This window comes from Spermophilus citellus, assembly GCF_964194105.1.
Source record: "Spermophilus citellus genome assembly, chromosome: 2".
In the NCBI taxonomy this organism is placed as follows: domain Eukaryota; kingdom Metazoa; phylum Chordata; class Mammalia; order Rodentia; family Sciuridae; genus Spermophilus; species Spermophilus citellus.
In genome coordinates, this window is record NC_138183.1 from 197,926,872 (window position 1) to 197,998,960 (window position 72,089).

At 38.5% G+C, this 72,089-nt stretch overlaps 2 protein-coding genes and 3 pseudogenes across 5 annotated transcripts in view; 3 read left to right on the forward strand and 2 right to left on the reverse strand.

Moving 5' to 3' along the window:
- LOC308642078 (olfactory receptor 52H1-like) overlaps positions 1–239 on the forward strand; it is a 948-nt pseudogene extending 709 nt beyond the window's left edge. Inside the window, exon 1 of the transcript in view lies at positions 1–239. This exon is cut by the window's left edge and continues 709 nt beyond it. The product of the transcript in view is annotated as an olfactory receptor 52H1-like (transcript).
- Positions 240–16,868: 16,629 nt separating this feature from the next.
- LOC308642017 (tripartite motif-containing protein 5-like) lies at positions 16,869–43,590 on the reverse strand. The gene is made up of 8 exons (XM_081280612.1): positions 43,467–43,590; positions 29,508–29,986; positions 28,854–28,949; positions 24,728–24,958; positions 20,006–20,028; positions 18,392–18,492; positions 18,110–18,136; positions 16,869–17,691 (listed from the first exon to the last, which is right to left on the reverse strand). Exons 2-8 carry the CDS (start codon positions 29,925–29,927, stop codon positions 17,072–17,074), a joined length of 1,518 nt encoding a protein of 505 aa, XP_081136738.1. The 5' UTR covers positions 29,928–29,986; positions 43,467–43,590; the 3' UTR covers positions 16,869–17,071.
- Positions 25,823–28,562, reverse strand: LOC308634608 (ATP-dependent RNA helicase DHX15-like; annotated as a pseudogene). Its single transcript has 3 exons — positions 28,528–28,562; positions 27,276–28,293; positions 25,823–26,949 (listed from the first exon to the last, which is right to left on the reverse strand). The product of its transcript is annotated as an ATP-dependent RNA helicase DHX15-like (transcript).
- A 10,581-nt stretch (positions 43,591–54,171) lies between the features above and the next one.
- Positions 54,172–55,246, forward strand: LOC308642112 (olfactory receptor 52H1-like; the record flags this gene model as incomplete). The annotated part of the gene is made up of 1 exon (XM_081280710.1): positions 54,172–55,246. Exon 1 carries the CDS (start codon positions 54,305–54,307, stop codon positions 55,244–55,246), a length of 942 nt encoding a protein of 313 aa, XP_081136836.1. The 5' UTR covers positions 54,172–54,304.
- Positions 55,247–66,387: 11,141 nt separating this feature from the next.
- Positions 66,388–67,335, forward strand: LOC308642080 (olfactory receptor 52H1-like; annotated as a pseudogene). The gene has a single exon. The product of its transcript is annotated as an olfactory receptor 52H1-like (transcript).
- The last annotated feature ends 4,754 nt before the right edge of the window (positions 67,336–72,089 follow it).

Sequence of the window (72,089 nt, forward strand, 5' to 3'; positions counted from 1 at the left end):
AAAAAGCCCTCAGTACGTGTGCTTCCCACATTGGTGTCATTCTTACATTCTACGCCCCAGCCACATACTCTGTCCTTGCCCACCGTTTTGGTCACAATATTCCTCACTCCTTCCACATACTCTTTACCAACCTCTATGTGACTTTCCCTCCTGCCATCAATCCAATGATCTATGGGGTGAAGACCAAGCAGATTCAGGACAGAATCAGCCTCCTCCTGTTCCCTAAAGGGAATCAATGACATGAGATTGAGGGTGTGGGAAAAACAAAAAGTAATACTAGTGATGTGAGGGGTTTTTCCATTTTTTAAAAAAGCTGATATTTCCATAATGTTGACTTCAATTTATATAAAATCCTAGAAATCCACTATGGGTAAGAGAAAGCAGTAAGAAGAGATTTGTATGTGAAGAGAAGCTAAAAATTCAAGAAGATGTTTTCATGCACAAATATATTAGAGGGAGATCTTTGTCTCAAATTCAGATAAAATATGCAAGACGTATAGGATAGCATATTGATTATATATAAAATAGAAGATTTTTATAAACAAGTTAAAAGCAATGAAAAGCCTCATAATTTGGGTTATCTTTGTAGAGCACATTGAAGCTGAAAGTTGGTAAACACAACATGGGATCGTTACACTTTCTAAAGCATCCTCTGGGAAAATTAATCTGCTAAAGCAATTGTTTCCAAACACATAGTGGATATCTGAATCACCTGAACATCTAGGTGAAAATGCCAACTCCAGGCTCTATTCTCCGGCCATGGACCTTTGCATTCTTTAATAATCCTCCAGGTGATTCTGATACCAAGATCCTGGCTCCTTTCATGTCAGAAAAGTCATGGTCTTTAAAAACCCCATAAACTTGATTCTTGTAATAATTTGGGGGAGCTTAAATGAAAGACAGCTCTCCTGTATATTCCCCATAATTGCTTCTTGTCTAACATTATTCATGCATCCTAAAATTTCATATAATCTCATAAAATCATAAAACTTCATAAAATCTTATATCATTAAAATATTTATTTTCTGTATTTGTTGCATTATCTTTTTAGCTTGGGTCATTCTTTCTTGAAGATTTTTCTTCTTTGGCAAAATGTTTTGTTTTTTTTTTTTCTCTCACAAAACTTGTCAATATTCCTGGTGAATGTAGTGTGTATAATAGATAAGCCTATAGTACCTTGATAGGGCAAATGGTGTTTTCCATAATGACCACAATGATATTTTCTAGCTTCTGTGCTTTTCTGCAAGGTGTACATCTTGCCGTCCCACATCAATGGACTTTGATCTTTCTTCTTGAATCTGGACTGAACTTAGTATATCTTTGACAAATGATATTCACAAAAGTGATATTTGGGGGCTTCGTATGTTAGTTTAATAAAAGCCTTCACATATTCCACCATGGTTTATTCAAAGGCTTGATATTAGTAGACTCCTTCTTAGCCCTAGTTACTAGGCTGTGCGCATCCCAGGACACATGGAGAAGCCATTTATAAATATTCTAATAAATGTCCCCGATTGAAATCCCAGACAGCAGACAACTACAACTTCCAGCCATATCATTAAGCCATGTTGCACATCCAGTCTAATTGAGACTTCAAATTGCTTGTCACTAAGATATAGAATCTAGAAAATATGCCTAATGCACTGTTGTACTTGGCTAAGGAGATTTGGAAGTAGAGTTTTGAAAGTGGTAACACTGATTTTATGCCACATATGATAAGGTACAGATAAAAGGATATGAGATAATAATCAAATTGTTCAGTGTTGAAGCACAATTTAGGGTACATACTAGAGTCAAGCCTAGCTAGGTTCTAATAAATGTGGCTTTTCCCACCCACAGCATCTTCACAGGAGGAAAAATTCTCCAAGTAAAAAATGCTTTAGGGAGTTGTATCATCTATAGATCAAGTTTGTAAGAATATTATTTACTAGGAATACAGAAATATTTAAGGGTGTGCCTTATAAATATTTTCTACTAGACAAAGAACTTCTATGAATCTTAGCATTATTCTCCTCTGACATGATAACTCTCAGCCACAATTAGGCAGTGGACAATCAGGGAGATATTTGTGGGTGTGGCTTTTGTCTAAGGATTAAAACTATAAAATAGTCATAGATTTTTAAAAAGAGAAATCCACAGATGAAACCACCATCAGTTTCTACTTAAAGGGGCATAGTCTTTTGAAAAGAAGTTTTTGAATCTTCAACTTCTTCAGGCAGACAACATGCTGAGAAAGTTACTCAGGTCATTTCTCATTGAAAAAAAAAAAAAAGACATAGTCTACTGAGGCAGTTGCCCATAATCCTTTCCAGGAAGGGGGCTTGGGTCCTTATTGGTAGGTAAGAGACAGACATGAGAGAGAAGTGGGTACAGTGAGGTTAAGGAGATAATGCCACAAACTTGACCTACTGTGCTGACCCCCACATGCTTTCTTTCAGATAAGCAATTTATTTCACCCCTGCCAGACTGAGGTCAATTGGATATGTCACATTATTTAGTAAACAACATGTCATCTGCAGGAGATGCAGGCCCTAAAGGATCCTCCCTGCTGTTAAGAAGAACACAAGCTACTCTAAAGTGGAGGATTTTATGATCTTTACACAGACCCACCACATTGCAGAACTCAGGGACATAAGATGATAAGAGGCAACACTCTTAACCATAAAATTTAACATGTTCCCAATTAGAGCCCCTCAACATGCACCCAAATGACTCAGAGTTGCCTGGATCGTTCACATGTCATTGTAATAGTAAAATCTCCCCTCCATGGGGTAAGACCATGTGCAGTGAGGATGTGGAAGTCTGATGCAATCCTGTTATCAAAGGTCAACTGGTGGACACAGGCAGGACTTTTCTGGAAACTTCTCTGAGATGCCCAACAAAATTGGGGAGCAGGAAGTATATACTGTCCCTCTCCTTTCCCAGGGGAACTACTTTGTCCCTTGAGAGTGTCCCCTTTTTCCTTTACCTATCCCTTCTAATAAACTCACTCTGGATACTATGTGTGATGTGTCTGAAATTTTTCTGGCACAGTAGCAAGAACCAGTGACAAATGACATCCTTGGTTGCTTTGTCTCTGTTGGTGGCCTTGCTCTGTAACATTTATTCATAGAATATTGTCACATTTTGGACTGAATTTTAAAATTGTAATGACAAGTGACTTAATATACCTCGCCTGTACTTTGATCTATAAGTATCTATTGCAGGCATCCTATCTCAGCATCACTATCCTATATGGCTATATAAAGGTCAGAATACTCAATTATTTACCTTACGGGACTTCAGTTTGAGAAGAACTGCATTCAAAGAACTGTGTACAGGGAACTGTAAACAAGAACTTACTTTTTAAATTTCTTGATTGACATATATCAGTTGTACAAATTTACAAGGTACGAGGTGATATTTTGATTCATGTGTATACTGGGCAGTGATCAAATCTGGATAATTAATTTATTCATCAAGGTAAACTTTTTTCACTTCTTTATGATGAGGATATTCAAAAATTTTTTCTTCTAGATATTCTAAAATAAGACATTGTTGTTACTAAATTCACCCTGCTGTGCCTTAGAATACCAGAATTTATATCTTCTATTTGTCTGGAACATTGTAACCAGAGACTTGTGTTTGCCCACTCCTTCTTTCCCTTCCTCATCCAGTTTCAAGTAACAACTGTTCATTTCTCAAATCATATGAAATGTGTGCTTAAATTAATCTCATAATGGGAATGAGAGTTTCACGTCTTACGGAAGAGATATATCCATGGATATTGGACATAGGAGGAGATATGTATTATTATTGCCAGAGGATGCACTTTCACAGGATAAATCTTCCAAGCATGTCCAAAACAGTATCTTGCATCCCATATACTTTCCTGTAATAGTATCTGCCTTCCCAGGAGGTGCAGTCTAATTCCCATCCCTTCTTCTGGGTTGACTTAACTGATTTCCTTGAAAATGGATATGATATACTGAGATATTTGAGGCAGTGTTGTAAGAAAACTTATAACCTCTTCATTGGAGTCTTTGAATATTTACATTTTGGACACTTTCAAGAACACAACCACTGTGTGGTGAGAATTCCAAATCACAGGGAGAGGCCATGTGGTGGACAGTCCTGGCTGAGCTTCCAGTTGACAACCAGCATCAATTCTGGTCAAGCTTAGAGATGATTAGGACTCTATCAAAAATCTGATTAGCCAGCTGAGAAAGAGAAACCAAGTGAGAAGTACCCAACAGATGCTAGAAAATTCACAAAATCAAAGGGGATGATGACAAATTCTTTTAAAACCACTACATTTGGAGGTAATTATGTGAATAAGAGATAACTGGGAAAATTGGATTCTGAGGACTGTGATCTTTGTCCAAAAATCTTGAACTATCTACCTCAGCTATTTAAACATCTCGAAAAATCTCACAATTTGTATTGATTCAAATACATGCAAATCATTATTAATATAAATTGAGCGTATTTAGTCCTGAGCACATCACCTACTATTGTCCACTTACTTTTTCTTGAATCACAATTCAGTCTTTGAACTTCAAGGCATTAATAATACATTGAACTTACTGGCTTTTACAGTTATACATTTATGCTTTATTCTCATTTCCTAATTATCATCCTTGCCAGCATTAATATTATGATCCATTCCTAAATTTAATCTATAATACAAACATTCTCTCTCTCTCTCTCTCTCTCTCTCTCTCTCTCTCTCTCTCTCTCCCTGTCTCATTTCTTCCCTGTCTCTCTAACACACACTTGTAAGCACTTTCTTGTAGCAATGCAGCCTCCAGACCTAAACATAACTTTGCACCTACTATGTGCTGTGCCACAGAAATGGGTTCAGCAATTTCCTTCATATTCTTGAATTATTGATTTTCACTCAGTTGCATCTGTCCCCATCAAGAAAAACACCTGATAACATGTCTTCCACCTTAATATGTTTCTTGACTCCGGATTCTTTCTAGCTATTGCCTTCAATTTTATATTTTCCTTTGCAGTACAGCTCCTTGAAAGAGTTGTTTATATCCACTGCTTTCAATTCATCTCTTGAACTTTCTCCTTAACACACTCCTACCCAAATTTTGTATTAATTACCACTGCATTATTCTGTTTTAATTTGTTGCTAAATAAATTGTTGCTACAAGGTGTCCTATTCCTCTTATTTTTTGAACTATTAGCAGTTTTTTATATACTTTTTATATTATTATATGCACATTTCTTCCTTTCAAAATTATGTTCTTCCCTTAGCTTCAGTGAGTTTTTTCCCTCCACTTCTTTATATCTACCTTTCATTTGTCTTCTTCACTGTTCCTTTGTTTTGAGTCAACTAAACATTAGGGTTTGATCTTTGGTGCTCTTTCTGTTCATTCCCTATCTCTTCATCTCATTTGGCCTCAGGCTTTAAATTACTGCCATGCTTCTGCTGATGATGATCTGAGAGCCTATATTCCCACATGGACATTTTCTCTGAGCTCCTGCTTGTACTTCAACAATTGCCTCCATGTCATTTCCTTTGCAGATTATGGGGAAAGTCAGCACCTTCACACTGAGCCATAAGTAGCAGGAACTCTGATTAAGTATTAATCACCTGGTGTAATTTGATCAAGAAGAGAATACAAGAAATTACCCTAGTAAACATACAAACAGGTGAAATGGAAATAAGGAATCAAGTTCAAGATCTCCATAGAGAAATGCAAATTAGACAAATGATCATGGTCTTGAAAGTAGCTAGTTTGTGATACTAGATTTGGCAACAACAACAAAAAAAAATGCAAATTCTGACATGAGCTGCATTACTTCCAATTCTGTCTTTATTCCAAGACTCCTCCCTTTTTCCTGAGTTGCTTTTCCCCAAATTCTGGTACAGTTGGTTAGATTTTTTTTTTTTTAATCTCAAGGTTGGGAACTATTAGTGCTTTAGTATAGGTTGATGGTGACTCCTTCTCCTGTAATGCAATATGCCTAGCCTTTAAAATTGGTCCTAACATGACTCTTGGTGTGTCTTGCTAGGGATCTTATCTAAAAACTCATCCCTATGTTTAGCAGCTGGGACCATTGGTGCTCTGAGCCAACTTCAGCCACTGTGGACCCCACACAGAAGCAGACCTCAGGTGCAAGAAATGTGCTACCTGTGGTGGATCAAACTTTCTCTAATGGTGGTGAGAATGCAGAGCCTTCTCATGGAGGCTGGCATGAGGGGGAAATTGATGGGGTGGACAGAAAACAAGTTGAGGACAACTCTGTAAGGCCAGGAAGAGAGGTAGGGGAAGATAAAGTCATCTATCATCTATGATGAGTGACATTGATGTTTTTAGCTACTCTAGAGATCATCTTATACTTTCCCCCAACTCCATTGTAGAAAGGAGAGTTCCTTCAACCACTCAGGTTTGGGTAGCCTTAGTGCATATCAGTTAATCATTGGTAAAATTTCCTTATAGCATATATCAGTACAGCATTTTATGCATGGATTGAGGATTACTTGGTTATTACACTTAGTAGACTGTAAGCTTGATGTATCATCAAACATGAATGTTTTTATTCTTCAATATATATTAAATCCCTAGAAGAATTACCAGCACATAAGACTGTAAATTCTCTTGACAAAAAATATGAAATCAAAGAGCAGACTTTGAAAAAAAAAACATTTAGGAAAATGGAAAATGGAAACCTAAGATACTGAAGGATAAGGAAAATAAAAAGGGACACAGAGACAAGATGCAGAGCCAGGAAAGAAAGATGGCAGAATGGCAGAAGGGCCAAGCTGCCAAACTTTATTTATATCAATAGGTTACTTTAGGTCATTGGCATCATCATATTGTTTATTGTCTCACTAAGCAGGTTACAGACTTAGCAACATTATGCAGCTTATTCCTCAGTTACATACTAAGTTGAAATGTGTAATGTTAGGAGCTGTGTAGCTCTCAAGAAAGTCCATTGTATACAGTTATTGTTATGTGGGTAGGTTTAGGCTCAGTGAAACATTGTGGTTGTCTAAACAAGAGAGTTCCTTTATTCCCAGAAGCTATGTGCCTGAGATCAAGGCCGAGGCTGATCTCAGACTCTAGCACAGAGACTCATCATGAAGAACATTGCTATAGCAGCCAGGCATCCTGTGTCTTTGCACAGAAGTTTCCCCAGCAGCCAGGCATTCTGTGTCTTGCACAGGAACTTCCTAGCCACCAAGCATGCCACAATCATGAAATTATTAGAGACCCTGATCTCAAACATAGAACCCCAACAATGAAGAGAAATTATAGTGTTTATTATGAGTTGTAGATATAGAAATTGTTTCAATGAAAATATTCTCCAAAATTCTTTAGAATCTATATATCAGATCTTTCCACATTGATACACATATTGAATAAAGCCAAATAACTGAGTAGTGTGTGTGTGTTTGTGTGTGCATGAGCGTGCATGTGTGCATATTTGTAAATTAAGAAATAGCTTATAAAACTACAATGTCAATGCAAAGTGCTGAGAATGGTGAATAGATTTCTGAAATTCCAAAATCAAGAATATAGAAAATTTTTATTATATTTGAATAGTATTGATGATAGTATACAAAAAGATTAAGTAAAGAATATGGGGAAAACAAGACTATTCTTAGATTTCTGTGAATTCTGCCTCAATTGATGTTGTTGGATTTGTCAAGAGCTGAATTGTTTAGGGGTCCAATATCCACCTACCATTAAAACCCCCAGTGACATTCTTTCTCTGGAGAAATGACGTAATATGATGGTTTTGTCCCTGGTGTGGGAATGGGAGTGGAGGGGCCCATGTAACCTGAATGACCTCCTGGAAATACGGGCAAATGCATAAATGCTTTCATTTACCTCTTACTAGAATCTTTTCCAGTTTAAAATTGTACTCAGTTCCTTCTAAACAGACTCTTCCTACTAACCCTGTTCACCAAGAGAAAGACCGTTTGGTGAGGAAAAACTGTAGTCAGTTGATGAAGAGAAAGGCCTTCCCAGGTTCTGTCATTCCATCAAACAAAGTGGCCTTCATTTTACTCAGGGTTTGAATATGAACTGTGTGCTGAGGGACCTGGCCCTGGGAGAAAGGGGTTCTTCTGGCACCAATCATTCTATGACAAGCAGATAGAGCCTGACAGGAGACTATTGACTTTAACTGCTGACAAGCAAATATAGCTGGACATAGAGCCAGGAATTCAGAAAGAAAGGGCTCTTTGGAGAAAAGAAATGAGATTGGAATAAGTTTTGATTGAAGCAGAAAACCTTGGTTGGGATTTTTTTTTTTCCTCCCTATATAGTTGTAATGATGGCTGGGTTTTTTCCTTCTGAAATTATTTCCTCATGACACTGAGGAAATGTGCTTCCTATTTGAGGAGGGGCAGCAAATAGGTACTACAAATAGATGAACTCCATTCTCTCCAAACTTCCAGAGACATTTGGGAACTGTCTTAGTCCACCTGCTTTTCAGACCACAGGAAATCACATGGCCATCACTTTAGGGAGGACTTCATGGGGATCTTGTTGCTATATATTCTCCATAGAAGCTCAGTCCCTATAGGAGTTCAGTTCATCAGCCTGAAAATGGAACTTAGAACAGGCATTCATGTAGGGTGCTGGCTGTCTAGGGCAGTGGGAACTAGTTACATTTCTCCGAAGTAGAACTAGTTACATTTCTCCTAGTATGTTTGCTTGGGCTGAATGAGGACTCAAAAAAAAAAAAAATCAAAACTAAGAGAGATGCCTCCTTCTGTAAAGCTTTGACTGCGGACCTAGAAGAGATGACAACCGATCCCTGCCAAACACATTAAAATATAGCTGTTGTGACTTGTTTACAAGGTCCTTGGGAGATAAACCATGTTCAAAAGGTAGTGTGAGGCAAGGCTCCAATTCCATTCCTCATGTGGATATCAGTTGATCTGATGCTATTTATTAAAGAAGCTTTTCTGTCCTCATTTTTTTTCTTGGTACTCCTGTCAAAGATTAGTTGGCCAAAGATGCAATAATTTATTTTTGGACTTTCCAGTCTGTTCCATGGATGTGTACATCTGTTTGTTTTAGATAGCATCATACTGTTTTAATTATAGTATTTCTATTATGCATTTTTTTAAAAAGAGAGAGAGAGAATTTTTAATATTTATTTTTTAGTTTTCGGTGCCACAAATCTTTGTTTGTATGTGGTGCTGAGGATTGATCCCGGGCTGCACGCATGCCAGGCAAGCGCGCTACCACTTGAGCCACATCCCCAGGCCCATCTATTATGCATTTTTAAGTCAGGAAGTGTGATGCCTCCAGCTTTGGTCTTACATGAGATTGCTTTCACTATTTGGAGTCTTTTTCTGTTCCATAAGAATTTTAGGATATGTTTCTGTTTCTGAAAGAATGCCACACCATTGGGAGTTTTTTTTAGGAGCACATTAAATCTATGCTCACTTTGAATAGTATGGAGATTGAACAATATTATTTCTTCCAATCACAAATATAATATATATTCCCACTTATCTTTGCCTTCTTTACTTTCCTGTTTTTGTGTTTGAGGATTTTCAGAGTATAAGTCTTTCATTTCTTATTTTATTCTTTTTGTTGATATTGTACTTTTTCTTAATTTTATTTTGGATTATTGGTATTTATGTATAATAATGTGACCTTTTTTTTTCAATGTTGAAGATTGCATCCAAGAGTGCTTAATCTCTGAGCAACATTATCAGTTCTTATTCTTAAATTTAAATTACCACATTCGCCAGACTGGCAATGAATTTGCAGTTTCTCCTATCTCAGCCTCCTCAGTATCTAGAATTATAGGCACATGCCACTATGGTTGGCTAAATGTGACCTATTTTTTACATGTTGATTTTGTATCTTTCAATTTTATTGAATTGGTTTATTCTAACTTTTTTGAACTTTAAGGTTCATAAATATATAATCACATTTCCTGCAAACAGATATACTTTTTTTTTAGTCCTTCTTTACCAATTTAGAGACCTTTGTTTCTTTTTCTTAATTAATTCCTGTGGCAAGGAATTCTACTATCCTAAATAGAAGTGGTAAGAGTGGGTAACCTTTCCACTTTTAGGTAAAGCTTTCAGGTTTTCCCCATTGGTTTTGATGTTAGTTATAGGGTTTTCATGTATGGTCTTTCCTATGTTGAGAGAAGTTCTTTGTTTACCTAACTTATTGAGTTTTTAATCCTGAACAGACATTGAACTTGTAAAATGCTTTTTCTGAGTCTATTGAGATGATCCTGTTCTTTTCTTCTTTGTATTGTAAATCTGGTTTATCACATTTATTGGTTTATATATGTTGAACCATCCTCAAGAATCATTTCCAGTTGATCCTGGTGTATGATCCATTTAATGGGCTGCTGAATTTGGTTTTCTAGTATTTTATTGAAGATTTTGCTGCAAAAATTTGCCTGAGGGATATGAGTGCCCCTTTTTCCTCATTCAACTCAGCTAGTTTTATGGTTTATTTCTGCTGTGTTTTATGACTTTACATGAGTTAAGTTATTTTTATTTTCTTCTTTTTTAATATAAATATATTTATTATTTGTTTATTTTTATATCATGCTGAGAATCAAACCCAGGGCCTCAGACATGCCAGGCAAGCACTCTACCACTGAGCCATAACTCCAGTCCCTCTTGGTAATTGTCTGTATGTCACTGGAGACTCTGTTCATTATTATCAGATTACACAGCTTTTAATGCTCAATCTTTAAGTTCTGATAGTATTTCTTTTATGACTTCAAAATTTTCTTAGTTTGATCCTGGTTCTTTTTTTTTTTTTAAGTTTCAGTATTTCAATTAAATAGTAGTAAGTTTTCCTGACATTTCTTATTTATCCATTATTGTAATTTTATAATGTTTATTCATCTTTTATCCTGGCTATAATAATGAGTCCTTGCCTATTAAGTCCAACATCTAGTTGATTTTGGTGTTGGTCTCCATTAACTACCTTTTCTCTTGTGTGTGGGTCATGCTGTCTTGTTTCTTTGTATTTTCAATAATTTTATAGTGTATCTAATAATTTTATAGTGTATCCAATGATCTAATGATTTGGGATACTCTGAAGAATATTTTTTCAGGCAGTTAACTGGGTTTCACTCAAATTATAAATTCTCTATTGCAGCATGCACCAGCTGAAATTTCTGTTCAGTTCTGGTAGGCTATTCTGGACTGCTTGACATCTGTCTCAAATTATGCACTTCAGAAATTTGGTCCGAGTTTATATATACAATTTGGGACTTAATTCTCTCTTATTCTCCCATCACTTTCCAACTTGTCTGGTAGTACCAAATCATTCTTTACGTTCTTTGAATGAGTAATATATGTTGCTGAGTTTTAAATATCCCACCCAATGTCAGTTGATACTGATGTTTGCCCCCAATTGATGTTTGTTCCCTTCTTCCAAATATTGATTCAGTGATTTTTATTTTTGTTGTTGCTTTATAGTTCCTTTAGGTTTACTCATTTTTTTACATTTTTCCAAAGTTTCTTTCTTTCTGGTTTTATTTATTTTTATTTTTTGGTACTAGGGATTTAACGTGGAGGAGCTCAATCACTGAGCCATATTCTCATCCCTTCTTTAGAGATGGGGCCTTACTAAGCTGCTTAGGAGCTCACTAAATTGCTGAGACTGACTTTGAACTCATGATCCTCCTGTCTCAGCCTCCTGAGCTGCTGGGATTTTCAGGCATGTACCACCATGCTCAGCCATTTTGTTCAAAGTTTCTAATGGTGATCTTTATGTGAGATGTGCCATTTATAAAATGTATACCTCCAGGGTTTAATCCCTAGCGCCGCCCCCCCCCCCCCCCCAATATACCTCCATTAGTACAGCAACAATTACATGAAAGTGTTATGAAGTATGGTAGCTTTTATAGATTACATTGTGTCTTTTCAAATTCAAATGTCATGGCCCTAATTCCAAATATGATTTTATTTGGTATAAACGGTGTTTAAAGATGTAATTAAGCTTACATGCAGCCATGGGGATGGGGCACTAATCCAATATAACTGGTGAAATTTTAAGAAGATGGAAAAACACCCAGGATGGGTGCACACAGAGGAGGACATGCGAGGACCCAGGGAAAAAGAGGACATCTGTAAACTACAAGGAGAGGCCTCAGGACTAACCTGTTGACACCTTGATCTTGAACTACCAGCTCCCAGGACAGTAAGAAAATAAATTATTTTTATTAGAAATTATATAGTCCATGATATTTTGTTATAGTATCGCTAGAAGACTAAGATAGATTTAAGGTTCTGCTGTAACAAATACCTAAATATGTGGAAGTAGCACTGGCACTGGATGATTGATGGAGGCTGGGAAATTTTTGAGGTGCATGCTAGCAAAAGCTCAGATTTCCTTCACAATTTTGTTGCCAGGGATATTGATGTTACAACTGATTCTGGTGAGACTCAGACATAAAGGAGGAACATGATATTGGAAACTGGAAGATAGTCTTTGTTATAAAGTGATAAAAGCTTTCTAATTGTGTTCTACTGTTTTTTGGAAAGTAGCTACTGCAAGTGATAAACTTGGATAGTTAGCTGAAGAAATTTTGAAGCATGGCTTTGAGAGTGCAGCCAGATTTCTCCTTACTACTTACAGTAAAATATAAGTGGAGAGAGAGAAATTGAAGGATTGTTAAGAAAAAAATAAAAACAGAACTTAAAGATTTGGAAAAATTCTCAGCCAATCTGTATTTCAAAAAATGAAAAAGCATATTTTAATGAGAACACCAAGGATGTATCTGGCTGGAAAATAATTTGATAAGGTACTATGAATGTGAACCACAGAACTAATCCATCATCTTAGCTAAAGCCAGGAGAAGATAGGGTGCTATGCTAGCAGAAACACTGCCAGCTGGGATTGAAGAGGACAGAAATAGAACAAAAATGGAGTATTGGAAGTCAGGGCTTCACAGGATGATAGGAGAGAGCTGTTCAGTTCCAAACATGTATTGACTTCAGAGATCAGCAGAGCTGCCTTTCTCACGGTGGGCCCAGAGATCATAGGCCTGTGGGAATGAGGTTGTCTCCTCTGTTTCACTGGACACACCTGACATGGAACAAATCTCAGACATGAGGGTGCAGCTCAAGGCCTCAGAGACTAGGCCACTGCCTAGGGCTGGAGGAGTAAGCCCACTTCTCCAGGGTGTCTCTAAAACAGGATTGCCATCACAGTGGGCCCAGTAGGGAGGGCCACCGTCTGAGAGTTCTTTATGTATTCTATGTATTCATGTTCTCTCAGAAGAGTAGAGAGCAATGTTTTCTTTCAGTGAGTTCTTTTTTCACATATTCCTGTTTTTTTTTTTTTTTTTTGAGGCTCAGAAACTTTTAATTTGATGCCATCCCATTTACTAACATTTGCCATATATCCCGAGCTTTGGGGGTCCTATTGAAAAAGTAGTTGCCTGTGCCTATGTGGTGGAGTGTTGACCCTAAATTTTCAACTTGATAATGAGTGAATCTATGTTGACTATTTTTATTTTATTTGTCATCCTGGCTGGGCCATGAGATGTGCCAATATTGGGTCAAATGCTCTAAATGTTGCTTTGAAGGATTTTTGTTTGTTTTTTAAATGAAATTGACAGTTCAAATAGTAGTCTTTGAGTAAATCAGATTACTCTCTATAGGGTGGTAGGCTCATGCAAATAGAGGTTCTTCACAAAAAGTGGCAGTTTTGTCTCCAGACTGCCTTTTATTAGAGTGGAAACATCCATCCTTCCCAGTCTACTCTGCAGATTTTTGACTTGCCTGATTGCATATATATGTGAGACGTTTACTTACAACAAATGTCTCTGACTCTACTATATAAGAATAGTAGAGTCAGAGATATCAAGAATGTACCTAGAGAGTCTCAGAAATAAAGCAATACTGAGAAGAAAAAGAATGTTCCACTTCTTTTGCCGATAAGACACGAGACCCTGGGCTGGGAGGACATACAATTTAGTAGAGGCATGACAGAGGGGTGTAGTGACTGAAGGCACTGAAAATAAAAATGTACCTGGCATTGGAAAACACGGGGATATTTTAAATCAGAATGCAGAGACTGTGCAGAACTGTGTTTGGGAAAATTGGAAAGTCACTGGCATCCTGTGCAGGTGAGTGTAATGTCTATTGCAATGAGTACCTCAGAACCCCAGGTCGACAAACTTCTGATCACTATTTGTTGATGGCTCAAGTAACAGCCTGCACATTGTCCATGGATAATTCTACTAATTGAAGAACTCATTCAGTCCTCTCATGGGACCTAATTCTTGGCACAATACAGTCCTAAGACATCAGAAATGCAAGAGAGCATGAATGCTACTCAGAGATTCAGAGGTAATGAGAAAACCCTAGAACGGATACACAGATGGACAGCAGTCCAGTTGCTTTTCACTGGACTATGTGAGGCCAGGATGCCTCTCCAACCTCTTACTAAGAAAGACTGAAGCTGAGTTCATTTAGAGGCTTCCTATTCTTTTCTGCAGAGGTCTTCATTTCTGAGACCAGGAGCCTCTGTCAAAAAGTGGATAGATGTTGAGAGCCATGGCCGAAGGGGCCCCAGCAAACTTCCAGCTGCCGGCTGATGATTGGCTCACAGCAGCCCCAGCAACATCTAGCTGATTGGCTCCTCTGTGGTGATGCTCATTGAGCTGTTTCCCCGCCCTTTCAGACTGCCAGCTGATGATTGGCTCACAGTGGCCCCAACAACATCTAGCTGATTGGCTCCTCTGCGGTGATGCTCATTGGGCTGTTTCCCTGCCCTTTCAGACCACGGAGCTGCTCATTGGGGGACTTTTTTGGCTCCGCCCACTCGACCCAGCCAATCGGCCTCAAGAGCAGGAGGATTGTGGGAGGTGGAGAGGCGTGTGTTGTGGTGAGAGGCTTGTGGGAAGCCGGTGGTGGCAGTTGGGCTCTGAGGGTTTTTCCTGAGGAGCTGTTTTGTTTGGTGTGTGTGGTTCTAAAAATAAAGTTTGTTTCTTTTGACAAGTGGCTCCTGAATTGTGCCCAGCCAGACTGCGGCAGATAGATACCCTGTAGTACATCCCTCTCTTCTGTTGTTTCCACAATTTCTGGGTTTTATTTCCTTGTAACTGTAAACTTCATTCTGAACCGGGGTACTGGGTATTTCAGTCCATGGAAAGACATGAATGTCACTTGTCAAGAACTTAAGTTAGTACCAATTGTTTCTAGTGACTGAACACCTCAGTCATCAGAGCAATGGGGTGACAGGAAGGCAAGATTTAAGGGAAAATTCATAGGTTTGATTTTCTCCAGTTTCAAAGGATGAGTACTGAGGTGGGCGTGTGCGCACGTGTACACACACACACACACACACACACACACACAGCAGTTGGGCATTGTCTATCTTGGACTCTCATTAAAATTCACCCAAAGATAAATAACTTAGGAATTCCTATGTCAAAGAACTACTGAGAACAAATACTACTTGACCAAACAGTCTCCCTCTTTTTTTTTTCTTTTTCTTCTTCTTAGCCTAGAGTTCAACTGGGGAAGAAATGGAATACATAGGGCTCCCACAGGACCCTGCACAAACATTCACCACAGAAACAATTCTCCTAGGAGCTCACTGAATGACAGGCTTTTTTCTTCATCACAATAAGGAAAAAAAAAAACAAAAACAAAAACAAAAATACTTACCATACTACTGTTCAGAAATCCTCAAATATGCTTCTAACTCCCTGTATCATTGTAATTAATATACATGAAAACTTATTTTAAAACAGAGAAAAGGACTTTCAATGAAACAGAATTACTATAGAAGTATGAAGAAAAAAAGACTAAACAGGCATGAAGTTAACATTTTTAATTATACAGAAACACTTATTTACAATTTATTTAAAATTTAAAAATCTGTGTTCTTTTAATCTAGTTATTTAAAAAAATCATTTATTTAATCATTGTGAGGAGGATAAAAAAGAATGGACATCAGGCTACAGTATTACATTTTCTTACTTTTTTGAGGGGGTGCTGAGGACTGAATTCCAGGGCTTTGCACATGCTAGGAAAGAATCTATCACTGAACTACTCCCTACCAAGGGATTACTTCTTATCAAATCAAGATAGGTTATTAAAAATATCCTGTTGGTTAATTTTCACAATAGTACATGGAGTGAGTTTCATAAGGATTATTTTTCTATTTCTTTTAAATGGTAATCTGAATCCCTTACAATTTAGTTTCATTTACTTGATAGGGACCAACATGTGGCATCACCATAATTAAAAAAGCAAAACAAATAAACAAATTGAAAAAGTAAAATACATAATATATACTTGGCACATAGGTGGTCTTGGTATTAGTATCTAGGACATAAAAATGAGACTCCAGTAAAAAGTCAATCCTAGCTCCCTTTCACACAACCTGTTTCATGGAATACTGATACCACTGATACTTTCTGGTATTTAACAGAACAAATACTCATTGGGATACTTCAAAAGATACTTTGTACTTCATTTACTTTCTCACCCTGATCCAAAGTATCAGGTACAATTTTTAAGCCAAAATCATTATTAAAAAAAAAAAAAAGTACATCCATTTTTGTTGTTGTTATTCAAGGTTATATGGCTAATCTGTAAAGGGACAGAATCTGAACATAGATACTCCATATAAAAACAACTATTGTTAGTATATACCATTTAGGACACGTCTTCTTAACTCCTTGATTCCTTGATGAATAAGAAGCATCATGGGTAAACTGACATGGGTTAAGGGGTCATTCTATAGAGGTACTCCTATGCATAGCCCTCAATAATATAGAAAGGTGGTAGAAAACTCTCCTTCATCTTCTGTCAGTAGCAAAAAAAGAAGAGAGTTTTCAAGATTTGGCAGAGGTGTTACCTCAACAATGGGATTATTTAATGAGGATTATTTAATGGTCATTTTGCCTTGGAAGCATGGGAGATGATGGAGGGATAAATCCTCATATGAGGATTTATAAATCCTTATACACATCTATGAGTGAAAGACTTCCTAACAGAAATGCTGAAGACAGCAAGGACAGGTGGATAAAATGGTGCAGGTGAGCTCAGGTGCATAGGATACACAAAAGGGCCAGAGGCACTACACAGACGGAGTGAGAGTAAGAAGTTTCAAGAGCTTGGCCACTGGAGTATCATGGGCTCTGGACATGTCACAGGATTGAAATAAGGAAAAACTTCCTTAGGAAAGGAACAATTGGAGAATTTATAGATAAGAAACCCATGGTTTGTAACATTGTAAAAAGAAAGTTCACGAGCCTCATAATCTAGGAAAACCCCAATATGTTGTGGAGGAACAGTCACAGAGAGGACCAAGGTCAAAGGATCATAGTGAACATCCTCCTCAAAAGCTTTATATTCAAATATGGGAAGCCTAGCATCCTGCACAAAAGGATTATATTCAAATGTGTGAAGCCCTATAACCCAATAGCCACATTTAGGTTGATAATTTTTACTCTGTCCGTGGAAATTTGAGGACTGAAAATAACTTCTATCACACAACCCCAGATACCAGTCCTTCTTCTTGGACACATCTACCATCCAGTAATGTCTTCCTGATGTGATAGGTGGGTAGCCCAGAACACCTTCATGATAATTCCCATGATAATTCCCACGCTTGCGCGAGTGTTCAAATACAGGCTTGCGTGAGTAGTGAGTTACATATCTTAATTGTCTCTGGTCCTTAGAAATGACAATATTTGGATTGTTGCTTGGAGACAGTGTCAGGCGAACTGTAGAAAAATTAGAGTTACATGACAGCTACGATTTAGCTTTATTTGTGATGTTATTAAAGGAATCCTGAGAAGAATTTAAGAAGTGGAATAAATTCTGATCAGAAGTCATAGAGAGGGCTGGGACTGTAGCTCAGTGGTAGAGGGCTTGCATAGCATGCATGATGCACTGGGATCGATCCTCAGTACCACATAAAAATAAACAAACAAAATAAAGGCATTCTACCCATCTACAACTACCAAAAAAAAAAAAAAAAAAAAAAAAAAGAAGTCAGAGAGATAGGACACTGCAGAAACAAGTATGTGAGTGACTGTTGGAAGGAGCAACATGGACCTTAAAACATGAGAACTACCAGAGAAATCAATTCTGAAAGACGTTGAGAAGACTGTGGCTTATGATACAATAATTTCTGCTTACCCCAGTAGCGTTGAACATCTGTCAGCTCTGAAATGATAAAAATTCATAGTGTGAAATACAAAGGTGTCAGCACTGAAATCCATTCCCTTTCCAGATTAGGAAAAGGAGGAGGGATATCATAGGGCAGTAAACTGGCAAGTGAGGATGAATGGCCACTCCCCATTAAATATGACCACATGGTGAACACACAGAGTCCACTCTCCCTTACCTAGAAACCACACCTTCTTCCCCATCTGTCACCTGCCACCACTAGAATCACACACTTAACCTAGCTCTTCTCACCTTGAGACACCTGCAGCATCCCCTTCAGATCAGGAGCTCGGAATACTCTTCTTTGTTCCTTGGGGAAAGTTTCTGGCTTCCTCAGCATTAAGTCCTTATACCTAGGGATGGAAAAAGTTGACTCACACTTCAGACCTTGTGGTCCCCACCCGACAACAATGATTTCTTTCCATCATTTCACCCCATTGATGCACTTGAACTTTCTTCACCAAGGATCCTGAGAAGGGAAGATTCCTAACTCTGAACTCCTAAGAAATGTTTCATGGTCACCTCCCTATTTAATTTCTTTGTGATCTTGTGAGGGTCTTAACATCTCAGAAGCATAGTTTCTAAAATGAATCAAGTTGCCCCTCTCTCTCTACCTCCTAGAATGCATGGTCAATGGTGAAATATTGGATTTTATGAAACTCTGGTGTCTAAGAAAAAAGAATATGATTTGGGGCTGGGGATGCGGCTCAAGCGGTAGTGCGCTCGCCTGGCATGCGTGCGGCCCGGGTTCGATCCTCAGCACCACATACCAACAAAGATGTTGTGTCCGCCGAGAACTAAGAAAAAAATAAATAAATGTTAAAATTCTCTCTCTCTGTGTCCCCCTCTCTCTCACTCTCTCTTTAAAAAAAAAAAAAGAAAAAGAAAAAAGAATATGAGGAAAATCAGTGCTATGAGTGTGTGTTCTGGAGAAAATGTTCAGAAACTAAGACTGCAGGTCCTGGCTCCTGGGTATTTGAGAAATAAGAAATGTAAGAATCATACCTGGAAATGTTCAAAGCTTATTACTAATAAGGAAGCCCTCAGGTGACATCTGAGGTTTCATATTCTCTGGGGAAAATGTCAAACATTTGGGAAGAGCAATACTATGAACACAAAAGTCATAGTAGTCTTAAGTCTATGTTTCTGAAAATATGCACCTTTCCCAAAGTATGCGATGCACATGGATCAACTGATTCTGGTGTGTTGCTATCCTTGCACACCAAGGCAGTGCCTTCTGGGAACTTCAACTTAGTTCCTGACGGTTCAGCCTCCTTATCATGCAACTGGAAGATGCTTATACATACAGAAACTCTTTCATACACTTTATCCCTGATAGACCAACTTCAACTTCAGTCAAGATTTTTAATTATCCAGGGATTCTAGTTTGTTTGTGAAAATCTAAATAGAAATCACAAAGAAGCCCTTGGTCTCCTTTATTCCCAGAAGAAACATACAAACATCCAGGAATTGTCCCAAAGAGTAATTCTTAGTACTTATCAGACAAAGAAGAAAAATCTTGCCTACAGTAAATAAAGCAGCCATTAAAACTGCAGCCAGAGCTAGAAGTAGGCACATGAGGGCAAGAAATGGTGGTGCCACAGGGGGTCTAATGTTAGAACATCTTATCCCCAGGACAACTACTGTTTCAAACTCTGACCTCCACAACCCAAGTCCCCATCATAGAATCTGTCTAGTCTATACAATACTCAAATCGTGATTTGTGACTATAAATTTAATATAATACTATATCTAAATTTACCTGATCTGGGAGATGTTGTATTCTAACAGAACGCCAGATAATTCTACTAACTACAAATCTCTTCTTACTACACAAAAGGATCATCCCTGGTATCGCACACGTACCTTCTCATGACATCATTCATATCCTAGAAAGAAGGGGGGAAAAACACAAGTTACGAAATTACAGACTGTCCTCACTGACCAAGCTTCATCACATTGTCACCAGCCCCTGCTCTGCTGAGAACAGAGATGCTCACAGTGTGATGAACAAAATAGTAAAGATAAATTCAAGGGCTGGGGATATAGCTCAGTTGGTAGAGTGCTTGCCTCACATGCATGAGGCCCTGGGTTCAATCCTCAGCACCACATACAACACAAATAAAAATAAAAAAAAGATAAGTTCAAGCCAGTCATTCCATGGCTCCCCATGAGATAATTTAAATAAAGCACAATTCATTCACTTATTCAACATTTACATAAACTGATATACTATTATTTGCCAAGTATAAGCAGACTCTGGATAACCAAAGTTGAGTAAAAGACTGAAAGAAAGAGGAAAATGGCAGAAATCCACATAAGGCCAAAAAAATTCTTCAAAAATAAAGGGAAATAGATGTAATACCAGAAGAGAATTTAGAGTGTGTTGCTGGCACATGAGCTTGATGATTTTTATCTTTTTTTGGATTTGTTTTGGGGGGGTGCGCGGGGGGCCCACTGGGGATTGAACCCAGACACTCCCTCAGTTAGTGAGACTGACCTTGATGGAACTTACGATTCTCCTGCCTCAGCCTCCCAAAATATTGGGGTTATGGCATGTGCCATTGTGCGTGGCACAATATTTAAAGATGTTCAGTTGCAACCAAAATTCCTTCAACACATGGGTCAAATTCATAGAAAGAAATAAACTATAAAAAACTCTATAGTTCATTTCCCAAATTACTTCTTAATAATTTGGAAATATATTAACACAATAATTAAGTACTACTTTGATAATTTATATATGTATATTGTGTGTGTATATAACAATAAGATCCCAAAGAAGGAGGAAGGAAATGAAGTATTTGTGCCAAGTTTCTATATTTTGCAGGAATTAAGTTAGTATTGATGTGAAGTAGATTGAGACAGAATAGAGTGCATTTTGTAATCACCAGATCAAGCACTAAGACAACAAAAATACAGCTAGAAAACCAGGAAGACTAAATTTCTATCCTGGAATATATTTATTCAACAACAACAACAAAAAAAGGCACTTAAGAGAAGAAACATACCAAGAAACTTCAGAAGAAATATAGAACACAAATAACAAAGTAGTAAATATAAACACAATTATATCAGTGACTACACTGAATTCTATGGTCTCCATATCCTTATCACAATAGAGATTGTCAAATAAACATCAAGCAAAAATAAATGACATAAACAGGCTAACAATAGATGAAAAAGAAATTTCTTTAAGAGTTAATAAAGGTGATCAAATGTAAATAAACTGACTAAAGAAAGAAAAAGAAAGGCCAAGTGCAGTGGCACAGGGGATCACAAGTTCAAAGCCAGCCTCAGCAATTCAGTGAGGTGATAAGCAACTTAGTGAGACCCTGACTAATAATGCAAGGATGCTTCAACATACAAATTTTAACAGAATGTAATATTAAAACCATATGATGATTTCAAAAGATACACCAAAAGCATATCATGAAGTTCTATACCCTTTCATGATAAAAACTCTCAACAAATTAATTACATAAGGAATATACAATAAAATAAAGTCCATACATGACAAACTCAGAGGTAATATCATAATCAACAGTGAGATGGTGAAAACCCTTCTTCCAAGATCAGGAAAAAGCCCATTTTCACCACTTTTGTCAACATGGTACAGAAAGTCTTAGCCCAGGCAATTAGGCAAGTAAAAGAAGAAACAGATATGCAACATGGAAGTTAAATTTTTCCTCGTTACAGACAACATGATCTTATTGAAAACCCTACGGATTTCACAAACACACACACAGAAATCTTAGAATAAAAAACTAATTCAGTAAAGTTCTAGGATGTAAAATCAATATACAAAAGTTAATTGATTTTCTATACTAACAACTACCCAAAAGAAATGAAGAAACCCCCACTTATAATAGCTATAATAAAATAAAATACTTAAAGTTAACAAGGAAGTGAGAAATCTATATACTGAAACCTATAAAAAAGTTGATACAAAAATTGAAACAGACAAAAAAAGTGGAAAGATATCTTGTGCTAATGGGTTGAAAAAACTGATATAGAGAAACACTAAAATATTTCAAATTCAGCTAAAGCAGCAAAGCTGGAGGCATCACCATGAGTTTAAAATCTATAACAAAACTATGCTTTTTTTTTAATAAGCACTCTACTGACAAAGCTATATTCTCAGCCCTGATCTGTAATCTTTTGAAAAAAAAATTTTATTTATTTTTTAGTTTTTGGCAGACACAACATCTTTGTTTGTATGTGGTGCTGAGGATCGGATCTGGGCCGCATACATGCCCGGTGAGTGTGCCAGCCCCAACAAAACTATGCTAATAAAGACACAAAACAATGGCTATGAAAACAGATTCACTTGTCAATGGAAAACAATAGGGAGTCTGAAGGTTGGTAGGAATGGGTGTATTTATGGTCAGTTGATTTTTAATACGCTGTGTACCAAGAGTACACAGAAGGTTCAGGCATAGCGGCAATGCCCACTAAACCAGTGACTTGATCATATGTTCAAGCCAGCCTAGACAACTCAGCAATATCCTGTCTCAAAATTGAAAAAAATAAATAAATAAATAAAAAAGGGCTAGGGATATACGTAAGTGCTAGAGTTCCCCTTGGGTCAACCCATAGTGCTGGGGGTTAAGTACGGAGAAGAAAAAACTGTCTCTTGAATAAATTGCATTGGGACAACTGGATAACTATATGCAGAAGAGTGATAATTAGGAACATATCATACCACATACAAAAATCATTTCACAGTAGATAAAAAACTTCAACATAACACATGGAACTATAAAACTACTTGAAGAAAACATACTGCAGTACTCCATGTCATTGGTCTGAGCAATGATATTTTGACTGAACCCCAAACCCTGGCAACAAAAACAAAATTAGAAAAATGGTATTACACCAAACTGAAAAGCTTGTGCACAGAAAAGGAAATAATCAACCAAATGAAAAGACAGGCTACAGAATGGAGAAAACATCTGCAAAGCATATGTTTTTAAGGGGTTAATATCCAAAATATATAAAGAACACATATACACGTATAATTGAATAGCAGAAAAACAAACATCCAATTTAAACACTGGCAAAGGACTTGAACAGACACTTCTCAAAAGAAGACAAACAAACTGCAGGTATATGAAAAAATGCTCAAAATCACTAATCATCAAGGAAACATAATTTAAAACTACACTGAGAGATGCCACTTCACACTTGGTAAGAAGACTATTATCACAAAGGAAAGGCAAGCATTGGAAAGGACACGGAGAAAAGGAAACCTTGGCACAATGTTGGGGGAATGTAAATGAGCACAGCTATGATGACAGATAATATGGAGGCTCCTCAAAAGATTGAAAATAATCTAGCCACCCAGCAACTGGGACTATATCCAAAGTATATGAATAAGTATGTCCATGAGATATCTCTCAGATTTACTAAAACACTATTCACAATAGCCAAGCTTTGGAAAAAACCTAAGCACCCATCAAAGGATGAATGGATAAAGAAAATGTCTCTTTCTCTCTCTCTCTCTCTCTCTCTCACACACACACACACACATACACACACAATGGAATACTATTCAGCTTTTAAAAAGACAGAGATCTGTCATTTGCAGCAACATGAAATGAACCTGCAGGAGATTACACTAAATGAAACAAGCACTTAAGAACAAATGCTGCATGATTTCATTTAAGTATGAGGAATGGGCAGAAAATGATCTCATATAAGTAGAGAGTTAAAATGGGGCTAGTCAGGGGCTAAAGGGCAGGAAGAATTGGGCACACATGTGATAAATATATACATTTTCTGTAAATTAAAATAGTCAATACATAGACACATAGACATTAAAAGGATTACAAAGAATTCTTATGATTAATTAGGATTACATATTTGAAAATCAGATGAAATTAACAAATTCCTATAGGATATCAATGACCAAAAACAGACTCAGGAAGTATAAATCTAAAACAGCCAGACACCAATAAAAAAGTTTAAAAATTTGTATTGCACCCAAAAAGGCAGAATAGACTGAGATGGCTTCACGGGTGAATTTCACTGAATATTTAATGAAGAAATAATACCAATTCTTCCAATCCCCCCCGCCCCCAGGAACTACAGAAAGGGGGAAGTCTCAACTCATTCTATGAGGGAAACGATAGATACATCTCTTGTAACCGGAAGCCATTTGTTTGTCAGCAAGGAAGCTGAGGAAAAGATGCTTAGGGCTGGGGATGTGGCGCAAATGGTAGAGTGCTCGCCTGCATGCCTGTGGCCCGGGTTCAATCCTCAGAACCACATACAAACAAAGATGTTGGGTCTGCCGAGAACTAAAAGATAAATATTTTAAAAATCCTCTCTCTCTCTCTCTCTCTCTCTCTCTTTAAAAAAAAAACAACAAAAAACAAAGATGCTTAAAAAAGCAGAAAACAGGGCCTACCAAATATCACTGGTTACAGTGGATCTTCCCTCCAAGGTTTAACTTTTGAAATGCACTCGATAAAATAATAAAAATGGGATTTTTTCCTTGCTATTTACACATTTACTTATTCCATAAGCTTCATAATTGATTTGGGAATGAGGCACTTCAGGGCCCAGAGAAGCTGAAAGTCTTACCTGCAGCATCTCAACTGTTGACCCTTCCAACCGATGTTCCAGATCTGAGATGAAATCTTTCACCAACTGGCTCTGCCGGATCAGCTTACTTTCAGACTCTGTCAGGCTGTTCATAATAACTTCCTCCTCGTTCTTCAGCTTTTGGATCTCCTGCTCCTCCTCGGATTGGAGGATGTCTCTCAGTTTTCCAAACTCTATCTGGACATTTTCCACCTCACTCTGTATTTTGTTCTTTGGGGGGGGGGGAGATGGAGAGAGAGAGAGAGAGAGAGAGAGAGAGAGAGAAAGAGAGAGACTGGGAATAGGAACCATAAAAAGAACTATTTTACATGGGGAGTTCTCACAGGGTAGTCTTGGAACCAAGGGAGAGATTCTGAGAGAGGCCGATCTTTCCCTTTCCCTTCCTTCCTGACATTCCAAAACAATGACCTGAAGTCAGCATTGTCCAGACTCAACCTGAGCTGCAGTGGGATACCTGGGTGTGCCTCAGCTTCAGCTATCCAGGACACTCATATCTACTCCTCATTTCACTTTTTTTTTTTTTTTAGTATAATAGACTTTTTTAAAGTCACTGCCTATATACTGAGACAGAAGATTGTATTTACATAAGCAGAAGACGTAACATTTTACAACTTCTAAAATCAATCTCAACAATTATAATGACCTTGCATGTCAACACAAAGGGGAGGCATAAATGTTTAAATCTATGAAATCAAATTGTAATACTTACTGTAAAGAAAAATTAAAAAGCTTTCGAATAAAGGCCATTATTATTATTATTATTATTATTATTATTTTGGTACTAGGGAATGAACTCAGAAGCACTTGACACTGAGCCATAACCCCAGCCCTATTTTATATCTTATTTAGACACAAGGTCTAATTGAATTGCTTAGTGGCTTGCCTTAATGAAGCTCACTTTGAAATTGCCATCCTCCCATCTCAGCCTCCTGAGTCGCTAGGATTACAGGCGTGCATCACCACAGCCGGCCTAAAGGCCATTATTGAACCTACATGAAGAGCACAACTTGAACTTTTGAATTCATTCATCTTTTAAAGCTCTCCTCTGAATAACTTGAGTTCTAAGCATGGAATTCAGTACTGCGAGTATTCATTGGATTGAAGTTTGGCAATAATGTAGTCCAACTGCCTCCTTACTTCACACTGTGGGAAACTGCTCATGTCATAATATTGAGGGACAATTTTCACCAGCCATTCTAGCTTGATATCTGTACGTGTCCAGATGTAATTCTTTGTTGTTAGAACTAACTCATTATAAAGCACCCATTCAGCCTTGTGGTCAAGAACTCTAGAGAGATGCAACTGAATGACCTGATTACCTTTCACAGTTAAGTAATGGCCTGTTCCTTCTAAATGTGCCATCTGCATAAAATACCCAGTAACCAGAGCTTTTCTTATGTTAATATAATAGTCCCTGCTGATAAAGTCAGTACTTCTATGGGGCATAGAAGTACTGTTCATAATCTGTCCATAATTCGAGATAGCTACTGGCGTACATTGTCTGTGGATATCAGGGACTGGTAGTTGATGAAGTTGCCATAACACCACTGAACCGACCCATGATTTTGTTTAAAAGCATGATAGACATTCAGCAGGTACAGATGATCTCCATCTATGTGGGCAAATCTCATCTTGGTCTCATCTGCAGCTTTCTTGGCCTTCATGGGGCAAACAAAACACTGTGGGACTGACAACATAGCAGTAATAGATAGGGCCTCATTAGAACAATTGTAGTTGCAACTTGCAATAACTAATTTAGGAAGCTGTGGATCTAGAGGAAACTGCCATCATGGATCCCAATTCAGTCAGAGCTCCATCATCACTTAAAGCACCCAGATAATGCAAAATTCCTAGGGTTCTCATCAGAGTTTCAGGAGCTGGTGGATCCATAAAATCAAAATGCACCAATTCATCAAAACCAAGTTTCTTCAACTGTAACACCACTGATGCTAAATTAAAATGCACAATCTCAGGATAGGTGTTATCCTGCATTCCTGTTTTATAATGTTTCTCTGTGTAAATCCTGAAGCACTTCCTAGGTCTGGTATGTCTAGCTCAGCCAGCTCTGAAGCTGATCTGAAGCTGCTCTAATAGCTGTCACCAAAAGAGTGACAGTGATGTCAGTGATGTCCTGCAATGTTAGTTGACACGACCACCATTCTTCTAATTACTGCATTTTGTTTATTGGGAGGTGGAGGGTGCTACTGCTGGGGTGGAGTGCAGAGAAGGGTGGAATGATTTTTTTTTTTAATATATTCTTGACGATAACACTTAGATGAACTGAGAAGAAAATTTAGACAAGTCTATGGCTTTCTCAATTCTGTACACTGTTTTAGAAATACCTTATCTTGATTTTTAAAAAATTTTGTTTTTTTATTGTAATTTGTTATATATGATAGCAGAATGCACTACAATTCATATTTTTTGGAATAACATTTTTTAAGTATTTATTTTTTAGTTGTAGGTGGACACACAATATCTTTATTTCATTTTTACATGGTGCTGAGGATCGAACCCAGTGCCTCACAGTGCTAGATGACCGCTCTACCACTGAGCCATAACCCCAGCCCAGTGGAATAATTTTAATGTCATCAACTTCAGAACCCATAACATCAACCTCAAGCTTTATTCTTTTATAGGCTTCATCAATTTCTTCTTGATTGGTAAAGAAAAGTAGAAGATCTCCCTCCTCCTCTTCCCACATATGTATCTGGATCACTGTTTGAATTGGTGCTTCAAGATAGTTTCTCTCTGGTTCTGGAGTATAAAAGATCTCAACAGGATGTATGAGGCTAGGCATAATTAATAGTGGACAGTGATCAAAGTAAATCTGAATTTTCCCTCATGTAGTAGTATTCGTAACTATAACCTTTAAATCGAATCGATGTCTTACAACTTGCATTGAAACACCCATGAGAATATATGTAGCCAGTGTTCTTTCATGAGTCTCATCAACGATTATTACACCATAGTGCTCCAGGAGGGGATCGTTCATGGCTTCATGAAGTGACATCTCATCAGTCATATACTTAAGTATAGTTTTTGCACTACTACAGCCTTCAAATCAAATGGAATAACCAGCTTCCTGGCCCAACGTCACCTCTATTTCATCAGCAACTCTCTGAGCCACGCTCCCTGCAGCCACTCTCCTGGGCTGGGTACAGGCAACTCCTCTCTTGGGTCCTGGTGAAGATCGCACACACAACTGTGGAACTGTGTTGTCTTACCAGACCCAGTCTCACCAACCAGAACAAATAACAAATAACGAGCATATCTGTAAACTTATTCAAACAAAGAGCTGAAGTCATTTCTTTAGAATATCATAATCATCAAGGTGTATGGGGTAAACTGGTGAGTGGATTAATACACTGCAGAAGTGATTTGTGTCCTGCATGTCCAGTGGGTGCGCTGAATAGGCAGAATGTGTTGATAAGATAAATGAGAAACTTTTAAAGGTCGTAATACAGCACTGATGAGCACAGCAATTGGTTGAAGCTCACAATTCCTTCTGGCTTTCTTTCTCCCTCTCTTGCTCTCTAAGCCCTCTATCACATTCTCAGTCCTACTTTCTCTTGTTCCCTGCAGGCTTCTGGTTGGAGGAGTTATCCTCCCTTAGGTCCAACCAGTGCTATTTGGGCATCTTATTCTTTGAGCAAGTGGTTTGGAAGGAATTAAAAAGAAAAAAAATGTGGCGACTGTATTGGCATAGTGGAGAAGAACCACTTAACTCTTGGGGATGCCCACGCTCCAGCTACAACTTCCTCATTCCACTCTTGTACCTCTGCCGAAAGCTAAACATTGAGGACAGAACCATGACCCATAGCCAAAGTATTCCTTCAGTAGAATCAGAGTCTCAAAAAGCACCACAGCAACAGGATGCAAGCCAACCTCACTGGAGTGCCTCCCTGTGAACAGCTCTCTCCAAACAGCTGTACTCCTTTGTGTTGTACCCACTCTCCAGCCTCCACTCCAAAAGGAAAAGGGCAAAGAGGATTATTCAAATGCTTTCCACCTTATAGACTGACATGAAATAAAGAAGAATCCCTTCTTCCCAAGATCCTGCCCAGAGTTCTAGCTAATTCCCTCAGAAAGTATTTCCTCCTACCTTCCAGAAAGTTCTCTCAGTTTGGATGTCAACTTTCCACTTCTCAGCTTCTTCCTTGGATCTCTTCAGGTTTTGCAACATTTCCTGAAACTTCTCCTGTGAGAAAAGAACCACACCAGAGTCAAGGGAAGAATTTTCTTAGCACCTAGAGAGAGGATAAACCTGGAAAAAAATCAGGTTGATCTCAGAAGAAACTAGAGCTTTCAGAAACTGTGTGAACAGACAATGGTAATATATGAATTGGAAGAAATCCTGTGGTGGAAGGTGTCTTCTCTAAGTCTCTGGTAATAATGTTACCAACCTCTCACCAACAGTAGTCTAAATATTTTTGCACTAGAAGAGGAACCTGATGTTGCAGCAAGGAAAGAACTTATATATCAACCCTTCTCCTTCACTCTTCTGCTGAAAAAAGCCTTCAGAGCTTTTCTTGGACTCGAAATCTCTACCCATCTAGCACAAGGTGGTGTATTTTTATGCTCCCTGTCCAAGAGTTTCTACTCCAGGCTTAGCAATTAAGTGAAGGTAAAATCACATCCTTTAGGCCTCAGAAGGTAAGCATAGCATAGCATAGAAACAAATCACAGGCATCAGTTTCATGATACAATGAAATTAGACAAAATATCGTCTCTGTCCTCCCTCCATCTGATCTCTTACCTGGTACACCTGGATAACCTCCTCCAAGAGGAATGTGGAGTGTCCACGGTGCTCCTGAGAACGCTCACAAAGCCAGCAAATTACTGTCTTGTCTTCCTGACAGAAGAGTAGGAGCGTCTCTCCATGGCGTGCACAGTGATACACCTTCTGCTCCTCCTCTGGGTTCAGGTTGACACCCCTGAGCCTCTCCACTATGTTGGCCACATGCCGATTAGGCCGCAGGTTCTCAAACTGGTAACTGATTCTGCACACAGGGCAGCTGCTCTCCCCTTTTTGACTCATCATGGACTCATAGTTTGAAGTGATGCAGGCCTGGCAGAAGCTGTGTCCACAGTCAAGGCTCAGAGGCTGTGTCAGGAGATCCAGGCAGATGGGGCAGGTCACCTCCTCCTTTACATTCCCCAGGATTGCTGAAGCCATAGCATCTGTTTTCCTGCTCCTGCCTGTCCTGACTTCTGAGATTCCTCCTACTCAGATTCCTACATGATTGGAAGATCAAAAGTGGGCAGAGTAAGAAAGGTTGAAATAGAATGGATACTGACTATGTAGAAATGATAATAGACCCAGACCAAAATTTTTAAAAAAGAGGAAAAACAAAGAACAGAGTTTGGTAACATTGTGTAAGATCTTTTCATAATAAATATCAAGTAGGTCACGTCACATGATAAATTTCATATATGTAACGACTATTATTTCCCTTTACTATTACTGGAAAGGCAGAGAAATAGAGGCCTGTTCTAGCAAGAATTTTGTGTAACCTACTATCTATCCTTGCCTGTTTTTCCCCTGGCCAAAAACACATCCTCAGTGTTAAAAGCACCAAACAACTCATGCCTCAGGCATTTCACCCTTGCTCTTTCCCAGTATAGAAAGCTCCCTGATATTAGTATGACTCCTTACCTGTTATCTTATCACAAAGAGCTGCTCTGACTACCTTACCAAGAGTTCAAACACCTTCATCTCTGATACTTATGTAATGCTATTTTTTCTTATCAGCACATAATAAATAAAAATGAGTGTGTGCTCCTGGGAGTGTGTCTGAACCTCATAAGTTATAATCCTTTCACTAGATGTGTGAATAGAGATACTAAGTGACTTACTATTTTCAATGTGATTTATCTTCAGTACACTGAGGTGAGATGAACTTATTCCATTTAGGGTCCATTTAGATGTCCCCTCTCTACATTACAGTTAATCCAAGACAAAAGAGCTAACTGCATAGTTACCTATTGGTCTTGCAATCATTCTACAAAATGTCACTGACTTTGTGTTAGCAACTAGATTAAATATCAAAAACGTAAGATGAGCCCAAGCACAGTATAAACAACTAGGGATTAATCAACTGGACAGGCATAGTAAATTAAATAGCCAGAAGGAGCAGACATGACAAACACTACTAGAGAGATGGGCAAGTTGCTGCAAGACTAAATAAAAGGGGCAAAGAGAAGATTTTTCCAAGAATTCCAAGGTGAAAAGAAAGGTTTAACAAACCTAAAAAGCGTGAAGGGGAATATGGAATGAAAAAGGAGACAAATGTGTTAGGTAAAATAAATCACCCTTATGAAGAGCCTACTCATGTATGACATAAGCTCTTCAATGTTTTTGAAATTGCTAGCATAGGCTGGTGTGGTGGCATGTGCCTGTAATCCCAGCACCATGGGAAGTCAAGGCAGGAAGATCGCAAGTTTGAGGACAGTCTCAGCAACTTGGTGTAGACTTAAGCAACTTGTTAAGACCCTTTCTCACAATAAAAAATTAATAAAAGGGCTACGGATGTGGCTTAGTAGTTAAGCACACCATGGTCCAATTACCAGTACCTAAGTAAATAAACAAATGAACAAAATTGCCAGAATGCCTGATGTACGGTGAGTTGTAGGGCTTTGGTATCATATAAGTCTGCAGGAAACAGAAAATGTGACACTTCTCAATTATAGAACACTTGAGGACTATTTTCTAATAATAGGGAGAAAATATCAGTCTAAAAAAGTTCCTGTGTCACCCCAAACAGAGCTTTGCCTGAATTATGCAACTTTGTGTCCTGGTGCCAATATGATACCGTGCCCACCTCTCAGGGAAGCAGAGCCCCCATTGAGCTAGTCCATCCTGCTCTTCAGGCCAAAGAGCAGAAGTGCTCTTCCTCCTCAGAACCAAACTTGCACTCTAGAATGGGAGCTGCTGAGGCACTCTCCTCCCGGGAGTGGAGTCATCTCTGTGCCATACCATCTTTGAGGCCTGAACTGCTGTGGTGCCCCATCTTCTCAGGACAAGGTATTATCACTGCACTGTTCCTGAGCTGGGAACTGCAAGGACTGAGCCACAGCTGTGGCCCACATTCCTAGGTCTTTGCTGCGGGTGCACCATGGCCCCCAGAGCCTGGGCTTCCACAGAATCCTACTGTGTTGGTCCATATTTGTGCTGCTACAAAAAAATACCTGAGACTGTGTAGTTTTTTTAAAAAAACAACAACAATGAAAACATTTATTTCTTATGGGTCTGAGGGCTAGAAAGTCCAAGATTAGAGATCTATGTCTGCTGAAGCTTTCTTGGGCATCATCTTGGGGCAAAAAGGAGTAAAGTGCATACATGAAAGAGACAGAATATGAGACAAGTGGGAAGGAGGCCAAACTCATCAGCACCTCACTCCCATGCTAACTCTCTCCTGTAATAACAGCATTAATCCATTAATGAGGACAGAAGCCTCATGACCTCATCACTTAGAGGGCCCACCTGTCAACAGCATTGGGGATTAAGTTTACAACATGTAAATTTTGGCATAGATTCAAGGGTTGGCCCCATTCTACCCCATGTCAGAGCCATAGCTATATGTCCTCTCCCTGGGCCTCAGCTTCTAGGGTACACCTCAGAGTCTCAGGGTAGGGTTGTAAGGGTGACCTACATATACCCTGGTTAATGATCTCATGAACCAGAAGTTCCTAAGTGCCACAGAAGTTGGTTCCACAAGTCTCTAAGTCCAAGATCCTGGCTCTGCAGCCACTCTGAACATATGTACCCTGGAACCCAAGTGGCATCAAAAGCTACCGACAAGACACCAGCTGTGTTGCCATGGCTGTTGCCACAGGTTCTTGCAGTGCAGGCCACTGAGTCACATTCAGACTTTGCACATTGATTACAGCTGACAGAGCTACATGAAGACTCCTCCATTATGCCTACCTAAAACCAGAGCCACCCCACCCTGTTCAAGTGGCACTCTTGTAGTCACCTGAAGTGAAAGTCTTTCCCCACAAAAGATAATCTGCAAAGCTAACATGCAGACAGCCACATGTATACTCAAGAGGTGTGAAGAAGCAAAGAAAGAGGAATCTATCAAAGGAACCTCCAGTAACTGACCCCAAGGAAATGAAAAGCTACGAACTGCACCCAAAGCAAATCAAAATAACAACGAGGAAAGAAGAGTTTCAGCAAACTTAACAAAAGAGCCACAGAGAAATATTAGAGCTGAAAAATTCAATACAACAAAGGAAATTAAAACTGCAGGAGAGAATTTCAACAGTAGATTAGCTCAGGCAGAAGAAAAAAAAATCTATGAATTTGGGAACCTGTGTTTGGTGTGCATGTCTGTAATCCCAGCTACTCAGGAGGCTGAAGCAGGTGGATGAAATTTCAAAATTAGTCTGTGAGACTTAGTGAAACCCTGACCCTAAATATAAAGGCTGGGTATTTAGCTTAGTTGTAGAGTGCTTGCCTAGCATGCACAAGGCCTTGGTTTTGATCTCTAGTAAAGCAAACAAAGAAACAATGACAACAAAAACAAAACACAAGTGGGATTTATCTGTGGCATAAAAAACTAGCACATACAAATCAATCAATAAGACACATAATATTACAGAACAAAAGATTAAAACCACATGGTGGCCAGGTGTGGTCGTGCAAGTCTGTAATCCCAGTGGCTGAGGAGGCTGGGGCCGGAGGATCTTGAGTTCAAAGTCAGTCTCAGCAAAATTGAGGCGCCAAGCAAGTCAGTGAGACTCTGGTCTCTAAATAAAATACAAAATAGGGTTGGGGATGTGGCTCAGCAGTAGAGTCCCCTTGAGTTCAATCCCCAGTGAAGGGGTTATGGAAAATAATATTCCTACAAGAACCCAGCCACCCCCTAACAACAGAGGAACAGTGTGACTCAGGAGGAGGAAAGGAAACTAGCCAAACATTAAACCTCTCCTAGAAACAATGGGCCCCAAAGTAAAAAAACAAACTTTCATCCCTTCCTGGGTTCATCCCCAGCATCTCCACCAAAAACAAACATTCATCCCTTCCCAACCACAATCAATCCTGAAAGGAGGAGGCCTGTATTGAAAAGCTAGGCCCTGGACTTTTACCCTTTCCCACTGCAGATGAGTTCTGGAAGGTAAAAAGCCAATAGTGAAACTCTAGGTAACAATGGGTCCCAAAGGAAGGAAGATAAGCAGTGAACATTAAAAAAAAAAAAAAAAAAAAAAAAAAAAAGTTCTGAGCTTTTTCCCAGTGACAATGAGTTTCAAACTTTTGACAACTGTCTTCATGAGCTAAAATTTTAACCTGCACAACTAGGTCCCTGATTGTTCCAATAGCACTTTTACAGTCTCCAATGATTAATTCACCCTCATTGTAAATTATAAAACTCAGACTCCTTCTGTAATCCGAAGGCCATTTTTGCAAACAGAAAATGTGCCCTCTCATGCAAAATTGATTGACTGCCCTGTAGAATAAAGGAGAGCTTGCTGATCTGTTTGAGGTCAGCTTCGGTCCTGGTTATCTGTATTTTCATTATGGTGCGGAAACCATGTTGGTTATTTTTGCTTACACCTGGTAGCCTCCCTGCAAACAAACAAACAAACAACAAACAAAAATGATGACCATAATTGGTGCATGAAAGCATCTGACAAAGTACAACATCCTTTTATTATTAAAATCTAAAAAATTTAGGAATCAAGCCGGGCAAGGTAGTGCAGACCTGTAATCCCAGCAGCTAAGGAGGCTGAGACAAAAGAATCACAAATTCAAAACCAGCTTCAGCAATTTAGCAAGGCCCTAAGCAACTCAGTGAAACCCTGTCTCAAAATAAAATAGAAGAAAGAGCTGGGGATGTTGCTTAGTGGTTAAGAAGCCCTGGGTTCAATCCCCAGTTTAAAAAAAAAAATAGGAATAAAAGAAAAATTTCTTCAGGATAATAAAGACCATATATGAAAATACTATAACTAATAGAGGATAAAAGCTTTTCTTTGCAGATCTGATAGAGAACATGTTCACATTTGTCATTTCTGTTCATCATAGTACTGAAAGTATTGCTGAAAAGTCAGTCTTTGTCCTTGAAGCCAATCCAATAACGAGGACATAGTTGTTAGGTCGGTGGCAGTGACTTGGTGGCGACTTAGTGGCAACTTAGAAAAAGAAAAAGAAGACTTATTGCTTTACTTGCTAAGGAGAAACATGGGGGATTCTTGCACTGAAGTCTATGATTTTGCCTGTCAGCAGAAAGGGGGCTTTTAAAGAGGTGATTCAAAGGCTACATTACACTTGTTGTGTTCTCTGTTGGAGTTGTAATTTACTTGTTAATTCTTCTGATACCACCCCCAAAGTCTGAGTTACTTCTTCCTATGGTGGGTGTGTATCCAAGGACAGATAAATCTGGTTACCATGGGGGAAGAAAGGTAACCCTATTTCCCATGAGATTAAGGAAAAGGAAAGATTAGGGAGGAGCAGGGAGAGAAGAAGAGAAAGAAGCATGAACATTTTAAAAATAAGTTGCAGTGCCAGAGCAACAAGGGCTACTACATTCAAAGCATAAAATGGATCACTGTTATAAAAGAACTGAGAAGAACAACCAGATGAAAGAAAGAAAGAAAACTATACAAATGGGAAAGGAAATGGTAAAATTGTATGTATTTACAGATGACAGAAAACTCCAAATACTACATAAAACCTCTTAGAGCCAGTAAAATAATTCAGCAAAGTCACAAGATACAATATCATCATAGAAAAATCAGGCTGCATTTCTTTGCACAAATAATGATTACCCACCTACACACCTGAAAAAGAAATTAACCAGGCTGGGGATGCAGCTTGGGATGTGCAAGGGCCTGGTTTCCATTCCTAGTATTGAAAATTAATTAAGAAGTCATTCCATTTATGAAAGTGAAACCAGAGTTGGGAGATGAGACTAGATTTTCCACTTTACCAAATTCCCAAGTTTTGAAGAATAAAGTCCACAGATAATCACAGAAGGGAAGTAAATGGAACAGGATTTATTTAAGCGAGAAGAAATACAATCCCACTTTGTGCTATCTTCGGAGTTTATATATGGTTCTAGGGCAGAGCTTGAAGCAAATCTATGTAAACTGGGTATGGAAAAGGCATGTGGCTATCATCCAAGTTTCACTTCAATCCTTCTTACTGTAATCCATTCTCCTTCCTGTAACTTCCATTTGGTTCACCTCCACCTTCCATTTTCTACCTCTGGGACAAAGAAGTTGGTTGTAGGTGTACTCACAGGTGAGCCTTCAGGACTTTTACATTTGAAATAGGCCTTAACATGTGCATTCATATGTACACTGTTGTACCCCTTAGCCTCCAGGTGTGGTTGAAGGGGGCCCAATTTCTTGACTGCCTGGCCATTTTACTGATCTATTCTATCCTCATTCAAAAGCATAAAAAATAAAAATAGGAAAAATGTAACTAAAGACATGGAATATTTGCACAATAAAACTAACCTATTGAAAGTAATTGAAAAGGGCATAAATTAACATAAAAATGTCTGGTATTCAATGATTGCAAGAATTAACATTCTTAAAAAAATCCATACTGTCTAAAGCAATACACAAATTCAAGGTAACCCTTATAAAAATCTCTATGGTATCAGTCACAGAAATAGGAAGAACAAGCCTAACATTCATTGGAAATGACAAATAAAACTTCAAAAGGTCAACCCTGAGAAATTTCAAAGTATGTTACAAAGCAAAATTACTGAAAACAGTACAACTGACATAAAAATGTACACACAGATGAATGAGCAAAGTAGAGAGCCCAGAAATAAATCCAAACATATATAGTCAAATAATTTTTTGACAGTGGAACCAAGAAAAAAACAATAAAGAAAAGACAGTTTCTTTAATAAACAGTACTGGGAAAAAGAATTTCCAAATGCAAAAGGAGGAAAGTTGACACTTATCTTAAGCCCTAGAAAAAAACCAACTGAAAGCCAATAAAAGATCTAAATGTAAGGCATGAAACCCCTAAAAGCAAACAGAGGAAAAGCTCTCTGACATCGGCCTTGGCAATAATAGTTTGGATCATATTAAAAATCCAGGCTATATATAACATAAGGTTCTCTAGTTCTATCCATTTACCAATAAATGCCATAATTTCATTTTCCTTTATCGCTGAATAAAACACCCTTGTGTATATATGCCACATTTTCTTCATCCATTCATCTGTTAATAGGCACCTGAACTCACAAAGTCAAGGATTGAACATTTTCTCTCACATGCAGAAGCTAGACCAAAATAAAGGGGAAAAGGTGGGGAGCATTCCAGGAAAAGAGAAGAGACATCAGTGGAGTAAAGGAAGAGAAGATGGGGGGAGGGAAGAGCACAGGAAATGGGAGGAATCACGGAATAAAATTGACAAATGGTTCTATATACATAAAGGAATGTACTACAATGACTTTCACCTGCAGAAAGAAGACCAGTAGAGAAGTGTTGAGAGCCACAGCCCAGTCGGGATGGCACCTAGCTTTGCCAGAAGGAGTGTTTGAGAGGTGATGCCAGAGAGCCACTAAGATGATGATAATTAAGTTATAATTGCTGTGACTGGATGATGCTGGATAGAAACAGACTGTGTATTGAGTTGTATATAGACCCCTGCTGTCTGGCAATAGGTCGGCTCCTGTTGCCTCAGGCGCCCAGTACTTTGGAGTTCCCCTGGTGGCTCGGTTATTTTGTGCCCAGGGAGATTGTGGTATTTGGTGGCCCATGTGGGGGATGCCTGAACTTGGGGGTAAGTGAAATTGCTCGCCCCTGAAGGAGAGGGAGAGAATGGGTGACCATTTCAAACAACAATGTGTTCTTGTTTTGATTTGTTTTGTTTTTGTTTCAAGCTGCCGGTCCCTAGAACTTTCTCAGGCAAACTGGGGAAAATGGTTGGCTCAGGATTGAAAGTTGTTTGGCCCTGAGGAAGAGACAGAGATAAACCACGGATACACATATCAAGAAAATAGAAAAACTGATACAACGAATTTTTGTTCCGTTTTTGTTTCATTCTGTTTCGGTTTTGTTTTGTGTTATCTTGTTGGGTTGTGTTATACTTGTAGCAGAAATATGGGGTCAGAAATGAGCAAAAAAAAAAAAAAAAAAAAACCGAAAGGGTGTTAAGTAAATTGCTAGAGGAAGGAGGCATTCAGGCAGCGAGTGCAGAGAGAGCACAGGAGGTGGCAGCCCAGCTTGAGATAGCGGCAAAGAAGTTTTTCTATCTAAAAGGAAAAGATAGCAACTAGGATAACTTTATCAGACATAAATAGGAAATAGCTTTCTAAAATACTGCTTAGCATTAAGTTCTTAAAGTAATTTTAATGCCATTTAAAAAAGATTTTGAGGAAACTAGGCTTACTTTGAAAGCATGAGAAAGAAAGAAAGAATAAAAAGGTGTTTGTACATGGCAGATTGAGACAAAAATTCTTTTTTTTTAAAGAGAGAGTGAGAGAGGAGAGAGAGAGAGAGAGAGAGAGAGAGAAAATTTTTAATATTTATTTTTTAGTTCTTGGCGGACACAACATATTTGTTGGTATGTGGTGCTGAGGATCGAACCCGGGCTGCACGCATGCCAGGCGAGCGCGCTACCACTTGAGCCACATCCCCAGCCCAAGACAAAGATTCTTAATGGAGTAAAAAAAAGAAAAAAAAAGAGATTTTAAAAAGTTGTCTAAAGAGGATTGCAGAGTTCTTAATAAAAGCCTTTAATTGAAGGGCAGCCGTGTAAACTAACATTAAAGCGATTTAAACAGAATCTAAGCCTCATTTAAAAGAGTGAAGCTGTAGGTGGTGAATAGTCATTTAAAAGTACAGTATAGATGATAATTGGAAGGCTTTAAAAGGTTAAACTGAAGGTGGTTAAGATGCCTTCATGCCGGAGAAAAAACTAAAGACATTATAACTCATTGCTTACAAAATTTTGCCACTGTAGGCATTCCAAAACAGTTAAAAACAAATAATGGCCCTGGCTATACTTCTACCTCTTTTAAACAATTTTGCTCATCATACTATTAAAATGTACTTATTAAAGCAAAAAGAGGGAATTGGGAAGGGGTATATATCCCCCAAAGATAAATTTAAAATAACCCTTTTTACTCTAAACATTTAAAATTTGGATTCATCAGGGCTTAGTGCTTTGGAAAGGCATATGTGTCCAAAAAATGTACATGAGCCCAAGGTACTCTGGAAGGATATTCTAACAGGACAATGAAAAGGTCCTGACCCAGTGATTGTTTGGAGTCAGGGGTCTGTTTGTATGTTTCCACAGGGAGAACAGCAGCCAATTTGGATTCCAGAGAGACTAACTAAAGTGATTTCCTATAGACCAAAAAGAAGATGACTTGGCTCAAATCCATAACAGCTGATATCCAGAACTCCAGTTTGGCTATCCTTACATCTGCGACAGTGATTATCCCACACCTGGAGGCTAATGAATAATGAACACCATTAAGGCCTATTTCAAATGTAAAAAAACCTTGGGGCTTGCTTGAGGGAATACCTTCAGACCCATATGCAAGTTACAGGAAAAAAGATGGGATATCAAAAGAAGAGTCAAACCCAGGTGGTAACCAGAATGCTTTTTTCAATATCTATTTTATTATTGCCCTTTCCCACATCATGAAGTTCCATTTTATTTTTTGAGCTCATACAGACCTAGCTTAATGTTTTTCTTATCAGTTCTATTTTTTGACTGTGGAGTTTTTAAACATTGTAATGGAGATTTCACCTGTGAAAAGCTACAAGGCCTTTACTATTATGTTATGTGTTGTATGTATTGTATTATGTGTGCACACTTGTGTTTTGTGTTGTATGTCTGTATGTGCATATGTCCATATATCATATATGAGGAGCGCACATGAAAAAATGGATCCAAATTTTTTTTTTATTATTCATGTGATTTAAATGGTTTAATTTAAATTGGTTAAACAGCTGTTGAAGACTGTTTTAAAATGTGAACAAAAAAGGAGGTTAACAGACCTGTTTGTTTACTTTCACCTTTCCTTTTCATTATATCTAATTCTATTCAGGATACTAAATTGTTTAGAAAATTGCTTTTTTTAGTGCCTGCTGGAATGTTACATAATTTTTTTTTTTTTTAGCCATCATTGCCAGAATTCCTATCTTCATCCCAGTGCCGGTGAAGACAAAGATAAAACCAAACTATAGCTTCTGCGATAGCTATCACAACAAACTGTATAAACTGATACATCAATGAATAATGTAACTCAACAAGTGATGCTCAATCAAGGAGTCGATTTACTTTGTGAGGAAATGGACATATTAATGGATTCCTCTGCTTTGAACTGCTTGCAGAACTTGCCTGGACTATGTATCACTTGTATGCATTGTGAACTATCTGTTGGTGCAGCAACTTGTGGTAGTGCCAGGGTATTTTTGCTGATGATGTCATCGGTGGTACAATTTTTCCAAAAGGAGCCGTCAATTGACTTGATGTCATGGTATTTTTGTATCCTCCTCCCTTCTGCTTGTGATAGTCATTCAGCTAAAATTTGGGGGCCAACAGAGGTGAGGCAAAGAACCTCACCCCCCCACTGGTGCAAAGGCTATCCACAAGTATGGCTGTATGCTGGGCTGGTAGTCAATGATGGGTAAGATCCAATTGCAATGGTACCAATCTAAGACAGGAGGCTGACGCCTTGAGGTCAGCTTCTCTGATGATGGGTAAGGACCATATGTATTATTGGACAACCTAAGACAGGCACGGTCCCTAAGCCACATGCTTGTTGTTTAATTAAACAGAAGGGGGGAGATGTTGAGAGCCACAGCCGAGTCGGGATGGCACCTAACATTGCCAGAAGGAGTGGTTGAGAGGTGACACCAGTGAGCCATTAAGATGATGATAATTAAGTTATAATTGGTGTGACTGGATGATGCTGGATTGAAACAGACTGTGTATTGAGTTGTATATAGACCCCTGTTGTCCAGCAATAGGACGGCTGCTACTTTGGAGTTCCCAAGTTGAGTTCTCGCAGGGGTTCCTGGTGGTGGGTGTGGAGCCCGGTGGATTATGAGAGAGTTCCCGGGGAGTGTGCGTGGAGTGCTGGTGGAGTTCGGGCAATAAAGGACTTCCTGTTTGGACCTACAAGTGCCTCCTGGGGGCTCGGTTATTTGTGTCCAGCTAGACTGTGGCAGAGAAGAGAAAGAGGAACAGAAGGGAGGAGAGTGAAAGGGGAAGTAGTGGGGACTGAAATGGAACAAAATGTATTCCATGCACATATAATTATGTCAAATGAACACCACTATGATTATAATGCACTAATATAAACATTTTTTTAAAAAATCCAGGCTACAGTGTGATGTTCTGGGTTGGATTCGCAGCACCAGAGGGAGGCATGGAGCTCGGATTACAAAATCCAAAAATAATTATACAGAAACAGTTCTGCACAGCAAAGGAAACAATCAACAAAATAAAAATGTCTTCTGATTGGGAAAAAATATCTGTAAGGCACAGATCAAATAACTGGTTGATACAAAAAATACACGAAGAACTCATACAAGTCAGGAACAGAAAAATCTGATTTTAAATATGGATAAAGAAACTGATGGATATTTCTGCAAAGAAGACATAAAAATTGGCTAAGAGGCATATCTTAAAAGGTACTAGACATCACTAATCATCAGGGACATGCAATTCAAAACTACACTAGACATTACCTTATACCAGGTAAGATGGCTTTTATAGACAAGATGACACATAAAAAGTATTGGCAAGGCCATGAAGAAAAGGGAACCATTGCATACTTTTGTGAGAATGTAGTCATGTGACAATATGGAGACCCCAACAAAATGAAAAACAGAACTACCAAATGGCCTGGTAAGTCTTCTTCCTGGGTACATGTCCAAAGGAGATGAAATCATGTTCTTATAAAGATATCTGTACTCCCATGTTCACTGTGGCATTATTCACCATAGTCAAGACTTAGGAAACAATTAAATTGTCCATTGGTTGATGAATGGATAAAGAAATTTTTATGTCTGTTTGTCCATCCATCCATCATCTATTAATGATACATAATTCAGCCTCAGAAGAGGAGTCCTGTCATTTGGCACAACCTGGATGAACCCAGAGGACAAACTAGGTTTGTAAAAAGCTAAGCAACATAACAGAACTTTAATATTTTGTGATTGAGGTAAACTGTTTCTCTTGGCATGATGGAAGTACTGATGTTATGTAGAAAGGATTACTTTCTCTAAAGAGGCTGAGAAAATAAAATTGAATTATACTTAATTTGCTAAACACTGTCATCTAGTATCAGTTGAGGCTTTAAACTGAAAAATAATAAGTCAATTCCAAAATACTGTGAAATGTTAATTACTACAGAGCCCTTCCTGCACCCTCACCAGGAACCTGCCCTTGATCCAACAGGTTGCTAAGGTAACCTGTCCCAGGAATTGTCCCACCCCACAGAGAGCTATAAGCTTGTTAATTAATGTGCTCTGAGCTGCTCCATCCTGCCCTTCCCCCTTCAACCCACCTATTTCCCACAATGAGCATTCTGGGCCTATTCAAGTAAGCAGGAAGGAGAGAGATAAGGGGAAGAGAGCAGAACAAAGGAAGCCTAGGACATATAAAAAGGCAGAACACCTTGTTTCTGAGGATACTAGGATACAAGCTATGGCTCCCTTCTTCTTCCTGGGGAAAGTCTATGTTACCTCTTTTTAAATAAAACTCTGCCTTATATGCTTGCTTCTGCATGCTTCTTTAGTGTTCAAACTTCAACATGCAATGGAGAAGAACTCGTCACCTATAACAGGTGGCATTAATTCCACTGACTATGGAGGCAAAGAAAGGAAGATCACGTGTTCAAAGTCAACCTAAGCAAGTTAATGAGACCCTGTCTCAAAAAATGGCGGTGTGTGGCTCAGTCAGTGATTAGGCGACCCTGGATTCAATCCCTGGTATTAAAAAAAAAAAGTGAGATTTCTGTAATTTCCCATGTCCTTTGCCAGTTCTACTTAGCTGAGTTCTGCTTTTGGCAGATATGGCTCAAGGGGAGGGAAGAGCAAGGGAGATGACTTCTTTTTATTGTTTAATTATATAGAGAACAATGAGTTTCATATGACATATTTATGCATGCATGTAACAAACTTCATTACAGTCCATCCCAAGTAGCCCCTTCTCTCTCCCTCCTCCCACTCTCCCCTTCTTTTACCCTACAGTTCTCTTTTCAGGAGATTCCCTTTGGTTCTCCTTAGAGTCAACATGTGAGAAAATATACAACCCTGGACTTTCTTTGTTTTTAAGGAACTGCAGTAATTCCGTGTCTGGGTGGGGGCTGTGAAATAGGCCTGGCGAGTAGATAAGAGGCCACAAAGCATCAGGGCTTCTGAATGCAGGCCAAGGTGATGGGAATGGATCTGTAGCTGCAGATCACATTATTACCCTGAGGGGCATGATGATTTCAGTTTTAAAGATCTCTCCAGCTCTGCCACAGTTGTTGGGGGAGGGAACATCTATCCAAGGAAAAAAGGACTCTGGCACCCTTCACCAAGGTGCAATTCAAAATTCCAGACCAGGAGGGAGACAGGGTTAGGTTCAGCATGGACAATTAAGGTCCCTCCAGGAAGCCAATGCCTTTCATCCCTTTACTCCCAACTTCTTTCACAGCACCCCTCCCCCAGGCTGCGCTCAGCAGGGAATCCTGGAGCTGGGCCAGCGGGCCTTCAGAACAGCTTCCTGGCAAGAAGTCAAACTCACCCAAGCGAATCCGGGTTTTCTTCTAAAGTCTTCCCAACTCTGCTCTCTGCAAATTGGCTCAGTAGCCCTTCAGAAACTCATGGGAAGTGGGGTCTGCGGGATTGGGCAGATGTGGGCAAGATTCCTTCTCCAAACCTGCCTCCACCAGGGCTTTCCCCCTGAGCTTAGTGCACCTCCAGAGAAAGGAAAGTTATATTCTTGTGGGCGGGGAAGAGAAACTCGGCCAATGTGCTGCCTTCACGTAAGCCTCTTGGTCCACCCCACACCCCAATTAATAGGCCCCTGTGCAGCCCTGCCTTCCCCAGGTGGAGCTGAGGTAAAACGAAAGGGCACGCCCCGACCTCTGACCCATTCAACTTGCTATCTATTGACTGGCCACAGTTCGAATTACTGTAGCTCTAAAATATGTTGGCTGTTACCTAGCATGTTGCCCTCTGTGTATCTTTTGCTCTGCTGTTGAGTATTTTATTTCCCAGATTTTTCGAAATTATGAGTGCATGTCAATTATATAAATTACGGGTTTGATTGTGACATTTCCAGATGTGCATATATTGATTTATTCATGTTCACTCACCCTAGTGTCTTCTTTTACCCTCTTGTCTCTTCCCCCTTCTTTGGTCCCTTTCCCCTTTAAAGGATCTTGTTATCCTGTCACTTCCAACATAATCCCTGTTAACCCAACATAGTACTGAAAGTTAGAAAAGGTGCTCCTAATGGAAATTCTTCCCATGTGCTCCTCTTGTTCCTGATACCTTAGCTGGGTTGTGCTTTCAGCCAGCTGATGTGGCTCATAGAGAAGGGTATACATAGTTAAGGATATTTAGAGTACCGACATAATTCCTTGAGTCTGGGCTTGGGGGTTTTACAAGATGAGTAAACCATGAAGCCACAGATCATTGCAGCTGCCACACCATTGAGAGTTCCATACTCAGAGGGTTTGATGCTAGAAATTGACCTGGAAAGCCATGCAGAAATATTACAATATTACACTTACAACAGTTAAACTATGAAGCCTCAATGAACTGTCCATCTGCCCCTGAGGTCTTCTCCAAGTATTTCATGCTTGAGAAGGGCCAGGCCTAATTCTCTTCTGCTAGTCTCTATGGAACTGGTCCAGAAGGCTGGGCTGTGGCCCATAGACCATTCATAGCTTTCTAGGATGATCACTGGAACAAATATCTAGCAGAGGTGAAGATTCAGTCAGTACCCTCTGAATTAGGAAATGAAAATATGTGAGGAGAGGGTGATGAGAAGAACTGCTGTGGGCAGCTGCTATCCCTCAAGACCATCATTAGTAAATCCATCCTCCTCTCCACACTGTACCCCTCAACTCTAAATTTCACAAAGTCAGGAAGAGAATTTCTCTATTTCCCCCATTTTTTCATATTGACTACAAAGTCATGCATATAAGAATGACAGTTAAATAGATATTCAGATATATAGTTATAAGAGTAATTTCTAGTTCTGTGGTTCAAATTTGAATGAGAAACAATTAGAGACATACCCCAAAAAAATATTTAATCTGGGTACTCCCAGAGGAGTTAAGTTAATAAATAAAAATAACCTTGTGTATACAATGTAAATCAGGGCCATTTGTGTCACTGCTGGAATTCACATAAAGAGGTATAGAAATAAGGAGGAATAAAACAGCCATGCTGGATGAAGACTAAGTGCCTGGCTCAGGATTGATGAATTCATATACACTTGTGCATAGTTTTGGGCAAAGTCCCTAAAGACACAATTCCAAATATTAAACTCTCAAAAGATCAAATCCCCAAAGTCTAATATCCTGAAAAATCAAAATCCCAAGAACATATTCTGGAAAATATTTAAAAATTCTTTATAAGTCATGTGTGCACATTTTTAAAAGGAGATTATTTGAGAAACAGAACACTTCATAACCTCTTCACATATTAAGATATGCAATGATCTCATACATATTTTTGTAAGCATGAACATTGAGGCATATGTACAACAGTTGGACAGGTTTAACAGTGATGGGAAGATGAAATATAGATAGGTCCTGGTCGACCTGCTATAGCTATTTTCTCCCGCCAACGCAGATTGGATGGTGCCAGCCACAATGGACCTTACCCATCTAGGCCACTCATAGTCATACACTCATGTCTCTAGAAACCCTCACAGACTCAAAAATAATGCTTTAACATGTTTCTGGGTTTTCATTTCAACTAAAATGACACAAGAATCCTGCCTACAACCCAAACACTAAGGCTTTCCCCACAGTTTGATTTTTCCCTTCTTCTTGTATAGCCTCCCCTCCACTGCTCACAGAGGGAATTGCAGCTTTCAGAATTTCAGCTTCCAGGATTCCACCCACATTCAGGGTTTAATCTTTTGAGATTGTGATTACAGGATTTTAGACTTCAGAGATTTTAATCATTTAGGTTTTCCACTTTGAGGATTATGGTGTTTGAGATTATGACATTTGGGATTGTGTCTTTCCAGATTATGTTTGGCAATTGTCACACAAATTCATATGTGCAGACATACTTATGTACACATATAATAGCAAATATAATTAAATGTAAATACATAAACACTTTCCCAGTTACTCTGTTAAAAGCATCAGAAGAAGGACACATTTATATAAAAAAGGTTAAAGGAATTTATAAACAGAGTTTCTCCTTATGCTCCTAATGCTAAGGAGCAAGAGAGGCAGATTAGTATTAGGTCCATGTTACTCCAACATCAGTGCTCATTTCTCTGCACCAACTACCATGGAGGAGGCAGCAGCCTGATTCTGAAGATTCTGGGGGCAGAAGGGGCAGCTCAGGAAGTACTGAGCTGCAATAGGAGCCTGAGTTATCTTAAGCTAAACCCTGGAGACCAAGAAATATAATTTGACATTCTGAATCCATGCAGCCATAAATGAGGCAGGAGAGGGTCACAATGATGGATAATTTGCTGAACCACTTCATGCCCAGCATGCTACTGAAGAGAACATGAAAAAAATTAGATTGTTGAATGCTTGCACTTGGAAAACAGAATTGTGCATGAGGATATCACCACATAGTGGCCGGTATCAATTTAACTAATTTCTATGAGGTTCAATTTCTTTTGAAATATATACATAAATATAAGTATGAACATATATAAGTATGAACATAAATAAACACAACAAAACTTACCTGAAGTAATATTGTAGGAATTAAATAATAGAATATTTGTAATAACTTCTGCTATTTCTTGGCAAATAAGCACTGACACAGAGTTGTACCTATTATTTTTTTCGTGATTTCTCTGATTTGAAATAAATATTTTAAAAAATGAATATTTACTTTTAGTTTTTTTCATGCTTTAAGGTTACTAATTTTGTTTAATGAAATAGAATAATTTGTGTAAGAGTCACAGCCCTTAATATTTGTTACCAAATTATAAAATAAATATTATATCACTGTAAAATATCTTTTTAATTAACATATTCAGAGCCATATAATCTGATTTTATAATTGTAATAATATCTTTAATACCAATCAATATGGTAGATAAAGGCTACATTAGTTTTCTATTGCTGTATAAAACGCTACCCCAAACTGAAGGACACAGGAGGTTTTGGTTAGCTCACAGAGTCTGTCCCTCAGAAGTGTTGGCAGCAGTTTAGAAGGGTTCTCTCTTTCAGAACCTCAGCAGTGTGCAGTGAAGGTGTCCACTGGGCCACATTTTCATTTGGAGGTTAAAGGAGAAAAGGGTCTGGTTCCAAGATAACTCAGGTTAGTGGTAGAATACAGTGCCTTGCACTTGTAGATCAGAGGCCCTCAGCTTCTGAAGACTGTCCAAATTTCCTGGTCCATGCACTTCTCCAGGGGTAGTGCACAGGATGGCTGCTGCTTCTTCAAGGCCAGCAGGAGAAAGGGAGCTACTGCTCCAGTAACACGGTGTCAGATCGTAGGGCACAGTCACAGTGCTGGCATCTCTTCACCTTGGCCACATACTGTTAGTTACGAGGAATTGAGTAGTTCTGTCCACGCTTGGGGTGGGGAGGGAATGCACAGAGGCAGGAACATCAGTGGACAGGAGTCACTGGGGGAAGAGGGGAGCTTCAACACACAGGGATTTGGAGACAGATGGGGAAATGGTGCCCTAGCCACATCTTAGATCCATCTGCCAATGGGAATGGCCAGAAGATACTGCTCAGGTCCCAGAGCAATAGTTATCGAAACTTCAGAGTGAGGCAGAAAGCATGTGGATCCCCTTTTGAGATCACTTTGCCCAGAAGCCTGAAAATGACCCTAGAATTTTATTTAGATCCCCTGCAGAGGTAATCTCCCTGTAAGCAAGAGTGTCACAGTGCAGGGTCTGTTACAGCAAACCTCAGGAGTGCCCTGCCAGCAACCCACTGCCCTGAAGACAGAACACAGCAGCCAAGACAGGAGCAAAAGCAACAGCAGCAATAGCAGGATCCACATGTCTCTAGGCACTTGGAGGAACACCTGGGGAGGAACACCTGGGGAAGCCCTGCTCAGCTCCAACAGGTTGCCCTGCACAGCCCCCAGAAGTCCTGGCTGTGAAACACCTGGGACACTACTCCACCCAGCTTTCCAATCTCTCCCTCCAACACAGAAAACATGTCCAGATCCTGATAGGCAGCTCGTGTTGACTCACCTGGGTGCTGTTCTTTCTGCCCCTGACTGTGCCTTTCCCTTCTTGATAGGCCAAGTTCTCATGCTAAGAGGTCCTCCTAGCCATGTGACTGCCGGGAGGTCTTATTGTTAGGAAAGCTTGAAGACATTTCTCTGGCAGGTCTCAGTACTCAGTGCTTTTCACTTTCTAGCTCTTTCCCCTTGGGCTTCCCCTACCCCTCCAGATTCATAAAGTTTCAGAAGCCTTTTTTCAGGGCCCCAGTGAGTGCTGAACCATCCAGCAACTAGTGCACCTCTCCTGAGGAAAGCAGAATGGGGAGGAGGCATTTCCTCATGGTTTAACTTCTTATTTATTTATGTGCTTATATTTTTATTGGTTCTTTTTAGTTTTTTTTTGTAACTTTAGGATTCATTTTGATCTAATTATGAAAGTATGGAGTATAATTTGCTCTAATTTAGTCCCCAGTACTTCTCCTCTCCTTCCCCACTGCCCTCTGTCTCTTCCCTTTCCTCTACTGATCTATTTACTTTTTTGTTTTATTTTAATGTCTTAATCATGATGGTGAGATTCACTGTGGCATATTCATATATGTCCTTAGGAAGGTTGGGTCAGATTTATTCCTCTGTTCCTTCCTTACCCGGATCCTTTTCCCTCCCTGTCAATCCTCTTCCACTGATATCTTCTGTTTTGATGGAACATTTTCTCTCTCTGTCTCTGTCTCTCTCTTTCTCTCCCACTAATTTTGCACTATCACAAAAAACATTCAACCTTTGACTTTTTGAGTCTGGCCTATTTCACATAGTATGATAGCTACCCATTCTATCCACTTATCAGTAAACGACATAATGCCATTCTTCTTATGGATGGTTAATACTCCATTGTGTATATATAACATTTTCTTTATCCAATTATCTGTTGAAGGGTACCTAGGTTTGTTCCATAGCCTGGCAATTGTGAATTGTGCAGGTATAAGCACTGATGTGGCTATATCCCTACAGTATGCCTATTTTAATTCTTTTGGACAGATAACTGAAGAGTGGGATGGCTGGAACATATTTGGTGGTTCCATTCTTAGATTTTTGTTTGTTTATTTTCAGTACCAGGGATTGAACTCAGGGGTAATTAGATCTAGACACATCCCCAGGCCTTTTTATTTTATTTTATTTTTTAATTTTTATTTTGAGACAGGGTCTCTCTAAGTTGCTTAGAGTCTCACTACATTGCAGAGACCAGCCTTGAACTTGCAATCCTCCTGCTTCAGGCTCCTGAGTTGCCGGGATTACAGGAGAGTACCATCACACTCAATGCATAGAAAATATTTTCATAGTATACAGAATTGTGGACTAATCCTTATTTGACTTTTCCTTTTATTTTTTTTAAGACATCAATTTCATTATTTCTAATTAGAGGTTGTGTTAGTTACCTTTATATCACTATAACAAAATGACTGAAATAATTAACTTATAAAGAGAAAATGTTTATTGTGATTCATAGAGTTAAAGTTTCAGTTCATGATTAGGCAGGCCCATTGCTTTTAGGCTTCTGGTGAGAATTAGGATGGCAATGGTGGAAAGTGGCATGAAAGAGCAGAGCAAACGTACTTACCTTATAGCCAGAAAGCCAAAAAAGAGGAAGAGGAAGGGGCCAGGGCCCTCAGTGCCCTTTGAAGGCAGGACCCCAGTGTCTCGTGGATGTCCACCTTCTAAAAGTTCAGTAATCTCCCAATAGCACTACCCTGGAGACGAAGTCTTTCATTCATGGGCCTTTTGGGGGATAATCTATTGATTTTTTGTGTTGTTTCCTAGGGCTACAGTCAAATTTTTCTCAGAACCTTTACTATGATGTTCTTGATGGTAGCTTTCTTTGTATTTATTCTTCTTAAAGTTGTCTTTCACTAACCTAGGACTGTTTTATTTGAGGGCAGGGGGGACAGCTAATATCTCTTTAAATATATTTTGAAATATTTACTTTTCCTCTTCTTCCTTGAATAATGTGTGTTATTCCTTTGATATTGTCCCTTTTGTATTTTTTTCTTTCATAATCTAAGTATATAGTTTTTGGGCCAGAGAATATTTATTGATTTACCTTTAAGTTGACTTACTCTTTCTTCTGCCATCTTTAATCTTCTATTAAATCTGTTCAGTGATTTTAAAAGTTTTATTTATTATTTTTATAGTTTTCTAATTTTGTCTCAGTAGATATTTGATATCCATAAATTCATCACTGGATCAGGATCTCAAATCACTATTCTAAGCTTAATTCAGGTTGGAATGTCTAGAAGAATAGGTTGGGATATCTGGAAAGGTGAGCAGAAGGAGGAGGTAAAGAAAGAGAAGTCAGTGTGAGCCACCTTCTCACAAAACATCCTTCAAACCACCAGGATACCTGAAAATAAATCCACGTATCCATATGACAAAATAGCTTGAATAAGGAAAATTTAGAAGCAAATACAAATGAACAACAATATATGCCATGTAAGTGCATCTAGTATTACTGATATATCTAGCATAGTAACACTAATCAAGAGTAGTAGTGGATTCAAGCTGGGCACAAAGGCTGATGCCCTTAATTTCAGCTACTTGAGAGGCTGATGCAGAAAATTAAAGTTAAAAGGTCTAGGGATGTAGCTCAGTGGTAAAGTGCCCCTTTAGTGACTGCACTTTTTAACTCTCTATTCTTAGTGCCCCCTCAGTATTAAAGAAAAAAAATAGTGAATTCAATGTGTATAATTTACCAACTATAAAACTACAGACAGAATAATGGTTCTACAAAAAAAAAAATAGCCTTATCCTAAACCTAAGAGCCTGTAATAATGTTAAGTTCCATGGCAAAAGGGAATTCAGATTCACATAAATTTCAATTGCAGTTCAAATAAAAGTAATCAACATTAATATAGGGACATATCTTGGTTTATCGAAATAACTCAAATGCAATCACAGGATTCTTAAAAATGGAAGAGGAAGAGAGAATTGGAGAATCACAGGAAAAGGTGACTATGGTAAAAAGGCAGACGTATCATTGCTGATTTTGAAGACCAGTGGGCTTCTTGTGGCCAGAAAAAACAAGGAAATGTTTTCTTTTAGAGTTTCTCAAAAGACATGCAACCATCTCAATACATTGTTTTCAACACTGTAAGATGAATAGTGGGCTTGTAAACTGCAATAAATCATCTGTTTCTACTGTTTAAAGTCAGGAATTTAGGGGAATTTTTTTAGAGTGGCTACTTCATACAAATATACTCAGCATCCAAAAAAATGTATATTTGTTTTCTTAAGTACATATAAGAATTTTAATCTATTATTGGGAAAATTTTTAAAACTACATTAATAAGGAGATGTATTACATTTATAATATTTGTAGAATAAATATTCAATTTTACAAAAGTGTCACATATTTCTATTTTAACATATTGATTCAATGAAATCAAATAATCCAACTTGTTTGTGTGTGTGTGTGTGTGTGTGTGTGTATGTGTTAGTTATAAAACATAACTTCTAAAACTTTTATGTCAGTGCAAAATACTGAAAATGGTTAACAAAATTTTAGAAACAAAATTGTAGGACTTAAACACCAATGTCAATAATCTAGAAAGTCTTAGTTGTATTAGAATAGTATTGGTGAAAGTATACATAAAGACTAACTAAAGAATATTGGGAAAACAAAACTATTCTTAGGCTTCTGAGAATGCTGTCCCAACTGATGTTGTGGGATTTGTCTAGAGCTGAATATCCTGTGGGTCCAAAATCCACAAGCTATTAAAACCCCAGTGACATTCCATCTCAAGAGAAATTACTTATTATGTTGACTTTTATCCCCTATGACGGAATGGGAATGGAGGGGCCCATCTAACCTAAATGACCTGGGAATATGAGCAAATGCATAAATGTTTTCATTTACTTTTTACGACAACATTTCCTAGTTTAAAATCGTACTCAGTTTCTTCTAAATAGATAGTTCCTACAAACCCTGTTCACCAAGCGACAGAACTCAAAGTCTGGTGAGTTAAAAAGTGCAGTCACTTAGTGAAGAGAAAGGCCTTCACTGGCTCTGTCATTTCATCAAACAATGCAGACTCCCTTTACTCAGGGTCCAAGCATGGGCTGAGCCCTGAAGGACCTGGCCCTGACAGAAAAGGATTCTTCTGGCACCAATGATTCTATGACAAGGAGTTAGAGCCTGAGGAGACTATTGGCTTCAAGTACAGACCAGCAAATATAGCTGGTCTCTACTTAGAGCCAGGAATAGATGAATCCAGGACTTCAGAAGAAAAGGGCTCTCTGGGCAAAAGAAATGAAGTTTTCACTAAAGCAGCAGATCTGAGTTTGGATGTTTTATTTTAGCCTCCCTTTTTAGTAGTAATGATCATTGAGTTTTCTTCTCCTTCAGTGTTGTCCTGAGGTGGAGTGTATGTGTGCAGCAATTCTGTGCTATAAGTGGCATTCTCTCCAAAATTCCTCAGATGCTTGTAGATTTCTCTGTCCACCTGCTTTTCAGGCCACAGGAGACCACATGAGCATCATTTTAGATAGGATTTCATGGGGACTCTGTTGCTGTACATTCTCCATAGAAGCTCAGTCTCTAGAGGAGTTTAGTTTGCATCAGTTCTGAAGATGGAACTTATAGCAGGCATTTATACAGGGAGCTGTCTTGGACAATGGAAACTAGTTACTTTTCTCCTAGGTAGATATAGTGGTTTTGCTTGGGCTGACTGAGGACTCTGAAATTCAAAACTAAGCGAGAAACGTCCTTCTGTAAAGCTTTGACTGGATGGGAGGGGTGGGGGGACTTAGAAGAGTTGAGAAGTGTCACAAAATCCTATATGGTTTCTCCCATCTCTTCTTGTATATAGGACAATGGAGTCCTGACAAACACACTCATGCAAGTTGTGACTTGTGACGGTCGTGCAAAGTCCACTTCCTATGCTTAAAAGCTTTTGAATGATTTTGCAAAAAATTTTTTTTGGTGTGTGTAAGGTAAAACTAAAACTTCTTCAAAACTCATGTAAGGATGGCATATATGCTTCGGGGCCTCTCCAGTGCCATACCTACTGGTGTCTTTGTATCCATTTCCCTTCCCTTCTCATTTCAAAGTACTTTATAAAACAGATCACAGGAGTGGAGTTAAAGTGTGAAGGGTATTTTCAATGTAAACACCACCCCAAATGTACTATTTTCTACACAGATGGAGCTTTTCACATAGAGTCCAAACACTGGCATACCGAAAAGAAAGGAACACTTTGAGGAAAAGAAAACTTTTTTTTTTTTTTTTTTTTGCAAAACTTCTTAGTATATCTTTGTTTTAATTCCAGTGCAGTAGAGTCGGCTGTGTTTGATTTTGCCTATGACACATTGCACTATTTGTTTTCTGTTTTGGAGGCATTGTGAGACTCACTGATCATCACTGATCTATAAAGCTATCTCCCCAACTAGCAAAGGGAACAGAGATCCTCTAAGGCGTCCAATATTGCCTGTGAAGTCTTAAATCATACTCTGAGCTCACTGTTTGTTGAGAAGGGGGAATGTTGTTCCCTTGTCCCTGAATGTTCTTTGGTAGATGGCATCTCAATAAATACACCTCCAAATTTGAACCATATTTCAATCATTGAAATAAAAGTTCCCACATCACCCCAGCCCTGAAATGTGCCCCCTTTTCTTCTCTTTTTGTTATTTTTTCCTCCTGCTTTATCCAAAGTCTTCAATTTATTTCCATCAAATTCATTGCCTAAAACATAAAATTTACTCTATGAAAGTCAGCAGTTCCTCATTCTTTACAGTATAACTTCATCATATGTAACAGTTTTACTCCTTTATTATTCTCTTCCATGTCCTCCTCTTCTAATCTCTTTTGCCTTTTTCTTCAAAATTGATTTTTTTCCCCTATGAATGAGGGCACAATTTAAATAATCCACAATGGAAAAGAAAGTTATTGATGTGTAATCATAAGAAATTATTGGCCTCCAAAAGAGCTATACCTCGGGTTTATTAGAATATATATATATATGTATGTGTATGTATATGTATGAATGTCAATGTACAAGACTAGTCACTCCCACAGGTGCCAGCTCATCATCCCTGGGAGAGGACATGTTTTTAATGTAGGAACCCTGAATGTGATAGTTGCAGTAACCAACTATTTTCAGCTCCACAGTAGAATTGGCAGATTTCATAATTCACACTGACAGCTGGTTTGTCCTTAGGGCTGAAGAACCAGTGGATCCCAGACTGAAGAGAGAGACCATGTATAACTCAAGTTGTTACAACCCAAGTTCCTTCATCCTTCTTGGAATACCTGGCCTGGAGCACTTCCACCTCTGGATTGGGATTCCCTTCTGTGTCATCTACCTTGTGGCCATTGTGGGCAACTGCATCCTGCTCTACCTCATTGCAGTTGAGCGCAGCCTCCATGAGCCCATGTTCTTCTTCCTGTCCATGCTGGCCAGCACGGATCTCATCTTGTCCACGGCCACAGTGCCCAAACTGCTCAGTAACCTCTGGCTTGGCTCCCAAGAAATAACCTTCTCTGGTTGTCTCACACAGATGTTTTTCCTGCACTTCAGCTTTGCAGTGGACTCAGCTGTCCTATTGGCCATGGCATTTGATCGCTATGTGGCCATCTGCTTGCCCTTGAGATACAACACCGTCTTGACCCCACAGGTGATCATCAAGCTTATGGTGAGCATTGTTGTGAGGAGCTTTTCCGTCATCCTGCCAGATGTGTTTCTTCTAAAACGCTTACCATTTTGCAGGACCCGCATCATCCCACATACATACTGTGAGCACATAGGTGTTGCTCGGCTTTCCTCTGCTGACATCTCTGTCAACATTTGGTATGGATTTTCTGTACCTCTCATGACTGTCATCTCAGATGTCATCCTTATTGCTGTGTCCTATGTCTTCATCCTCCGTGCTGTCTTTCAACTCTCGTCCCTGGGTGCCCGCCAAAAGGCCCTGAGCACCTGTGGCTCCCATGTCTGTGTTATCCTCATGTTTTACACACCTGCCTTCTTCTCTATCCTTGCTCATCGCTTTGGGCACGGTGTCCCTCGGAATGTCCTTATCCTATTTGCCAACTTCTATGTGGCCATCCCTCCTGCCCTAAATCCTGTTGTTTATGGCGTGAAGACCAAGCAGATCCAGGAGAAATTTATTTTTCTCTTCACTTGGAAGAGGCCACAGTGAGTGGACACCAAAGGAGAAATTTAGATTAATTGATTTTTTGAAATTTTACGTAACATAGAAAGACACAAAATGAGGATATACCGCTTAAAAATTTAAAATTTAAGCATTCTACCCTTGTAAAGAATATAAGGAAGTGGAAAAGTAGAGAAGACAAGCCATTTAAATTTCTGAAACATGAACTGTTTTCTTTAATACCTTGCCTGTGTGTGTGTGTGTGTGTGTGTGTGTGTGTGTGTAAAAGTTGATGCTGGATGCAGCAGAGCCAAACTAAGGTTCATATTATTCTTGTTGCTAATTTTGAAGATATTTGAAGAATAGATATTTCCCCAGATGCAACTCATCCTGTGGTTTTGAAATAAAAGCCAAAGTCTTCTGCCTTCCTTTGTCAGGTAGTTATCAACATTCTCTGCTATAATCAAACACTATGTTTCAAACTTTGGTCCAGATAACATACATTATTATTGCTTTTTCTTAAATTCTCTACTTGCTTTATTTTTTCCTCCCCATCTGGGAAAGCTTAGAGGTACATATTTTTGTACCCATTTTTCTTACTTAAATGCACAAAGAAATCCAAAACTTTTAAAAAATATCCCTTAGATTTTATTTTATGGTTTAAGATTAATAATTAAAAATATGTTTGAGAGAGTAATATTATTTAATTTGTTTTTGAATAAGGAGTCACAGACTTAACAAAATTGTAGAAAGATGCTTAAAGGAGGATCCAAGCACAGAATACAGATTTATATGATTGTGAATTCTGAACTCTTCATCTAATTACTTCTTGGGATTCTACTCACACTAGTGCCTTACAAACTCTCCCATGCCGAGTCCGGCTGGGCAAAATAACCGGGAGGTGACAGGCAACTTGAAGGTTGAAGCGGGAACTGCTTTATTGCGGGGAAACTCAGCGGGAACTGAGCGGGAACTCAAGGTAGCAGGCACCCAAGGTAGCGGGAACCGCCTTATTTCAATACAGCAGAGGTATATATACCTAACTCATTACACACAGCTTGACTGAATTAGCATCATCCAGTTACAGCAATCAGCCAATAAGGAATCTCTACCATCTTAATGGCTTGGTGGCGTTGCCTCACTAACCACTCCTCCTGGCAAACTGCCAGGAGCCATCTTGACTTGATTTGCGGTCCCCAACACTCCTAGATTATTTTCTCCAAAAATGATCTGGAAACTCACTCCGTGTCTCTGTACCAAGTGTTCTTTCCCATCTTCCTTCATGATAAATTGCACTATTAAAAATAGGAATGCTACTGCCTTAGAACTGTGACTTGCCTTTATCTCTCTTATGATGCCATCGGACAAAATTAACTCAACATACCTGATATACAATCAGAGACATGATAAGTTGTGGTATAAAAGTGTATTAAGAATTGTAATGCAAAATAATAAGAATAATAAATTGAACAATTGAGTCTGAAGTTTCTATTATTCATTCCGGTGAATATAAACATCACTTTCTGACCTTTAGTATGACATGGAGTTTGACAGAGCTTTAGTGTATTACCTATCTCTCTGAGAGTATTTCAAAGTCTTTTTGAAGGATTTCCAACCTGTTCCTTCTAATGCACTCTATGAAAGCCATAATGAGCATTTTATAAGTTACGTGTGATTGGGTCACCATTACCTTGAAATTTTTCAGTGATTCCAGGTCCTCAGGACTGTGCTTGCATATTGTCCTCCTTTAAGATGATTGCAGGACAAGGAAAACTTAGATGAAAAGAGCAGCTCTCATAAAACTCCAAGTGTTACATTTTAGTTACATTTACTTATACTTAATTTATGTTTATTTACAATTTATAGCAGTTCCTTGCATCTTTGAGAAAGTAATTCCAGAAATAATCTTTTTATATTGCTATACCCAGTGTCTTGTGATTATACTTAATATAAAATTGGTATAAATTTCCAATGGGGTTGGGTGGAAGCCATCAATATTCCTCTTGGGAAACTGTCTTAGGATAAGACCATGTAGAACCCAAATCTCCACTCAAAATAAAGGCATGTTTTAAATCATAATAAATATATATTTAAAAATTGAAGGAAATAATGAGTAAAATTGGCATTCTGACATAAAGATCCTATTTGTATGTGTGTATTGAGATATATTTTTTCTATCTGAAATGTTGGTGAAGTGGCTCAGAAGAGGCTCATATAGGAACTTTAATTTTGGCATTATTGAAAACTATCACTTATTTTCTTATATGTTTTTCTATCCAATACCTGTTTCATATATTTCCTGAAGGCTGAAACATAGTCTTTTGTATTGTTTTACACTCTGCCCAATGAAAATACCTAATGCCCCTCATGTTTTTAATGTTTTTCAAGTATATTCAAACATCAACAAAAATCTTTTCTCTCAACTATTGTTCATGGCCTTTTAAATAACTGTTGATAGCTAGCATAGATTTCACAGTACATTATTTTAGCCATTGTTTTATGTCCTAAACTCACCGTCTCTCTTATATACTCAGCTGAAAAATATATTCAGGGTATCTTGGTGGAGTTAGTATTTTGAAGAAGTTGCTGAAAATGTCCCCAAAGGCTAGAATGATACAATTGTTGATAATTGAATTAAGACCACATACCCACCATTACTTGCCTAGTTTCAGCTTCACAAATATGTACAATTTCTAGTCACTGTTATTGGCTTGGTGCCTCTTATTTAGGCTTCAATTAAAAGTCCTTCCTTGCTGGGCATGGTGGCTCATGTCTGTAATCCCAGTGGCTTGGGAGGCTGAGGCAGGAGGATTGTGAGTTCAAAGCCAGCCTCAGCAAAAGTGAGGTGCTAAGCAACTCAGTGAGACCCTGTCTCTAAATACAATCCAAAATAGGGCAGGGGATGTGGCTCAGCGGTTGAGTGCCCCTGAGTTCAATATCCTGTACAAAAAAAAAGAAAAAAGAAAGGGAGAGAAAAATCTTTCCTTGAATACTGTACACTATAATAGTATCTCTTATATACATTCCCATCGCACATGCACTTTTAATTTTAGGACTATCAAAGTCCTGATGTGATGTTTACTTTTGTATTTAGTGTTTAATGTCTGATCTCCATTAGTCCTGAGGACCAAATTAGCACCTGCCTTGTTTACTATTGTATTCCTATTGAATGCAATTGTAGTAGCACATAATAGATGCTCAATAAGTGGGTTAAAACAAACGAGTTTTAGCCTGGATTTATAATTCAACATAAAGAAAAATAAAATTCCACAGCACCATGCTGATTCACCACAGAGGCAAGATGAAGAATGCCAAGCAAGATTGGCCACTGAAGAAACCATCAGAAAGAGAGGCCTCTTCACAACTGCAGAAATGCCAGGCACTGAAAAATGTATCCAGGGCATTGTCATCTAAGGACACCAGGGGAGGTGTTTCAACTCAGTAAGATTTTGATTCTGTTATGCTACCAGTGGTATTACAACATGTTACCCTAAAGTGTGGTCTGTGGCATTTTGAATACTTTGAAATACCAGAAATTAGAAGGGCCTCAGAAATAAGTCTCCTCTGCTCTTGTCCATTTCTCTTTTCTTTATTTCCTGTTTATCCCCAGAAAAAATGTCATAGAAACTAAAATTCTTCTTCCTCAAGGAAAGCGTAGAAACTAAAAGTCTCCCTGGAGGAAAACATAAAACCTGGAGAGGTTGCTCATCTACCTCACCTGAAAGGAGGATCTAAGTCCTTAATTTCTGAGGACGTACTTGGAGGGAAAGGAATGTTACACAGATGAAGAAGAATCTGAATCAACAGGTGTCATTCAGTTTCCCCAGCTAGTTACCATGAGATCCTGCCTTTTTTGTCCAATCACATTTCTACCCCGCTGTCCCTTCTTCATTGAACCTGAATTTAAAAATGCAGCTTTCACTGAGTCTTTGGATCTTTATTTCTGAAATCTCCCGAGACAACTAAATTCAGATCAGATTGAATAAATATGATATGTTTTCTCTTAACCATCTGCCTTTTGTTTTAGCGGTGTTGGCCATCAACATTGGAATGCATAAGAGAAAGAACTTACACATTGACATCTTTACACTGTGGTTTTGGATTCTAAGATACAAGCTTTCACTAATATTAGCAGAGGAATAAGTTCCTAGTATAGGGAGTGTTGATTTGTTTGAGTCACTGAGGCTCATAGGTCTCTCTGTCTCAGAAGCCCTGTCTTCTAATTTGTCTTTCATCCCAGGAGAAGACAAGGGAGGTATTTTTGTGCTAAACCCTCTAGGCTCTGTGTTTGTTCGTCTCCACTGTGACCTGGATCCCACATCTGTTCCTTTTGTCCCTCTGTCTGTCCTTCCTGAGCTTGCCACTTCTGTCTGTGGACTGCCTTTGACCTACTTTATTTTATACCCTCTGTTCCTAATCCTCCCTTTGCAAAAACAATTCCAGGACCAGGACCTCCGTGGTATGACTTTGTGGGGAGTAGGGGAGAACTCTTGGAGGAAGTAAAAGCTGGTGCAGAGGGGGCCCGAGGAAGAAGAGCAAAGGAGGTGGGGAAAGGGGAGACTCCAAGAAGTAAGAAAGGCCTAGGTTAAAACCTGAACAAAGTTCTAGAGCTTATGCTTACTGAAGAGAGTAGAATCAAAGAGGAATGCCTAGCAAGATATTAATTCTTTCTTCCTTTTCAAAATAAATTTTGTAGTAGGATTTGAACTCAGCACCTCCTATGTACTAGGAAAGTGCTCTACCCTTAATCTATACTTCCAGCCCATTTTGGCTTTTTATTTTGAGACAGGGTCAAGTGAAGACTCCAGGCTGGTTAAAACTCGTGATCCTCCTGTCTCAGCCTTCTGAGTAGATGGATTATAGGCATGTGTCACACTGGAACTAGGAGGAGTTTAATTCTGAGTCCTTTACACTAAATTACCTAAACTATTTTTAGATTTTTCTGTAGGTCAAAAGTTATAATGCTAATAATATGAGAAATGTTTAAGTCACTAAGTAGTCAGATATATTTAGGACTGTCCGTACCAGACTGGGACTGGTCATCTGGAGATTGACATCTGAAAGTCCAGGTCAGAGACTTTTCATTTAACTCCTAAGTATAAGCATGTGCTTGTATTTGTGAACACGTATGTGAAGGAGTATCTGTTGTTTCTTGGGAAGATGAGGGCAAGCAACAACAAGCCCATTTCCCCATTCACACCATGGAGCAGCAAACATATAAAATGGGGTGAGGACTTGTCTTCTGGAATGAGTCTTAAAGGCAGTTCTCTGCAATTCATAGACCAACCATGGGTGCCCGTTATTTGTAAGGGGGTAGAAGTAAGATCATCATATCAGTGCATCTAAAATAAAAACCATCCATAAGTTATTGTACTTTATGTTAAAGATATTACTAAAAAACATGTCTTGTGTTTAGTGCTGAGTGGGACTGAGTTAGAAGGGGTATAGGATGTATCATGGCAATATTTTTAGTCTTGGGAGAGAAGAGAGCAATACTAACTAACCAGAGATCGATCAATAAGTAATAATGAGTAGAATATTTGCTAATGACAAAAACCAGGATTGTCTGATCAAAGGGATTGTGATCTAAGACAAAGACTTATTAATACATTAAAGAAAATATACATTTTGTGATGTCCAGGAAGATTGAGTGAGTCATGGAAATGCAAAGCTACAGATCTTTTGTTTTATTTAGAAGTTTGAAGGTGGGGAAGGTAATCATTTCTCACATCTTCTTGTGTCCTTACTTCCAGACCATCTTTCAGTGGGTTGTAGTGACAATGGATTCCTTTGGTGAAAGTCTTCATCAGGTTGAAGATACATGAATAAGGGAAGCAAGTTCCCATGCTCTTTGAGATCTTTTCATTTCCCAGAAACGTTTAACAGCACTGGACACTGCTCTGTGTTATTTTATGGTAGGCTGTGCAGGGACAGTTGGGAAAGAGACCTAGGTGAATGGCAGGGTAGTGAACCTGTATGAACTGTATTAATTGAATGATGAAATGAATTAGTGTGGAGTCCCAAGGACACTCCTATGCTAATTTCTTCACCCTATACTTATTGAAAACTGTTCTAAGAGAACTTACTTCTGTCCTATTAAAGTTTACTGTTTATTACATGAGAAAGCTAATAAAGCAAAACTAAAATAGTGCAGTAAGCATTCTGATTCAAGAATGCAAAAGGCCTCATGAGTTCTTAGGAACATTTCTAGTTTGAATATTTGTCAGTAAAGCTTGTTGAGGATCGTAGATCAGTGGGAGTTAGCCAGTAAAAAAGAGACAATTAATTTAGCTGAATATCAAGATCAAACACAAGTGCAGGATTTCAGACAGAAGTATTCCCAAAATGTGAAGGTTAAATTGGGGGTGACATAGTCGATGGACCAAAGTTATGTCACTTTTGACGTGGGAGAGGATTCTGTGAGCTCTTCCAATTAATACTCTTACTTGAGGTGGGCTGTTAACATGATGCTTAAGACCAAGCAAAGAAAATAACTGAAGGCCTTTAGAGTGTCATGTAGGAACTGCATCCTACCATGATGTCAATAATGCCACAGGGCCTGGTTAGGTCTAGAAGAGTTTTATGCAAATTCTTCAGGTATGAGTTATGTATTGGAGATGTAAAAAAAGTGGATGCTATTCACCCAGCCAGTATGTGTTTCCAAGTAACATAATTTGCTGCCCTTGGTGGATAGCTGACAGGTGGGCATATTTTGATAACTCTTAAATTATTTTCTAAAATTGTGAGACAAAGCAGAATCCAAGAAAAAAATAAACAAATGAGCAAATAAACAAATTAAAAAAAACTTATTAGGAAGTTCATAGAGATGAAAATGCTTCCCAAATTTTCAACACCTTTGTTTGTTATTTCTATCATCCTTCTAACAATAGGCAAGATCTACCAGTTCCATCTTTTTATATGTCAGAAGTTCAATCTCTATTGTTACCTTAATTCAGATTGCCATTATCTACTTCTCTACAACATTCTATAATTTACTGCTTATAAATTGTTTGATGGATACAAATTAAGAGTTAAATATATCATTTGAGTGAATGAAGCGTTTAGGCTTTTACAAAATAGTTACAATACAATTTTAAAAATAAGTAGAGAATGCTCACTTTAGCAGCACATATACTAAAATTGGTACAATACAGAGAACATTATCATGGTCTCTATGCAAAGATGACATACAAATTTGTGAAACATTCCATGTTTTTAAGGATTTAAAATTCAGCATACTACAATGATGTGGCTACATCAATATTTATAACAGCTCAATTCACAATAGCTAAGCTATGGAAACAAAGTAGGGGCCCTTCAAGAGATGAATGGATAAGAAATCGTGGTGCATATACCATTAAAGGAGAAGAAATTATGACATTTGTTGGTAAATGGATGGAACTGGAGACGATCATAGTAAGTGAAATAAGCCAATCCCCAAAAAACCAAAGAATGTTCTCCCTGATATTCGGATGCTAACTCATAATAAGCAGCGGGAAGAATATAAATTCACTTGATTAGACAAAGGGAAATGATAGAAGGGAAGGGAAAGGAACTAAGAAAGAGTAGAATGAATCAGACATAATTTTCCTATGTGCATATATGAATACCTAACCAGTGTAACTACACATCTTGTACAACTACAAAAATGGAAAGTTATACTCCATGTATACATGTTTGATATGTCAAAATACATTCTATTGTCATGTAGAACTAAAGAGAAGAAAGGGAAAAAAGAAATAAATAAAAGAAAGGAAGGAAGGAAGAAAGTAAAAAGAAGCATGCATAGAGGACTTTTAAGCTTTCTGTATGCTTGGAAATCAACCGTATTCTAAATAAACTGTTTGCTTTTTATGAATAAGAAGATAGGGCTAGTGATATAACTTACCACTGTTCTTGTATGTGGGAAGCCCTGAGTTCAACACTCAGCCCTGTAAACCCACATACACAAAGATATATGCTTCGATTGTCTTGTTTAAATTTCTGACAACTTCTACTTATTTCATGTAGATTAGTGTATTTGTTTCTGGTTATTCAATAATCATAACTGTTATTTTTTATTTTATCCTTTCAACTTCTGTATTGCCCTTTTTCCTCTCTTTAGATAGCATGGGGTGCATGTGTGGTAGGGTGTGGGAAAGGGAACTTCCACACAATTTTGTGGTACTAAGTGGGAACCCTGGATCCTGTGTTATGTGCTCTTGATGAAGCTTCTCTGTATATTGGCCTCTCCTGTAATTAAAGCTTTTGTTAATGAAGTGGAGCTTTCTTTGAGTAACACACAGGTGAAATTCACTGCTGACTTCATCCTGCCATTTCTTCCCATCTGGAAGTTATAGATTTTCCATTTTCCTTTTCTCTCTAGTTGCAATAGACCTTAGACCACATCTTCATTTCTCTTGGAATAGTAAGAATATACTTTCAAGTTCATTGTAGTTAAAACTTATGATCCTTCTGCTGGGCTTTCCAAGTTGCTAAGATTACAGGTATGCACCACCCTGCCCAGCTAGTCTGCCTTTCCTTCCTTCCTTCCTTCCTTCCTTCCTTCCTTCCTTCCTTCCTTCCTTCTTTCTTTCTTTCTTTTTTTTTTAAAGAGAGAGTGAGAGAGAGAGAGAGAGAGAGAGAGAGAGAGAGAGAGAGAGAGAGAGAGAGAGAGAGAATTTTTTTTTTAATATTTATTTCTTAGTTCTCGGCGGACACAACATCTTTGTTGGTATGTGGTGCTGAGGATCGAACCCGGGCCGCACGCATGCCAGGCGAGCGCGCTACCGCTTGAGCCACATCCCCAGCCCTTCTTTCTTTTTTTTCTTCTTCTTATTTTCCTCCTCCTCCTCCTTCTTCTTTTTTTTCTTTTTTTTTTTTGAAGCCAGGGACACTTGAATGGAAAGTATAACTTTCCTTTCTTGTAGTTGTACAAGATGTGTGGTACACTGGTCATGTATTCATATATGTACTTCGGAAAGTTATGTCTGATTTATTCTACTCTTATTCATTCTACTCTTTCTTAATGGCAGGTAAGCCTAAAGGAGTACACCAGGAGATATATATTAAATACTATTTTCATTTTCTCTATATATTTTCTGCCTCTTTTTTCAACCCCTCCCCAACTTTTAATTGCTAAAGGAAAATACATTTGAATTAGGAGCCCGATTCAGAGATCTTGGTGCCATCTAATGATACATACGGTAGAGCAGTCAGTGAAGGGATAGCAATGAGTGGATGTAACACAGAGATACTTAGAGGGTGAATACTTGTGATAGAATAATTGTTTAGAAGATGGGGAGGGTGTTTGTGAAGAAGATATGATTAAGATAGAGTCAGAGTTTCTAGACAAAATATTGTGATGTGCTGTCATTTGTTGAGTTATAAAACAATGTAGTAGAATCAGGGTTGGTGCAAGAGACAGACAAGTGAGGTAATTTGGAATATTCTGAGTGGGGTGTACCTGTGGGACTTTTAAGTGAAGATGGCAGGCATAGGGTAACTAATTGTGTGACTGAGGAGAGAGCACTGTTTTTAAGACCATAGACTTCAAAATATTCGACATAGGGGTCTCAGTGAGAATCACAGGATTTGTGAAGATCTCCCAGGTGAAGTTTCTCACCAAGAACACAGTTAGATGTGCACAGAACACTGAAGAATTTCAACACTCAGGTGACACAGAGAGAGGGAGAGAGAGAGAGAGAGACAGAGAGAGAGAGAGAGAGAGAGAGAGAGAGAGAGAGAGAGAAAAGAGTGGCACCAAGTTTAGAGAAAAAAAGTTTCTATCATGTTACAAAAGAGTTTTGGGAAAAGACTCAACTGTTTTAAGAAAGTTTCTCGAGAATGAGTCATTAAGTGGACTAGACTGGGAAGAATGCCACTGGGCAACTTTGCCTGGAGTCCAGGCTACCCATCTCCTGTTTTTCTTCTTGGAGGGTTGGGAGAAGGATTTGATCATCTTTTCATGAGGCAAATATAACATACTAAGTCATCAGACTGTACTCTTTTATTTTTGTCTTTTAGTTCTTCTTTCCTTTTGGTACCAAGGATTAAATGGAGGACTGCTTAACCACTGTGCCACATATCCTGTTTACATTTTATTTTGAGACAGGTTCTCTCGTTAAGTTGCTGATGCTGGCTTCGAACTTGTGATCCTCCTGCTCAGCTTTCCAAGTTGCAAAGATTACAGGTATGAGCCACCCTGCCCAGCTAGTATGCCTTCCCTCCCTCCCTTCCTTCCTTCCTTCCTTCCTTCCTTCCTTCCTTCCTTCCTTCCTTCCTTCCTTCCTTCCTTCCCTTCCATCCCTCCCTTCCTCCTCCTCCTCCTCCTCTTCCTCCTCCTCCTCCTCCTCATCCTCCTTCTTTCTTAACACAAGTATTGAAGCCAGGGTCACTGAACCACAGAGCCACATCCCTAACCTTTTTAAAAATTATTATTTTGATATTTTGATATAGGGTGTCATAAGTTGCTTAGAGCCTCACTAAGTTGCTGAGGTTGCATTTGAATTCGAAATCCACATGCCTCCTGAGTTGCTAGGACTACTAAGCCTGGCTAAACATAGTCTGCCTTTTCTTGAACATTATTCTGGACTAGGAATGTCTGAAGGGCAGATTAAATCACTGAAAAGTTAAATTTTAGGGAAGAGTGTTTTTTTTCCTCTTTATGTTGGTGAACTTTTCTTTAACAGTAAAGAGAACCAGGGAAGATGGTTTAGTGTGAGGGAGAAGCAAGAAAGAAAAGAGACCCCCTGTTTTACCTAAGGATTTAGACATTGATCCTGCCTTTGTTAAGCACCTTGTGATCCTACATATTAGTTATGGCATTTCTCTAGGGTTTGGAATTCACCTTGAACTTTGCTCCAATTCCTAACTAGCAATTAAGTGGGTATCTGCCTAATATTATTCTATGCACATATTTTCTTAAAGAATTTTCTGAATTGTTGATACAGAGGCAAGACTATTTAGTTTTGTGACTTATGTCCCTGGAACAATGTTTCAATAACACTTCTATTATGACTTAAAATTGTGTCTGAAATGTGGCAGACATTTACTAGCAAAGAGAAGAAGATAATTAATGATATCTGAGAAATGAAAGTGAATGGATACTATTGGAGAAACCTCAGAGGTTAATTTCTATTGAAGATGATAACCAAATATCATAAAATTTTTATTTTCAGTTTCTGAGATTCCTCCAACCTACGATCATAATGGTGGCATTCAACATGAGCAGCTTCAATCCAGGTGTGTTCATTCTGCTTGGAATCCCAGGGCTTGAGCCCTTCCACCACTGCATCGGGATTCCCTTCTTTATTATCTACCTTGTGGCCCTGGCAGGAAACAGTGTCCTCCTCTACCTTATTTTCACAGAGCGCAGCCTCCATGAGCCCATGTTCTTTTTCCTCTCCATGCTGGTTGCTACAGATCTCATCCTGTCTAATACGTGAGTACCTAAAACGTTGAGCATCTTCTGGCTGGGTCCTCAGGAGATCACCTTCCATGGATGTCTTACTCAGATGTTTTTCCTCCACTTCAGCTTTGCCATGGATTCTGCTATCCTACTGGCCATGGCATTTGATTGCTATGTTGCTATTTGCTTCCCCCTGAGATACTCTGTGATTCTCACCCATCAGCTTATTACTAAGATTATGATGGGTATTATCAGCAGGAGCTTTTGTATCATCTTCCCATGCATCTTCCTATTAAAGTGACTACCTTTCTGCCGAACACTCGTCGTTCCCCACACATACTGTGAGCACATAGGTGTTGCCCGGCTCACTTGTGCGGACATCTCCATCAATATATGGTATGGATTTGCTGTGCCTGTGATGACGGTCATGTCAGATCTGATCCTTATTGGTATCTCCTACACTGTCATACTTCATGCTGTCTTTAACCTTCCTTCCTGGAATGCCCGCCAAAAAGCCCTCAGTACGTGTGCTTCCCACATTGGTGTCATTCTTACATTCTACGCCCCAGCCACATACTCTGTCCTTGCCCACCATTTTGGTCACAATATTCCTCACTCTTTCCACATACTCTTTACCAACCTCTATGTGACTTTCCCTCCTGCCATCAATCCAATGATCTATGGGGTGAAGACCAAGCAGATTCAGGACAGAATCAGCCTCCTCCTGTTCCCTAAAGGGAATCAATGACATGAGATTGAGGGTGTGGGAAAAACAAAAAGTAATACTAGTGATGTGAGGGGTTTTTCCATTTTTTAAAAAAGCTGATATTTCCATAATGTTGACTTCAATTTATATAAAATCCTAGAAATCCACTATGGGTAAGAGAAAGCAGTAAGAAGAGATTTGTATGTGAAGAGAAGCTAAAAATTCAAGAAGATGTTTTCATGCACAAATATATTAGAGGGAGATCTTTGTCTCAAATTCAGATAAAATATGCAAGACGTATAGGATAGCATATTGATTATATATAAAATAGAAGATTTTTATAAACAAGTTAAAAGCAATGAAAAGCCTCATAATTTGGGTTATCTTTGTAGAGCACATTGAAGCTGAAAGTTGGTAAACACAACATGGGATCGTTACACTTTCTAAAGCATCCTCTGGGAAAATTAATCTGCTAAAGCAATTGTTTCCAAACACATAGTGGATATCTGAATCACCTGAACATCTAGGTGAAAATGCCAACTCCAGGCTCTATTCTCCGGCCATGGACCTTTGCATTCTTTAATAATCCTCCAGGTGATTCTGATACCAAGATCCTGGCTCCTTTCATGTCAGAAAAGTCATGGTCTTTAAAAACCCCATAAACTTGATTCTTGTAATAATTTGGGGGAGCTTAAATGAAAGACAGCTCTCCTGTATATTCCCCATAATTGCTTCTTGTCTAACATTATTCATGCATCCTAAAATTTCATATAATCTCATAAAATCATAAAACTTCATAAAATCTTATATCATTAAAATATTTATTTTCTGTATTTGTTGCATTATCTTTTTAGCTTGGGTCATTCTTTCTTGAAGATTTTTCTTCTTTGGCAAAATGTTTTGTTTTTTTTTTTTCTCTCACAAAACTTGTCAATATTCCTGGTGAATGTAGTGTGTATAATAGATAAGCCTATAGTACCTTGATAGGGCAAATGGTGTTTTCCATAATGACCACAATGATATTTTCTAGCTTCTGTGCTTTTCTGCAAGGTGTACATCTTGCCGTCCCACATCAATGGACTTTGATCTTTCTTCTTGAATCTGGACTGAACTTAGTATATCTTTGACAAATGATATTCACAAAAGTGATATTTGGGGGCTTCGTATGTTAGTTTAATAAAAGCCTTCACATATTCCACCATGGTTTATTCAAAGGCTTGATATTAGTAGACTCCTTCTTAGCCCTAGTTACTAGGCTGTGCGCATCCCAGGACACATGGAGAAGCCATTTATAAATATTCTAATAAATGTCCCCGATTGAAATCCCAGACAGCAGACAACTACAACTTCCAGCCATATCATTAAGCCATGTTGCACATCCAGTCTAATTGAGACTTCAAATTGCTTGTCACTAAGATATAGAATCTAGAAAATATGCCTAATGCACTGTTGTACTTGGCTAAGGAGATTTGGAAGTAGAGTTTTGAAAGTGGTAACACTGATTTTATGCCACATATGATAAGGTACAGATAAAAGGATATGAGATAATAATCAAATTGTTCAGTGTTGAAGCACAATTTAGGGTACATACTAGAGTCAAGCCTAGCTAGGTTCTAATAAATGTGGCTTTTCCCACCCACAGCATCTTCACAGGAGGAAAAATTCTCCAAGTAAAAAATGCTTTAGGGAGTTGTATCATCTATAGATCAAGTTTGTAAGAATATTATTTACTAGGAATACAGAAATATTTAAGGGTGTGCCTTATAAATATTTTCTACTAGACAAAGAACTTCTATGAATCTTAGCATTATTCTCCTCTGACATGATAACTCTCAGCCACAATTAGGCAGTGGACAATCAGGGAGATATTTGTGGGTGTGGCTTTTGTCTAAGGATTAAAACTATAAAATAGTCATAGATTTTTAAAAAGAGAAATCCACAGATGAAACCACCATCAGTTTCTACTTAAAGGGGCATAGTCTTTTGAAAAGAAGTTTTTGAATCTTCAACTTCTTCAGGCAGACAACATGCTGAGAAAGTTACTCAGGTCATTTCTCATTGAAAAAAAAAAAAAAGACATAGTCTACTGAGGCAGTTGCCCATAATCCTTTCCAGGAAGGGGGCTTGGGTCCTTATTGGTAGGTAAGAGACAGACATGAGAGAGAAGTGGGTACAGTGAGGTTAAGGAGATAATGCCACAAACTTGACCTACTGTGCTGACCCCCACATGCTTTCTTTCAGATAAGCAATTTATTTCACCCCTGCCAGACTGAGGTCAATTGGATATGTCACATTATTTAGTAAACAACATGTCATCTGCAGGAGATGCAGGCCCTAAAGGATCCTCCCTGCTGTTAAGAAGAACACAAGCTACTCTAAAGTGGAGGATTTTATGATCTTTACACAGACCCACCACATTGCAGAACTCAGGGACATAAGATGATAAGAGGCAACACTCTTAACCATAAAATTTAACATGTTCCCAATTAGAGCCCCTCAACATGCACCCAAATGACTCAGAGTTGCCTGGATCGTTCACATGTCATTGTAATAGTAAAATCTCCCCTCCATGGGGTAAGACCATGTGCAGTGAGGATGTGGAAGTCTGATGCAATCCTGTTATCAAAGGTCAACTGGTGGACACAGGCAGGACTTTTCTGGAAACTTCTCTGAGATGCCCAACAAAATTGGGGAGCAGGAAGTATATACTGTCCCTCTCCTTTCCCAGGGGAACTACTTTGTCCCTTGAGAGTGTCCCCTTTTTCCTTTACCTATCCCTTCTAATAAACTCACTCTGGATACTATGTGTGATGTGTCTGAAATTTTTCTGGCACAGTAGCAAGAACCAGTGACAAATGACATCCTTGGTTGCTTTGTCTCTGTTGGTGGCCTTGCTCTGTAACATTTATTCATAGAATATTGTCACATTTTGGACTGAATTTTAAAATTGTAATGACAAGTGACTTAATATACCTCGCCTGTACTTTGATCTATAAGTATCTATTGCAGGCATCCTATCTCAGCATCACTATCCTATATGGCTATATAAAGGTCAGAATACTCAATTATTTACCTTACGGGACTTCAGTTTGAGAAGAACTGCATTCAAAGAACTGTGTACAGGGAACTGTAAACAAGAACTTACTTTTTAAATTTCTTGATTGACATATATCAGTTGTACAAATTTACAAGGTACGAGGTGATATTTTGATTCATGTGTATACTGGGCAGTGATCAAATCTGGATAATTAATTTATTCATCAAGGTAAACTTTTTTCACTTCTTTATGATGAGGATATTCAAAAATTTTTTCTTCTAGATATTCTAAAATAAGACATTGTTGTTACTAAATTCACCCTGCTGTGCCTTAGAATACCAGAATTTATATCTTCTATTTGTCTGGAACATTGTAACCAGAGACTTGTGTTTGCCCACTCCTTCTTTCCCTTCCTCATCCAGTTTCAAGTAACAACTGTTCATTTCTCAAATCATATGAAATGTGTGCTTAAATTAATCTCATAATGGGAATGAGAGTTTCACGTCTTACGGAAGAGATATATCCATGGATATTGGACATAGGAGGAGATATGTATTATTATTGCCAGAGGATGCACTTTCACAGGATAAATCTTCCAAGCATGTCCAAAACAGTATCTTGCATCCCATATACTTTCCTGTAATAGTATCTGCCTTCCCAGGAGGTGCAGTCTAATTCCCATCCCTTCTTCTGGGTTGACTTAACTGATTTCCTTGAAAATGGATATGATATACTGAGATATTTGAGGCAGTGTTGTAAGAAAACTTATAACCTCTTCATTGGAGTCTTTGAATATTTACATTTTGGACACTTTCAAGAACACAACCACTGTGTGGTGAGAATTCCAAATCACAGGGAGAGGCCATGTGGTGGACAGTCCTGGCTGAGCTTCCAGTTGACAACCAGCATCAATTCTGGTCAAGCTTAGAGATGATTAGGACTCTATCAAAAATCTGATTAGCCAGCTGAGAAAGAGAAACCAAGTGAGAAGTACCCAACAGATGCTAGAAAATTCACAAAATCAAAGGGGATGATGACAAATTCTTTTAAAACCACTACATTTGGAGGTAATTATGTGAATAAGAGATAACTGGGAAAATTGGATTCTGAGGACTGTGATCTTTGTCCAAAAATCTTGAACTATCTACCTCAGCTATTTAAACATCTCGAAAAATCTCACAATTTGTATTGATTCAAATACATGCAAATCATTATTAATATAAATTGAGCGTATTTAGTCCTGAGCACATCACCTACTATTGTCCACTTACTTTTTCTTGAATCACAATTCAGTCTTTGAACTTCAAGGCATTAATAATACATTGAACTTACTGGCTTTTACAGTTATACATTTATGCTTTATTCTCATTTCCTAATTATCATCCTTGCCAGCATTAATATTATGATCCATTCCTAAATTTAATCTATAATACAAACATTCTCTCTCTCTCTCTCTCTCTCTCTCTCTCTCTCTCTCTCTCTCTCCCTGTCTCATTTCTTCCCTGTCTCTCTAACACACACTTGTAAGCACTTTCTTGTAGCAATGCAGCCTCCAGACCTAAACATAACTTTGCACCTACTATGTGCTGTGCCACAGAAATGGGTTCAGCAATTTCCTTCATATTCTTGAATTATTGATTTTCACTCAGTTGCATCTGTCCCCATCAAGAAAAACACCTGATAACATGTCTTCCACCTTAATATGTTTCTTGACTCCGGATTCTTTCTAGCTATTGCCTTCAATTTTATATTTTCCTTT

Excerpts from the sequence above, each read along its gene's own strand:
- LOC308642017 (XM_081280612.1), bottom strand. The coding sequence starts at position 29,927 with ATGGCTTCAGCAATCCTGGGGAATGTAAAGGAGGAGGTGACCTGCCCC. Across the intron at positions 18,493-20,005 it reads ATGAATGATGTCATGAGAAG|GTATAAGGACTTAATGCTGA; the intron begins GTACGTGTGCGA and ends TTCCATCCCTAG. Across the intron at positions 18,137-18,391 it reads GATGCTGCAGGTGTCTCAAG|AGCTGACAGATGTTCAACGC; the intron begins GTGAGAAGAGCT and ends TTATCATTTCAG.